Here is a 72,089-nt window from a genome sequence, read left to right as displayed (position 1 = left end):
CGGAAGAACAGTGCGCAATGCTGGAACATGCTTTCTGCCCATTTCTAGCCCTTCCTCTCATCTGGCAGAATGTTGGCCATGTCAGATTAAACATAATGGTGTCCCCTCTCAAGGGTTTCCAGGGCATGTGGCCAAGTTGGCTTGGATTTGGCCAAAAAGGTTTGAGACCTGGGCAACTCTTCCAACTCTTCCAATCTGGTCTGGTTCTGTTTGAAGCTGAAGGGAAAAAGGATGCATTAGTTGGCCCTCATGGGAGACACAACCTCGCCATACCTTTGTCTACTTAGGGGAAAGATAGGATTTTTGAAATTGTTTCCTGTCACCTGGTGAAACCTGAGCTTCAGAGGAGAGTCATGCACCCACTTCCAAGTTTCTCCTCACTGTCCACAGGACGAATCAGAACATGCCAATCACCTCTCCCAGGTATTCTGTGCTGGGTTGTGTGGCTGCCTGCTCAGCGCACACCTTCACTGTAACCCTGGGCAGCTCTTGGCACACCAAGCCTGCCTCAGAGAGACCAGAAGACAGTCATGTGGCACAGGAGGGACTCACAAAAATTGCCTTTGCCTCTTGACTAGACACAGATCACTTACTTTCCTTATGCATTAGCTAAGACCTTCACCTAAGACCCTGTGCTTCGCTTCCTTCTGCTTGGTCTCTGCTCTGGCGGCTTGTCGCAGTGCTCACGGCAGGCACTCCCTTCTTTCTTCTCTTAGGCACCATCTTGAACAGGAGGAGGTAGCTTCTTGGTACCACTAAAGCAAAATAACAGAGGAAGATTCTTTTATTGCCTTGTGTAGCAGCTAAAGTTAGTACAAAGCTTTGCCCTGGCACAGAGCAGTTGAGAGTAAGGCCAAAGAAATCAACAATTGCGCTTATTTTCTCCTCTTAAAAACAGCTCAATTGGTCTATTGCAACTTATTCCTGCTGTCTCTATTCATATCTTTTCTTCTAGGCAGCTGCCAATTGATGCTGCACATTTGTTTTGAGTGGAATATACCAGCAGGCCTGAGGTCTAACATGTTTTTTTAGTCATATTTCAATATTTAGCTTATACACACATCTGTATTAGGCTTGTTTTTTCACAACCTTGTATATACCAAGAGAGCTAAACAGTGCTATTTGCTTCTGGTCAGAAAATGCAAATTGCAGCTGCAGAAGGGTTTGCCACCTTGTGTGGGATTTCCTACACTGCAGACACCCGCTCCTGAGCAGGCAAACTGGGCTCCCTCCAGTGCTGACCAAGAAGAGAAGGGGACCCCCAGCCATGCAATAATCCAGATCTCCCTGGGATCGCTGCCTTGGGAGGGGATGAATCACTTAGTGCTATGCCAACTGGGATGCAGTCTGGTCCCCTTCCAGGAGATGTTTTCCTGGGCTGCTGTGAAGAAAGAAGGTTGATCTGCAAAGGGGATCCTGCAAGGGGGGATCTGGGGAGCTGTCTCATGCTCTGCTGCTCCCACCCTGGAGATACAGTCAGGAGGCAGGTCAGGATATGTTCCATTTTCTGTAAGACATCAGTAAAGCTGAGAAAGTAGAGACAGCTGTAGGAAATTCAAGGGAAACTTTCAGAGATGTTAAGTTAGTACTGCAGGGGTGTGCTGACCTTCCAGAATCAACTTCCAACCTGAGCTGGACATGACTGGAAACCGTGGAAGGGTTTCCATGCTGTACCTCAGGGTCAGGGTAGGAGTGGCAGACCAGTGACACGGGGCCTTCCCAACAGACGGGAGCTGTAAGGCAGTCTGGGGGAGTGTGGGCTAGCAATGACAGCTCAGAGACAAGCCGTGTTAGCAAAATCCTCATCCTCTCCACCATCTCCCAGCATGACGCTCTTGACCTTGGAGAAGACCATAAGGCAAGTAACTCATTTTTATTCTTCCTATAATATAATTAGTATGATTTTATATTTTCAGAATTTGGGTCTGAAAATTCAGGAGTGGGTATTCTTAAAAATAAAATATATGACTTCTCATTTTGAATAGGGATAGTTTCAATTTTAAAATGGATCTATAAAGGAACAAGACTGTGAAACAGAAAGGCTCAAATAATCCTCCAAATGAGGCAAACCATTTCATTGCTGGCTGAGTGGAGCATCACAAGGAAATGTTTCAAGAGCAGAAAAAATGACCTGGTCTAATCTAAACCAACTGCCCTCCAAACCAAATAGTTTCCAGAATACCTAGTGAGGATTTCTGCTTGTCAGTGCTATGAGAGTGGTAGAATTACCCACAACCATCAATATGACCTGAATATCTCCGTGTTAGATGGACAGCCCAAGACACCAGCACATTTACCTTGACTAATGCAGGAGGAAGAGCTGTAGAGAGAAGGTCTCCAATGAAGGATGCAGATAAGCTAATGAGAGTGCTTTGCAGAACAACATCCCCAGTGCCATGAGCTTGTTGAGGGCAAACAGCCTCTTCTTACCAAGCGAAGGGGACACAAAACCTCTTGTAATGGGTTTAGTCAACCTCCATGGCTTTTACTCCCTCTAAGGGGAAAAGGAATTACCTGCTAGTGGGATAGGGAAGCTACTGCCACAATTTTCTGACATACTGGATGAAGCTCCATCAAAAGGGAAAGGCCTTCCCTCCTCCTCAGATCCTGTACCTCCAATTCTGGGGGTCTTGGGTCATTCACCCAAGAGCAGCACCTATTGTTTTCCTGCCTCATTAGAGTTGTGGGTTCCCACTCTTGCCACTCTCAAGCTTGGTTGGTAGAAGGTGTAGGAGGCATTTGGGGTCTGAGAGACAACCTTGCCAACCCAGCAATGATTGCACAATGTCTTGGGATTGTGAGAGTTCTTGCCTGGTTTCTCCTTCTAGATATCTACAAGTAGATCTTGGACCCTACCAGCCTGGATTAGGGGACTAAGTGATGTCTTTCCCAAAGAACAGAGTCAGCAGATGTCTGGGACAACTTGCTCCTGCAGGTCTTGTAGGCATTACCATGGGTTATGTGATTAAACAGCAGCATTGAGTTTGCAAAGCTGCCAATCCCATACCTTTCATCAGCACTTAATTCACCAAAAAAAAAAAAAAAGAAAAAAAGGAAAAGTGCTATACCAGCCCTTAAAAGCTTTGGAGCTGCATTTCTCATGGCTGCAATAATACTTACAATATGGACTCTAACTGCTTTTTATGTAACTGCTGCTCTTAATCAGCTCAGTGTTAGCAGCTCTAACCTGCTCTTGCTTGATTTATTTTATTTTATTTCTAAAACAAACATAGATTTACAATCTGTCTGATTTCCCAGCTTCTATGCCACTCCACTGAGGCACTTGAAACATCTCATTTATCTCCCATACGCTGGGAAATTACAACCCCTTCCTCTCCAAAACAAACAACCAAGCAAAAAACCTCCAGCTAAAACCTACACAGTTGGAAAGTGTTGATTTAAACAATAACCCTGAAACAAGATAGGGAGAGACTAGAACATGAACACAGACTTCTTTTTTTTTCTTGCACAGATTGAACTTTGAGGTTGTTTGCGTCAAATCTTGACTTGTTCCAAGGCAGCATCTATTTATTGTGAAACTGGAAGGAAGCAGTGTGAAATATATTTTTTCAGTCATTTGAGAAAGACTGCACTGTTCAATTTGTTCTAGCACACGTTTCCTTCTCCTTCCCTTCCTGCCCACTTCATCCGTACTTGTGCAAAGGGAGCTGGAAGCAATGGGAATAATCTGAATTATCGGGATTTCCAAAGGAGGTTTGGTTGGAAGCACATGTTAACATTTTTTTCTGATCTGTATCTTCTAAGGAAAAAAATTCTTTCCTAATCAGACAGATGATTTAAGGGTTATGCTTGTTCCTGGTTGATGTGTTTGCTGAATACAAACAAATGTACCTAAGAAGAGTATCTACAATTTAGTACTAGTGAAAGTAATGTCCTACTCTGTTTTCCTAATTGCATCAATAATTGAATGCAAATAATAGCAGATTTCAGAAAAAATTCCTTGGTTTAGACTTCGTTTACACGTTTTCCCCATCTCTCTCCTGAGAGATTCTTTATGCTATAGAATGTGAAACTAATTGGAAACTTTCTCTTTCCGGTTACTATTTTGTTATATATAAAGTAGCAACTCACATTTTACCATAAATAAGACACAGTATTCCTCTCCTTATTATTACCTTCAACCTTCTTTTTTTTTTTTTCATTTTTAATTCTGTAATGATGTTTTTATTTACCCACAGAAACCCATATGAAAATACTGCTGGAAGACCACAATACTACAACATGCATCACCTCCCTATTAGCAGTCAAGGTTTGAATTTTTAGTTCAAGATATCATCCAAATACCGAACCAGTTCACTGTACTTTAAAGAGCAAACCCAGCAATTTAACAAAACATAAAGCGGGCAAACCATCAAAATCTCCTATGTACTGATGGTGCAGGGAGGAATAGTTATAAATCTAAGCTCTCCATTCTAGATCACATCCCCAGATGTAAATAAGCACACAAGCATGTTGCTACATATTTTTACAGAAATAATTACAAACAGCCTTATCAGCGGCTGTGAATTCGGCCGCGCACACATCTTTTATCCGTTGTGCCCTCTGCTGGGAAGAGCACACAAGGCAAGCAATATTATTTCCAATTAATTTTTGGCATCATCACTTGGCATCTGCTTTAGGAATGCAAAGCGTGAAATTTGTAGTAGCAGGTTTAATATTTGATCCAGCCAAAAATATTTTTGCTACAAGGACTTACCTTTGGTAGTGTTTTCCTCCCCGCTTCCCCCCTCCTCCGCTCCGTGTTGTTTCATTGCCACCGAGTCTTGTTTACGGTCCAAATGAAAAATCTGCCACCGAATGCCATACATGGCAGGAATAATTTCATGCTGTGCAAAATTTGTTTCATTTCACATCCTGTAAGAATAATTACTTAGCATAATGCCACTTAAGCTGTATTTCTAGCTGCAAACATTAAGGAAACGGTAAAAAGCTAGATCCTGGTTGGGAGAAAAAAGGGTATTTAGGGGTCCCTAGGGTTTCTTAAAACTAGTCACTTTTAACACCAGGAACCACAAGAAGAATTAAAATGTTATAAATGATGTCACTGAATTTAAAATAACAATAAACAATATTTTCAATGATATTCGAGGTCACCCATGTACTAGGGACCTTGATAGGACACTGCCTTCAGAAATAGAATCATAGAATCATAGAATAGAATCATAGAATAGTTAGGGTTGGAAAGGACCTTAAGATCATCTAGTTCCAACCCCCCTGCCATGGGCAGGGACACCCCACACTAAACCATGTCACCCAAGGCCTCATCCAACCTGGCCTTGAACACCGCCAAGGATGGAGAATTCACAACCTCCCTGGGCAACCCATTCCAGTGCCTCACCACCCTCACAGTAAAGAATTTCTTCCTTATATCCAATCTAAACTTCCCCTGTTTAAATTTAAATAGAGGTCAAAACACCTGGTCTGTATTGCCCATGTTTCTCATGGTTTCTGTAATTAAATTTATTTGAAGGTAACAGTTACCAAAACAGTTTTAAATAAAATGGCAAGTGAAGAAGCTGAATCTTCCTTATGTCATCAACTCTAATATTTACGTGATGGAAAATGGGACTCCTTAGGTTTGTCGGAGAGCCAATGTGATGGATGAGCAGGGTGCATTGCCCAAGTATCAGGATAAGTTGTGCAAAAAATACCTTAGCAGTTGGAGGCTGTGTGACACACCCTGCAAAAGGAGGCTCCCACAGGAGAGAAAAATCCTTATTTTTATCTAGTCAGAATTATTCATGGTTCACTCTTACCTTCTGGCAAACCAAACCAAAGTCTTCAATCAAATGCAAGACTGGCATGGTCTAATTTAATTAGTTCAATTAAGTTTAAAGATCAAAATTATGATTGTGGATTTAAAAAAAAACCAAACCCCCAGTTTTCCAGATGCCAAACCACAGCTTGCAATCAAGTAGTGATTTCTTGATTTTCTTTTTCCAAATGCTGGCAGGAAATAACCACTTATAGAGAACTTCCCTTGAGAAGTACCTTATTCCCCTCATTTTTGAATCAGCAATAGCAATGCTTGCGTACAGCCAGGATCCAAGCTGACCTTCATCTTCCTTGAGAAAGAGTGTCTCTTCTTCCCCCAGCATCAAAACCCACTTTTGTTGTAGTTTGATGAACAAGGATTTACTGATAAAATTAACTGATAACTAGTATGTTTGGTTTGGGTTTGTACAACACGACAAAAGGCAAAATCTCAGATTTGTTAGAAGCAGGCTGTGAAGGATTGCTGGAGACTGTCAATCACAGCGTACCATCTTCAACCAGCCCTCCGCTGGCACAAATTCCCCCAGCTCCACTCATCTGAATAAAGTTATTCCAATTTATACTCATTCCTTGCTTTCGCTCTGTTTTGAAAAAGCCTTTATTGAAATGTCAAGTTTGAATATAACAGGAGTGTCAAGAGGCAGCAAGGGAGACATAATAAATTTTAGGGAAAAAATGGCAACAATTTGGGCACACAAGTCCTTCTTCTGGCCTTAAATAGGCAGCAGATCCTCCCAGGGGAGGCTTTATGAGCTGGGGAGTTCTTGAAATGTCATTTTTTAAAGTGGCTTTGCTGCTAAAGCTAAGGACATGACAAAAACAGGTCACACAAACCATCCAAAACCATGCTCCTCTTAGGTGTTTTTTTTCCCCCAAGTTCAGCAAGCTGCTGTATCTAACCAGCAGCATTATGCTACAACTCTAAAATACCCAGGAGCACTCAAACACTCCCACAGAAGGGACTACACATGGACGCGGTGCCACTGGTGTCCTCCAACCTCACTGCTATGAAGGGCCACCCTTCATAGCCACGGAGCCAGGCAGCATCTCAGAGCCACCTGTCAGGGGCAGATCCAAACCAAACAACCTTTCGGAAGGTACTGACAACGATGTCTTCATTCCCTACTGCTAGTAGTGCAGGAGCTTTAGCTGTCTGTTTGTTCAAGTAGCACTGTGCCAAGCTCCTGGTCCCAGAAGCCCCTGGAAAGATGGTTAGAGCTCTGGCATGGGTGGACCTTGCCAGGGTACACACATTGGCATCCCAGTGGGAGATGCTATCCTTAATGTAGGCACCTTGTCTCATGCGTCCCCCACACGCAGAGGCTGAAGAACAGATCAATAGGATTTTGTGCTCTAAAACCCCCAGCTTGACGTCTTCCAGGCTGAGGTGGCCCATGACACTGTCACCATGTACAAAATGGTTTTGCAAACTGACAAAAGCTTTTTTCTTTATTTAAAATATTCAATGAGAGACAGGGGGAGAAGAGAGGGCAGTAAGTACATTCAAATTAATGCAACATTTACCAAAATGAGCATTAAAAACAATTCATAAGAAACATCTAAGTGTCTCCATGCTGAAATATTTCCCACTAATAAATATCACTAGCAAACCCAGGGATGACTGGAGGGCAATCAGAATTGCCCCTAGGCACATGGAAACCTCAGCAGCACTCTGCTTGAACCTTAAGCGGTTGCAAACTGTCAAGAACAATGGTGCCACCTTACAGATCATCTCCCAGGCTGCTTTTGGGAAGCCTAGCCCATGAGCAGGTTTTGGTAATGCATGTGAACACACATAAAGACATGCATTTCAACTGCATTTCAGGATGGACCGCCCTGAGCCTTGTCTGGCTCCTTGACTCTCTTTTAAAGAGCAAATAAAAGTTGCCAACATCCTCATGAAGGACAAGCCTAGCAATTTAGCAGTTGCATCTTTTAATATTTTCCTAATTTTTTTTAAACACTGCATTGAATCCCAACAGGATTTTGGGGTTTTGTTTTAATGGCAAGGCAAAAATTTGCTGATCCTCCCCGAGGCGAAGTTACTTTCAAGTCAGTGAAAGTTCTTGGCCCGTGATGAAAAGTCTTTGCCAATTAGCGCTCAACAACTTCAATTCATCCCTCCTGGTTCAAGATGAGTAGGAACCTAATAAGGCTGCGATAAAAGGGCAAAAGGCACCAAGTACCCAAAGGGGATTAATGGGCTCTTCCATTTATTTGTCTTTCTAACAGCTGAACTGTTACAAGTATTGACGGTCTTCAAAGGCTTGGGCGCTGGGGTCTCCAATGGCCATCTCCAGCTCCCTGGCCCCGAGGGGTGAGGGCTTCCCCCTGGGCGATGCCAAAACCAACAAAGCCCTGGGGATCAGGTAATGAAACTTCAGCTTCCCCCATCCCCTCCCTTCTTTGAGATTTATTTACTGGCAGCTGACAAGGGGCAAATTCAGTTGGAATTGTGTAGTCAAGGCCCTGTCAAGCCTTCAGAGGCACCCTTATGTCGAATCACCTTCCTGACTGGCATGTAGCTGAAAAGCCCTCGGCGCTGGTCCTTAACAGCTCCCGACAGCACAAAGGACACTCCAGACAGATGCCTACATGGCATCCTGCAGCATTTTAAAAGAGAATTAGTGGTTTTAATTATGGTCGTCGTATGAAAGGAAACCATGCAAGCTCGGCAGGAGACCTTTGATCAAACCCTTTTGCTAGCACAATGCCGCGGAACTGTGACTATTCCTAGCAAGGGGCCTTTTCTTGCTGAATGACTCACCAGTGATCTTTGAATGCAGACAAGTTCCTTGCCCTCCCTCTTCATTAGCGAGCATTTCTATACAGGCCCTATATAGTGTGCGGAGTCTTGGAGCTATACAATGGGGGGGGAAAAAGAATCCCTACAGATTCTGGCCTCTACTTAGGAAGTGCTGAAGGACTCTGAGTGACTTTATTCATTAAAACAGGTTGCTATTAATTAACTGTCATAATAAAATAAAGAACTATTATTTGCATTTCTTAGTGTGCTCCCTTTAGTAATATGTATAAAAGATGCTTGTAACAAAAATGATTTTATAAGAGAGAAAAAACCTTCAGAAGTCTCTTCCCCCCCTTCACCCTTCCCAATTCTCCTTTACTTATTTTTTTTTTTTAAGGTCTAGGCAGCAGGAGCCTGACTAATTATTAGGACCAGTTTTGCAAGAGAACAAATAGAGGTAAAACACAAATATGAAAGTAATTAGGAAAATGCAAAATCCTGTTTACTTGGCAACCGATTCATGCAACTGAGACTAACGAAGAGCAAATCAGCTTTGCTTGTTTGATAAACTTCAGGGTGCCACCTAAGAGGAGCTGATAAAAATTAAACTTCTGCCAGCATCCCTCAGCATCGCCTTTTAGTGAACCGGCACAGAAACATCCACACAACCGCTTCATCTACAAGCACCAGCAAATCTCATGTGAGCAAATTCAGGTGAAGGAATTCTCTAACTTCCATCGCTGTTAAATATTCCATAGCTGTTAAATATTAAATCCTTCGTGAGTGGCCGTCACGGGTATCTTCGAGCTGAACACGTAGCACAGACACCCATATCACACGTGTACACAATTCATATGGACATGGCACACGTGAACGGCACAGTAGCAACCACTTCTGTTTTGCTCCCTAAAAAAGCATCACATTCTCACTGCTCTTCACACCTGGGAAGGCTTTTGCTCATGGGAAAGTTCTCATAGCTTGCACCACTAGTTATTACAATACATGACGATACTTGACGCGGGCTGCAGGCTGGAATACCTTTGTCCAACCCCTCTTTTCTCCCAACTAGATAGTGGAAACCACAAAAGCTTCCAATTATTTCAAGACTATGCAGCTAAGGAGGAGCATCTAATCAAGATAAAGAAAACCCTCGGCTCAGTATATTTGCTTGAATGGATTTTCAATAATGCAGGTAACAAAAGCATTCAAAAATTGGATTCCTAATGCTTTTCTGCTAGGCTGAAGGACTGATTCTGAGAAGCGAGAAGAAAGCCAGCCCTGAGAAAGCTGCCCTGAGGAATGTATGATATTCCTCTGCTCTGTACAAACACTTATGTGGGGATTGAGAAAAAGGAAGAGATTTAAGTGAGGCACGGTCAACCTGAAATGTAGTCAATTACAATACAAAGAGTTAAAATGACACCCCTGAACTGCTCTTCTTCCTTCTCTCCCCTCTGCTTTGTGGCTTTGCAACCCATAAGCTGTATTTCTCTTTATTCTTATTGCTCATTTCTTATCTGCTGTTTGTAGAGGAATCATTTATAGAAGCAAAAGGGGAACTGCTATGGAAATCAAACTAAGAAAAAAAATCAGAATGAGAAGGAGAAAAATAAAGGATGTTATTTTGCAACTGGAGTTAGAGACTCCTAGCTGGCAGCTTCAGTTTTATACAGGCAGCATTCCATGAAAATCAGCCTGGGAAAATCAGCACTGGGACAGAACAACAGAAGTAGCCTACTTTTAAAAGGATCTATTAGGGTTAGTATCCACTCAAGCCTAAATCTGCAACTACATGAACCTCAAATTACAGAGCAACAGAGCATCCATATGCAACACCCCTTGCTTCTGCACACATCCTAATCTGTTCCGCCAAGCCTCTGGGAAGGTGCCACTTGATAACATGACATGTACAGAAGTGCTTCTTCCTTCTCCTACAATTTTACTATGATGAAGTCCCTAAGATGAAAATTTCATCCCCTAAGATGAAATCCCTGCCTGGCAGCAATTTGTCTGCTATAAAAACACTGGGCTGAGATCTCACATAACCACAGAACAAAGGATGAAAATTTAGATGAACACAACTTTCCAATAACAATACTAAAGTTTTGGATCTGTTTTAAGCATTTGAAGTATATGTTAATTGACAACATTTTGGAAAACATGCTAGTTTATGCCTTTTTTTTTTTGTTGTTGAAAATAAGTAGCTGAGCTCTTGTTAACCAAGTTGCTTCACTTTTGTGGCAGATTAAAAAGCAGGACGGATTCACATTCGATTCTCTTGGTTAAAGCCCCTGACATATCTAAAATTGCAGTTCTGGCATCCCTGGTACCTGTGAGGATGTGGCAGAGTAAATGCTTGCAGAGGAAGTGGCCGCAGCACAAATGCCATAAGCTCTGGGGAGTGCAGCATCCCAGGGGAACCGCTCTTGTGTCCCCATGCAGGGTGGCAGCATCACAGTCTCTCTGCCTCAGGTGGAGGCAGGCACTGGAGATGCCCCACTGCTGTCTAAAGTCATGGTGCTCTGCAAGGGAAAATACACAGGTTGATTTCTCACTAATGGAAAACTAGAGCAGTAAAGTCTATCGCAACATAAAATCCCAGTGCAATAAAAATAACCATTCCTGCAAAGCAAGGGAGGCAGAATGAGCTGAATTGGTCTCTACACACCATCCCATGCCAGGAGGACATCGCGTCTGCAGCACCCCTTGGCAACACGCACAGCCAGAGGACAAAGCACATCAGAAATGGCAAACCATCAGGCTCCCATGAAGGGCACCATCCCACACACGTGCCCTGATGGAAACCTACCTAACCAAACTGCCCCATGAGCAGGAAAACACACCTACAGAGCACAGCTAGAGAAAAATGGCTCAGTAACACTTAAAGGTTAAATACATTTTTTGCATCTACAAAGGATGTCACATTCATTAAAAAATTAAAAAAGCATCACAGTACATCAGACTTACAGGTTTCTTTTAAGAATAAAACTCTCCTTTTTAAAACAGAGTAATTTAATTAGTGATGAGCTGTTTTCCCCACACACAGAACAACACAAACAGTTCATTTGGCAACAGCAATCAAAAGACCAAACAACAGTTCCTGCGGAGGCAATCACACTTGATTTCCTCTTCACTGACGCCTCCGTCACTTTTTAAAACCATTCTCACGTTGTCAAGGCCTAATTCAGATTTTAAGTCCTGACTTCAGAATTTCGGCACTTCAGCACCCAGGTGGAGGACCAGGTGCTACCCAGATCCCCGTCTCACATCTTGTTTCATTTTCCTCAGTCCCTGCAGCTCTTTCTTCAGGTGCTTCACAGCCTGCAGAATATCCTGCCGCTGGGGATCATCCTCCACTTTCTCAGTGTACAGAAGGAAATGTTTCACAGTTTCAGAGAGCAACACTTCAGGATCCACATCCACCTGATGGAGACGCAACATCCTCTCACAGGCGATGGCGTAGTTTTTGTGCCAGTTCACTGGGTGATTTGGATGAGAGTTGACAATTTCTTTGTACGACTGTTAAAGGGACAAAAAAAAAGCCCAGGGGGGACAAATTAATTGAATGAAGGGGACCAACAGCTTTTAACAGTGCTTTAAAACTGCCTGTAAAGAAACAGATGCTATTTATACATCCAACTCCAGAGTTGGAGTGCTTCTGTAACTCACTCTGTGTTTGCCATGCAATGTGTGATAGCGTGAATCAGAAATCCAAGGGGGGGCTGAAATGTTTCCCTTCCTACAGTAGCTGTTTGTTTTGAAACATTACAGATGATCATGATAACCCCACCGCACATTATGCACTTCCCCGAGAGAGGTGTTACACCCAGGCTGGGGAGAAAGAGAGATCTAATTGCCGCGCCTGCAAAGACATTTACTCAGTATTTCAGGAGATCAGGATGTCTTCCACAGGACTTAAGCAGTCTGTTCACTTGAGTGGGAATATTCATAAACTCAACAGCAGGCACATGCCCAAGGACTTTTCGGAACAGCAAAAATCACGGCAAAATGGGCAAGAGTTGAAAGGAAACTATTTGTTGACTCTTTGCTGGGATATGAAACACTCCTCCTCTCTGCTAACACACGCTGCTCATTTTGTGCATCTGTTGGCATCTCAGGCAGTCCAGTATTTCCAGAGATACCTACACCAGCTCATGGGTGCTATTCTTTGGTGTAAAATGCAGCAGAATTAATTTGCAGCGAGAAGACTGTCAGATTTTATACTTGCTGGCTCACATATGTGACTGTGTAATGACAGAGGGGATAAGTGCAAAGAGGGGACTTCAGGACAAGCAATCTCTTGGCATGGGTTTGGAGCCCAGCACAGACAACATATTTATAGCAAAGGCAGGGTGTTGACTGGTTGGCTTTTGGCATTCTCCGTGACCGAGGGGGCAAGTAGGAATGGATAAAGTCCCTGAACAAATCTCTTTGAATCTGCTATGCTCCCAGTTTGGATGAACAAGCAGAAGGCAGATTACAGGACCTATATGGAAACATTCTTATTTCTATGCAGCTCAGAAATTAAAAAAAAGGGGAGGGGAAAAAAGGATGGAGACTGCAAGGCGCATTCATAGCCCGAATATACAACTTACGGTGTACGCAAATGTGTAAAGTTGTGATTTAATTTCTGCAGTGACACTGGCAGTTTCAGCAAGTTCAAATATAAAGAAAGCTGTTTTCATCCTAAGAAAAGAAGCAAAACTTCCATACAATAACTGCTAAACATAATCAGCTCACATTACATGGTTATACACATCTTCAACATGCCCACACGTGGGACAGTACACCAGCATTTCTGTTTAAGTTGGCAGTGAGACAAATTTCTCTCCGTGATGTATTTTTTCACACTATGTCCCAACTACCCTTTGCTCCCTCGAGATACTTCGAGCAGAACCTTTCAGTGAACAAAACCACCACTTTCCTGAAGGACTTGCTGGAGGCCATGCATGCTTCTTCTCATTCTGTCAACCTTTTCCTTCTAAAGCTTGGCACATTTAGATCCAATAAGGCCATGCACTATCAAGCTGTTCACTTTGGTGTGTATTTACATCCCAGTGAGTTGGCATTGCCCACCAGCTGTTGGAAGGGAGCAAAGGAGAATTACCTGGCTTGCCACATCTCCTCGTTGGCAACAGCTTCCCAGGAAGAAGGCTTGAAACTAAATGGGAATGAGAATAAAATTCAGCCATCAGATCTAAGCCACTGTGTTTCATCCACCACACAATCAACTTGGCAGCTACAGACCTCCCAGGCAGAAGATGACCTGTCATGAAGCCCATGGCTCTGCGGCAGAGAATTCAGCTGATCCTCATTCATAAAACTTTATTGCTTCCTTTCCACAGAAGAAGCCTGGTACACCAGGTGTTTCACAGCATCCTAGCTATCCTCAAAGTTAGAATTACTTTTTACCATCCATCACTGTTCAACCTATGAGATTTAAAGCATTGAATGTCCCAAGTCCTCAATTTTTTTTTCGCTCCTAATCAAGTTTTAAGATTGGAATTGGCCCTAATACTTGACTAGAAATGTCCTCTCTATTTTTAACACTAATAAAAATACCACATGCAGATTCATTGTATGTTCCAGAACACACAACATTATGGTTATTGCGCATGTTTAATTTTTCTAACATGGCAATGGATGTGGTTATGCTGCTGGCAGAAGAATGATGAGCAGGAAGGAGCAGAGTTGCCTCTGAGTCGTACCTGCCATAGTCTTCGGTCCAGTTATAGAGATTTCTTGTAAGATGAATCCACTCTCCTGGGTCGAACACAATATTGGAAGGAACCAACTTCTCACACGTACCCCATGGCCAAAGTGAATAGCTCCTTCTCCAGGTTGAGTCACCTTCATGAAGACCTATGCAGACAAACACTTCTTTACTGCCAAAAAAGAACAACAGAGAAGGCAATCGTGAAGCCATGTCAGAGACCATGGGCCACCTCATGCGCTTTAGTAAACCACACATACCACATCAAAAAGGGTATGTCTTTGTGTCAGTCTGCAAAACAGCGAGCAAATACCCCACCTGGCATTGCACACCTTGTGCAGCTAGCACAGAAGACACATCCCCTTCCCTATGCTGGACCTCACAAACACACCAGAAGCCATAGGAGAAGCCTGTTTCTTCCTGACAGCACCTGGCAATGCTCTTCTGCCTACCCACACTTGCAAGGCTCACCCTGGCTAGTCTAAATGCAGATGCTATTCTTATTCATGGGAGTATCTAATCCTTTCTCCACTCTTACTAAGCTATTTTTATATGATGATTATTCCTGGAATACATTCATTCTATGCTAATCAGTTGGTCACAATGTTCACAAAGGAGAAGCAGCAGCAATTTGCTCTCCAACCATCATCATTTTGAGTAGACAGGAAAGTTCCAGTTTTTGTGATGACTTGTATCAACAACAACAACAAAAATAATCAGTAAATACTCTCTTCTGATCACCTTCTTACTTTGCCTTCCTAAAACCCAAACCAACCTCAAAACAACATGCAACATTATATCCAGATGGAGTTACTTCTGCATAGATATTTGCTTTAATTGCAAAAATAATCTCACCACCAGGGAGGAACTCAGTGGAGAAAATTGGTCTTTTGGATGCAATACCAAGCTGTTTTATAAACAATTTCAAGAAAAAAAAGGCCGAAGATTTTAGGAAAGCTGTTACATATGAAAGAAATGCTTACTGCTTATTTACTTTGAGGAAACGATGGAGATTAAAAGCAAGTGTCCCATCAGGTAATACTCCTTCCGCAGGATTCCACCGGTTCCCAGGAAAATAAATGCCAGGTAAATGCTTTGCCAGCTTGGGTAAATACCATTTGTAAGTCATCATCTATCAGCAAAAAAATTATAATTAAAACAAGTACCAAAGTTTTCATCCATTTTTACATCCAGAAGAAATGGCTTCTGCAGAAGTAATGACAAGCCAGGATCTGCCTGGCTAGGAAGCACCTCTATGGAAAGGGACCTGGGGGTCCTGGTGGTCCAAGTTCAAAAGGAATGAACAGTGTGCAGCTGCAGCAAAGAAATCTAGCAGGATGCTGGGTTACATCAACAAGGACATCACCAGCAGAGATAAAGATGTCACTGTCCCATCTACTCAGTGCTTATCAGGACACACCTGGAATACTGTGTTCATTTTGGTTCCCACTACACAAAAAAAGATGTGGACAGGCTGGAGAGGGTCCAGAGAAGGGCCACAAAGATGATCTGAGAACTGGGAAGCCATATAAAGAAAGGCTGAGAGAGCTGGGTTTATTCAGCCTAGAGAAAAGAAGGCTCAAGGAGACCTCATCACCATGTTCCAGTATTTAAAGGGTGGCTTCAAAGAAGATAGAAACTCCTTTTTACAAGGAGTCACAGGGAAAAGACGAGGGTACAAGTTACTCCTGGGGATATTCTGGTTGGACACGAGGAAAATTTTTCTCGATGAGCAATTAGCCATTGCAATAATCTGCCCAGGCAAGTGGTGGATTCCCCAGTACTGGAGACTGTTAGGATTCAGCTGGCCAGGGTGCTGGGGCATGTAGTCTGGGTCACGTTTTGCCTAGAAAGGTTGGGCAAGATGACTCTTGAGGTCCTTTCCAACCTGGTATTCTATGATTCTGTGACTCCATTTGCTCAGTAATGTCACCTGTCATTTCAGCAATGGCCTGGGACCACACCACCAGACTAGGTCACCAGTGGTTTCTGATCAGAAGCACATGGTCCTCACCATGGGCAAAACTATAAGAAAACACGAAATAGCTACTGCTGGTAAGACAGACAAGAGGGCTTTGGTGTGGTTAAGTATGAGGCACTGGGTTTTGGGTTTCCCAACAAGTTCCAAACCCTTGTTGAAAAGCCAAGTGCAAGAACTGATGTGGCAGCGGAAGTGTAGGGGTCTTCTGTAAGTGGGGTTTTTCTTCTCCTGTTTCTCAGGAAAAAAAAAAGAGAGAGTACAAACACCACCCAGGGACACACAGCACCTATGTTTTAATATAGGAAACAGAGGCAGAAATATGCAAAACCACCTCTGGGGGACCAAGATAACAGAGGGGACACAGGGAATGAGCCTCAGCATGGTAAAGCCCCTGGAAGAAATCCCAAAGCTGCATTGCGCATGAGGCAACTGCTGCCCTGCAGGCTGCTTCCAGAAGCCTTCTGCTGCCCTAACATCTGTATTTCAGGCCCACTGCAGAAAACAGCCAGGACAATGCTTCCTCACCAAGGCAAACATAAGCCCTGTGCCACATTTGCATATCTGCCGTGGTGAAGGACTTGGACTTCTCCTTTCCCTACCTGCTATTGCCTCCTTGTTGGCTTTTTTGGGCTTGAATGAGACTTGCACACCACCCTCCATCCCAGAGCTACCCACAAATCTTTAAAAAAAGCCATTTTACTTATTTCTGTATCATGAGTTTTATTTGAACAAAGAGATACCCTCCAGCTGAGAAAGGAGAAAAGTTGAGAACTTTTGCTTCCTATTTTTACATCTGTCTTTTGCCTCTTTTAATATTACTTTCTGTACCTACCTCTTGGTCCACTAGGGTGATATCTGGCCTCATCCCTTCACAATAATGAAGATAACGAAGAGCATTCCCAGGTAAGTCTCCTCTTAGCAAGATCACTGCACCCGCTGGCATTGAGGACAGCACATTCCTTGCAAACTTATCAACAACGTAGTTGTTGCTCTGATCACAAGTGCTTAAGAGAACAGATAAAAAAATAGTATCTTAAAAAAACAGCTATTTGCATGGCTTTACATACCCTCGATTTTATGCACTAGGCACCCACAGGGGAAATCCACTCTGGTCAGATCTAGCTGAAAAGCATCCTCTTTCTTTGCAGAGAAACTGAAATTTAGGAATTAAGCATTTCAATGACAGTTGCCCATAAACTAGCACCAGAGACATGAGCCACTACAGTTTCACCGAAATACACTCACTGCACACTTTCACCTTAATTACAATCTTTTTCCTTGGGCTAAACCTAGACTTACAGATGATGCTAGAAGGTGATACCCATCCTTTTAATGCTTTTAGTTTAGCATTAAAAAACTAAGTTTTTGTAGCATCAGGCAGAAGTAGATTTAGATTACCTGAGATTAGATCCTTTTTGCTACACAGTTTTGTGAATGAACACAATCCAGGTATAGGCCCAAGAAAAAGACACTCCATGACTCCACTCAGGATGTGAACCATGATTGTCTCACCTACGGACCAGCCTCTGTGAAAAGATTTGCGCGAAGGAAGGATTCCTGGGTATGAAGTCTATGCTTTGTTGGTGTCCTGGGTTCAGCAGTAGCTCCTTCTTAGTAGCTGGTGCGGTGCTGTCTTTTTGACTTTCAGCCTGAGAACAGCGCTGATAACAGTGCTGATAACACCGATGTTTTTAGTTGCTGCTTAGTAATGTTTAGTCTGACCAAGGACTTTCTGAGTCTCATGCTCTGCCAGGGAGGAGGGGAAGCGGAGAGGAAGCAGAGACAGGACACCTGACCCAAACTAACCAAAGAGGTATTCCATACCACAGCACATCATGCCCAGTATATAAACTAGGGGCAGTTACCCGGAAGGGTGAGATTACTGCTCAGGTCGGGCTGGGTATCAGTTGGCGGGTGGTGAGCAGTTGTATTCTCTTCCCTTGTTATTTCCCTTATCATTATTATTATTGGTGGCAGCAGCAGTGGTTTGTGCTATACCTTAGTTACTGGACTGTTTTTATCTCAACCCGTGGGAGGGAGTTACATCCTTTCAATTCTCTTCCCCATCCCTCCGGGAGCAGGGGGAGGAAGGCGGGGGGGGAGTGAGTGAGCGAGCTGCGTGGCTGACTGGGCTTAAACCATGACAGTTGGTTAACCCCTACTTCACACCTTCTCCTTGCCTCCCAAACCACTGCAGTCTTCAGCATGGTTATGGGATAAGGAAGCCCTTATCTACACTACAGATCAAACTCTTCAAAAAGGAAAAAGCCTAAGAAAAACCCCAGGGTGCAAGGAAACCTGAAGCAAAGCAAAGGAAGGAGAAGGTGCTGCTCAGGTCAAATGAATTCTGCAAATCTCCCTAGGAAATAAAACACAGACTTACGAGGTTTTTTCAGTAGAAGATTATGCATCTACAGAGTTTTCTTCCTTCAACCTACATGACACCCCCATATACAGCCTGCAACTGGTGCTTGGTGATTTTGAGGGAGATCAAACAAGGGAGTCCTGTAGGCTATGACCATGCAAGCTTAGACACAATGTGAAAAGTGCTTTTCCCACTTCAAGAAAAGGACAAAAACCCCAGGAGCAGGAGTAGGGAGTTTACAGCAGCACCCCAACCACTTGGCACCCCACAGCCCTACAAGGCTGCATCAAGACACATGCCCAGGGGATTTGTTACCTGTAATTTACCCAGACTTGGGAAGTGACAAGAGTGAGAGCGGAAAGCCACTCCAGCCATGGCAGCACACGGCTGCTCTCCAGCATGGTGCTTCCAACTGAGGCAAGTGTGGCCAGCCCCAGTCCCGCCAGCACAGCCACCACAGCACTGCTCTGCAGCCAAAATCGCTCCACCTAGGACAAAAAATCCCAGAGAAACAGATCTGTTTCCTCAGCTATAAGGAAACAGAATAAGCAGCTGTATTGCTGCACCTTAAGCAGCTTCAAGACAATGTCCCAGTTACGTGGTTTTAAGGCTTCTTCCAAAAATTAACACATCAGAGCAGTTTTTGGAGTGCAACTTACCACGCCCAGAAACAGAGGTTTCGTAATATCCAGATTTGCTCTCCAAGAGAAGAAGAGGGAATAAAGACAGAGCATTCCAGCAAAGAGCCAGATCATGGGTGATTTCTGCTGCTTTGTCCTATTAATCAAAAATAATAAATAAATAGCACTCTAGTGGCGTAAAAAAGGAGACTAAAGTTGTACGTGCGTGAAAACCACTCTCCCTGCATACCTAAATGCATTTAATACAAGGAGCTGATGAGCCTTTCTTTACCTTTGCAATCTGTGAAATTTTTGTTTCCAAAGCAGAAAACCACCAGGATTTCTAGATTTTTAAGCTTGCCATCTACAAAGCCACAGGGCTACCAGGAGCACGGATATTTTGATCTTAATTAATAGATGACCACAGCAAATCACTGAAATTTTTGCACCAGCAAAAAGCCAAAGAAAGGTGTCAGTGGAGCCAGTAAGAAAGTGCACATTAGAGCATATATTCTCCTCCAACTTACGGCAGTGCTGTGTTCACACAGGCCACGAGTGCCAGGGCAAGGACGGGAAGGGAGAGCTCCGACTTCATCTGTGCCAGCTGAAAACTGACGAGAAATTAGTGCATAGATGTATCATCCCCAAACTGCCCCTTGCACTCAAAGTGTCAAAAGAAGCAGGGAATAAGCACAACGTAACATATTCCCATTCTGCTACAATTAAGCCTACCAGAAATGGGCAAAAGCTTAGTTTACATGTCAGGATTTTGAATGAAACATCACCAGGAAGGGGGATCCAACTATCTTCCTTCAATAGGGAAGACAGAGAGACATGCACACTGTCCCTGAGTCAGACACACATGGCCCAAGCTCTGCACCAAACAAAGGGAAGGCAGGACAGGAGCCACTTAGGCAAAAATCACAGCAGTGACAACAGGTTTCTCTCCACTAAAAGGTATAATCAAGATTTTACTCACGCCAGCATCTCTGTCATACTGGATCCTGTCTCGGACTTGGCCTAGATTAAAAAGAAAGAAAACCAATGAGAATCACACATTGTGCTTGCTGAATCACTGGGGGAACAGAAAGTCTCTTAATTTTCTTATGCTGAGCACACAGGGCTCCTCAAAACCCCCTCAGGTGGTACCCCAAGGTGGTCACAGGGAACAGGAATTGTTTAAACAACAAAAAGACAGCAAACTCTACTCAAACCTTCATTGCAAGATTTTCCTCCCACGTCCTTGTTTTACTTTATGTCACTGTGCAGGTTTACCACCCAGATAAGCATTTTTTCAAGGCACTACCAGCCCATTAGCTTGTGACTCAAGCAGATCATACGGTCTCCGCTATATCATAGAATCATTTAAGTTGGAAAAGACCTTTAAGATCATTGAGCCCAACCGTTAACCTAATACTGCCAAATCCACTAAACCATGTGCCCAAGTGCCACATCTACACGTCTTTTAAATACCTCCACGGATGGTGACTCCACCGCTTCCCTGGGCAGCGTCTTCCAACACTTGACAATCCTTTTGGTAAAGTTGCTTTTCCTGATATCTGATCTAAAGGCCCCCTGGTGCAACTTGAGGCCATTTATTCTCATCCTTTATCTGCATGGTGCAATTATTTTCTGGGACATCTCCCCACAGCCTGAGACAAGCATGTGGGCTTCAACTCCTGCTGCTTACCAGACTTGCCCATGTCTCCTCTGCCCTGACAGAGGCAGAGCAGAGTGAGATTTGTATGAGACACATGAGAATTTTCATTGTAGACACCTGCAATCCATGGCACAGGTCTGGGAAAGAAGACGTTCAGTGGAGGTGAGGAATTACCTTCCTAGGTGCTTGTTGGAAAAGTGGTGGCTACTAGATAAAAGATAAGGTAAATTGATACAGGAGGTCTGGAAGGAATATTTAATCTAAATAAAAATGGAATAGTTAACTGCATTTAAAATTTAATTTAAAAATAAAAGTGAAAGAGAATGGAGAGCCAGCCCACAGCTTCTGAAGCACCTCTCTGTTTCTTGCAAAGCCTCACCTTGCTGGAAGCTGACGGCTTCTGGCCCCAGACACATCCCTTGCAGGAGCTGACATTTCTGATCCTTGACTTATAGGTGGAGCCCTCTCCCAAGACCTCTCCAGTTTGTTTTCTTTTTTGACCCTGCTTGCCCTTAAAATGGAGCCAATGGGACACAAGGGCTGTCTGTCCATCCAGACAGGGCTCTGGCATCAGCCCAACTGGCATCGGGACCAAACGCTTGGATTTTGCTGCACTTACTGCTCCTGCTTCAGACAGTTCATCGTAAATGTGATTTGTGGTATAGGATTACACGCAGTCCATCATCCCTAAGCCTCCTGAACATCAACTTGAATTCATCACATTTGATGGAGAAAGGAGTTAAGGGATTTGCATGCCTTGGTATTACTCTGCCCAATGGAGTCCCATTCTCAGGAGACGGCTGGGAACAGGACAACAGAGGAAAACTCAGAAATCCTTCAGAAGGTGGATTTTATCTCTGCAGGAGTTTCGGAAAGATTAAGGTAGCAGCAGTGGGAATTATCAAGTCTTTTGCCTCACAACCTACAGGCATCCAGCTCTCTGAGAAGGCTGTAATGGAACAGCAATGGTACTGGATGTGTCTCGCTGGCTGGATGCAGGGGCTTAATTTCTGAGGATGTGGGGCTTCAGGACCCCAAGGTATGACACAGTATGAAAACAGTATATTTTTTCTCTTTTTTTGTCCCAGCCCTCTGCACTGACATTTCTGATACAGGAAGGACAGAAGGGGTGCTGGACACTTGCTTTCCCTGGATAGCCAGAGCCAAACATCTAAGGCAGGGCTGGAGGACATAGATATTGACCCTATGCTCTGCAAGCAACCATGCAATATATCCCCCCTTTGGCAAGGGCACAGACCTGTCAATAACTCAAATCAGAGGTTTCTGAGACCCCTCGAACCAACCATTCATTCGAATTCAGTATTAGTAAGAAGAACCTTTTTTAAAAGTACAGCAATAAAAACTGCTTGTTAAAATCGCTGAGTTTTAAATAAAATAATAAAAAAGGACAATTATTTGTCTTAAAACAAGAAAAACACAAAACTGTTGTCACCATCTTCCTCTAGCACAGTCTGCTCTTTGAGGTCCTAAAAATATGAGACTTCTGTAAAGTTCACAGTAAACAATACAGCTCATCCCATGAAGGCAAAGACAATTATCTTCCAATACTCCCAGAAATTTTCCCATGCATTTGGGAATGGGAATTCCCATTCCATCTGGGAATGGCTTTTCCATCCATTCCCAGAAAACCTGATGTACCAGAAGGTCAAAAATCAGAAATAAATTTTTAAAAAGAAAACATTTTCTATTTCTTCCCCTGCAAGCCATTAATCATCATAAATACAAAGGTTCTGCTATTGCCTAACCTAAAAGCAAGTAATTTAGAAAATGACCCTTATTTACCAGACTGAACGTCCCATATTCTTCCCTGAGAAAGTGGGTCAAAAATCCTTGAAAAGTCGTCTGGTCTCCCCATGTCCAGCGGGCTCTATTGAGGTAGGACGAAGCCGGCAGATAGAGATAAGGCAGCAAACCAGCCAAGAAGCATAAACCCAACTTCAGCAAATGGCCTAGGGACAATTCCTGCACCAAAATATGTCATATTGCATAACAATGTTTATTTTAGTTTAATCACGCTGGAACTTCAAGAACAGATAAAGAAAAACATCAAATATATTTACACAGAGCTGATCTCTCAATTTGTAGTAAGTCCCTACAAAATGCTATGTTAAACCTTCCGATTTTGTGGATTACTAGGAAACTGCATCAAACTGATCTCCTTTGCATGGCAGGGTGAAATTTAAGTGAAGCAAATAATATTAGCTAGGACTCATGAGTATCATACTCATTGCATCTTTCACATTTAAATCATGGCATGACATGCATAGATGGCTGAAGCACTGCAAGGCTGAGATAACCCACTTTGCAGCGATTAAGAGTTGGCTGGTATTCCATCTGGCAAAAAAAAAAATGTTGCTCTAGTTCAACTACACACATCACCACCATCACCAGGAGTCAGTTTTGCCATTTACTTTATCACAATTACACTGGCTAAATTGTATAGGCCAACTTTTGGGGTGGGATTTTCAAGACTGCCTAAGGGGTCAGGAAGACAAGACTTTCAAAGGGACTTCTATGCCTAACTCCTTTAAGTGCTTTGGAAAATCCCACCCTAGAATATTGCACGCTTGCTTTATCATTAGCCACTGCCCTGTCAATCAAAGCACTTCTTCAGCAGTTGGGGTTATGGGGAAGAGGCACCATTCAGAGCGATGATCTACAGAGTAGAAAAAGTAGCTTCATAATGGTGGTAGCCAGAGTGCCTTCAGAAGAAAGCTGGCTCTTTTTTACTTAAAAAGTCACTGTTTTCTATCCATTATCCTTCTTATTAGGTGGTTTTCCGCAGCAGGCACTAGGCTGCCTAAAGTATTTCCCAGGAATGTTACACTGGCACAGGATTGTCCTTGCTGGAAATCACAGAGGTCTCTCTAGACCTCCATGGTTCAAAAAAACACCCCCAAGAACAAAAAAGAAGCTCTGTTTAAAGAACACAAATATATTGCAGAAATGAGTCTCCACTGTTAGAGGAAATATATAGTCAGAACAAGGTCTGCAGGAGACACTGAAGAGGTTTTTGATCAAGCTTGTCTGAGCTGCATCGTTTCTCCTACAGCTTGTATGCTTCACTCCGGACATAGTTACATTCTGTATAACTTGAGAGCAGGACCTCTGGTAGGAGATGAAAGGCACGTATTTGACCACATCAGAGGCTCACTGTTTCGCCAAAGGTCAGTTTTCCTTTGGTCTTCTCCAGCTGGCATGAGCCAGGCATTCTTCAACTGAGAGCTGATCTCTTCTAGGACTCTCAAGTCCTGGCTGCATTAGAGCTGGAGGCCACCAAGCCTGGCACATCCCAACAACGTGCTGAAGAGGAGCTCCCCTAGAGACAAAGCCTCTGCACTTCTTGATGTGTTGCTTATTCTGGCTGCATCTTCAGTTATCAACAGCAGTCACAAGATGCTCTGCAACAAGTGGACGTGGCTTTTGTTTGTTACCAGCAGGGAACCAACATTCAGAAACTCATTTCCAGATGAGCTGGTGGCATGAGAAAGCCACTGCCACCAGCTAGAAGAAGCAGCGCGCACAGACTGCACATGCCTGTGGCTTCTCACCAACAGGTATTTGCTTTCCTGCTTGGACATGCTCTTATTTCCTACATACTGAGCAGTTCCTAGCTCCAAGTATCGGCATTGTCGTTGCTCACTGGGTGTTTGCAAGCAGTTGGGGCAGAGCACCCCTGTGCTAGAAGACACAAGCAGGTCACAGATTGCTGGTGTGAGCACGACCCCTAAATTGTGATTAGTGGCACTGATCAGACAGAGGGACTGTAACTTCAGTAGGTCATGACTGACTAGTTTAGACATACCCATGACTGTCCCTGTTCGTACATCAACATAGAACTGGCACAACTGCTTGGAAAGAAGAACTACTCACTCCCTTACAAAAGTAGAGGTATAGGTCACCAAAATACATACCATCTTTCTGAAAAGCTGTGAGAGAACCCAAGGCACAATACAAGCGATATAAAGCACTATCGTGTGCTGATTGCACAAACTGAGCCCACAGCAAAAGGCACCAAATTTAGAGATCTGAAAGAAAAAAAAAAAAACAAAACCCCATCTCATTCACAATTACTCTTTACAGTTTGCAAAAATATTCAGAGACCAAAACAGCTTCAGTGCGGCCCACAGCACCCTCAAATGAGAAAGGCAAGTATATCACTGAGCACTGGTCGATCATAACACAAACAATATAGGCTATTTTTTGTTATTTGCAGGGAAATTTCATGCGCTTAACAGAAACCATTCTTTAAGAATTGTCCAGCTGAACGGTTATGTCTCCACATACACAGAGATCCTATACAGCACTCTCCCATCATAAAAATGCAACAGGGTCCAATTCCTGACCCCTGCTGCACAGCAGTTAACAATGAATGATGCAATTTGTTTTTTTCAGAAACCATACACTAAAGTAATGCCATTATGTACAGAGATGTCATTTAATGAAATATGAATGACCCTTTCCCCTTCTTCAGGCATAGATGGCTAAAGTCAGGTCTACACAAACTTTCTTAGCAAACTGAATTAAATGTGATAAACCTCATTAGTCTAAAAGCTCATATTAGAGCAAGACCAGAGAAAAGCATGAAGATGCTCAGAGGGCTGGAGCACCTCTCCTATGAAGATAGGCTGGGGTTGTTCAGCCAGGAGAAGAAAAGGCTCCAAGGAAACCTTAGAACAGCTTCCAGAGCTAAAGGGGATACAGGAAACCTGGAGAGGGACTTTTGACATGGGCCTGCAGTGACAGGACAAGGGGGAATGGCTTTAACCTGACAGAGGGGAGATTTAGATTAGCTATCAGGAAAAAATTCTTCCCTGTGAGGGTGCTGAGCCACTGGCACAGATTGCCCAGAGAAGCTGTGGCTGCCCCATCACTGGCAGTGTCCAGGGTTGGATGGAGCTTGGAGGAACCTGGTCTATTAGAAGGTGTCGCCGCCCATGGCAGCAGGGTTGGAACAAGACGATCATTAAGGTCCGTTCCAATGCAAGCCATTCTATGATTTTCAAGCACCTCTGAAAGGGTTTTCTGATAAAACAGGTATTATATCCAAACTGTGCAACACAGTGCAGGGTATTTCTGATACTCATTGAGGATTACTCACAGGCTCATTACTGGTACCATGGCCATCCCTGGCTGATGCTAAGGAAAGCCTCTCTCTGCCCCATTCTGCCACATGCTCTGCTCTGTCCCACCACAAGACCAGTGCTGAGTCCTCTTCATTCACAGGAGGAAGACGGAACTACAAGAGCAACTCCATACAGAAATCTTGGGTCAGTGCCACATACAACTCTGGCCACTACTGCTCCTCCTCTGAATTTGCCTCCTCCTCCACAGTCACTGGCCGCTTGGTCCATGTTACAGCCTGAATTCATGCCCAGGGCAGCTCCTTGGTGGGGAAAAAGCCACCAGAGTCCCACAGACATTATTGGACCAGAGCTGACAACACATCCTCATCTCCCCAGCCATCCCGAAGGAGGATGGCACTTCCATCTGTCATCAGAGCATCGCCCCTGCTTATTTCACTCACTGGTGAGGATGGTGTGTGAGATGCAAACGCTTGCCTTAGCATGTTGATGAGATCACCATGTAATTTTCTAACAACTGCACAGCCTTCAATGTCAGATGCTGCCTTGCTCTGGAAACACCTGCCATAAATTCATAAAAACATTAGTGGGCTTCAGAGCTGCCCTGCAGGACTCAGAACAACCTCAGCAATTTTTCAAGTCTAGTGATGGACTCCAAGCACACCCTTGAAGGTGTCTGCATGACCATCTGATTTCTGAAAAGCACTGTAAGCTTGATGTTGGCAGCCTGGATTCTTCAAGGCGTGGGATGGCAGACACCTCAAAACCATTTACACAAGCTCCTTAACTGCTTCTGTAAATCTCATCTGAAAATCCCATTGGAAACTGGGCATGTGAAACATGGGAGCAGACTGGAAAATGCCCAATTCCATCTCCATGGAGTTCAGGTATAGCAGTCTTGGGACAGTACTCACCAGAAAATAAAAAACATCCAGTGGTGAAACAAGGTCCCTACAACCACCAATTCAACATGTTCTTTGAGAACTCATAAAGCTGAGTAAAACACCACTGTGGACTCCTGAAATTCTAGCCTAGCCCAACAAAAATCCTTTAATTCACACAATTTACAGGAGTCACAGTGGGCAAGCCTGTCAAAGGAGAAGAGATCAGATGCTCAGGCAAAGAAAAGTAGAAAGAACAAGACTGCTGAGTAAAAATGTCATATGGTTGCGTAGCCTGTTTGTAAAATAGAGAATACAGCATGAAATTTAAAGTCTCTGTATTTAATAATGCCATTATTTTAGGGGCACATTTAATTTCAAAAGAAGAACTCACTGAAAAGTTGGTCATTTCTGTTTTTCAGTAGTAGCCTGGGTTTCTGACTGCATGAAGTTTTCTGTAAAGTATATCTATTTATCCCCAAAAAAAATCAGTTCTGAAAACAAACATTTGAACACCCACAGCCTAGTTTGAGTCTTTGATGCAGGAAACCAAACTTTGCATTAAAACATTTAGATGAAAGCAATTTTGATTTTCCTGTTTCCAACCTGTGTGTATCATATGAACCAATCCCAAACCCACTCAACAGATCCCAACTCAACCGCTTAAGCCAAGTGGATAGGTTTTACAATATTTGGCACTTCTGAACAGCCAGGTAGGTCACGGACAGACATCATTCAGCACAGGTTCTGAAACAAATCCCAAAATTTGGCCTTTTTTATTTAAACAAAACTAAATGAGCATTAAATAAATAGGAAGTTAAACAGACATGTGACAACCAATTAAAAAAAAAAAAAGAATTATTCACTTTGCTTGAGATGTTTTACCTTTGATCTCTCTCTTGCGGTGGATGCCTCCTCAAAATGAGTGGTGAGAGCCATCAGCAGCCCCACAAACAGATTGTTTAAGCTAAAAACCTCTGCTGTGATGGACCACTGCCATGTTAGACGAGAAAATGAAAACACCCCCGCAGCAAGGATTCCTCCAGCATATGAGCCAGAAAGCCTGCAAACACAGATAACATGAAATCTTCTTTTCCAACAAAAAAGTCTACTTTATTGTCCTTTTTTTAAATTTCTTTTTTTAAAACATACCATAGAAATGATGACTGCCACCCAGCACCCTGCCAAAACATTATATGGTTAATATCTTCCTAATAATTTCTTTGCAAAGAATTGCAATTAGGAAGAGGAGGCATTAGCCAACCTCTCTATTTGTAAGCTACCCAACACTAAAGAGTCAGCTTCCCCCACAAATGCCATGAAAACTTTGAATTTGGTTCAGAAACCTTGACGAGCGATGGCCCAGAGGGTCATGGTATGCCGAGCCAGGGAGTCACGCCTCTAATGGGATACTCTCTGCTGGAGGAGATGGCAGCAAGGGTGCAGCCTTAAATTCATCAAGGCGATGAATAAAGAATGGATTAGAGCTATTCATGATGGACAGCATTAGTAGAACTGTCCTACGGGGGTATTTAGTGTCTCACGGGTGGGTGAGGATTGCGATACCTATGGTCCCAGCAGGGAGAGGTGCCTGCCGGGGTCACACACAGGGAAAATGGGTGTCAGCTCCAGCAAGCAGGAGGGAGCAGAGGAGCAGGTGAAGCTTCTGCCATTGGGATGGCAGTGAGCCTGAAAGCTGGGCACCTCTGTGACCCCTGGATGGGATTATGGCACACACTCCCCACAGAGCCACTTGCTGAACTTGGCTGGATGCTGCAGCTGGCGCAGGGAGCCCACAAGGTGGGACTTAGCCCAGGAAACCTATTATGCCCATTCTGAATAGTGACTCTGCCTGTTTGGAAGGTCTCCCCTTCAGGAAGTCACCCTGAAAAGATGCCTCATAGGGCATCAGAACCAGCTCAATTAAGTGTTATCCAAAGACAGAAATAGCTGTGGCTATGGTCAAAGCTCCTCTCCAGAAATTCACTATCCAACTGTAAGACTAAGCTAGGCTCTACCACAAATTGGGTATTTTTGCCTAGTTCTAGTACCCAGGCACACACACTTCCATTTAGACCTAACATCTCCAGCAGGTTTAAACTGAAAATTATAAACCAGCCAACTTCATCAAGCTACATGTGTAATTTGCTCCTAAATAGTGGCCATATCCTCTAGCACAGACAAAGTCCCCAGGTGGATTGTTCTGACGATTAGGGATCAGAGGGTGCATGTTCACATAGGACTCACTTATAGGATACCTCACATAACTCTGAGATAAACAGCAACCAAAGGAACAAAACCTTCAGGCCCTACAGAAATGAGGGAGCTGCTTGCAGAGCACTCTCCAGCAAGGGCTCCTCTCACTGCTTATTCTTTCTTTCCACCTTCCCAAAATGACCTCAGTACAACCAACCTATTTCTGTAGATGTCAGAAAAAAGGACTTGTGCAGTCAGAACAGGAATTTTTAACCTATTAAAAATGGGAAGCAGGGTCCATGGGGAGAAGAGGACTGAGATAAGGACTCAGGAAGACTATGTCTCTATTCATCCTTCTGCCACCGATATCAGACAGTCTGGGGCAAGCCACACCACTGCTGCTGCCGCAGGCATCTGCAAAATGGGACTAAGGATTTTTATCTCCTTTGTAAAGCATTTTGAGATGTGCAGCTGCAGGAGAAAGTAGCTAGAGGGCAAGAAGTAATGCTGTTCAGTTAACACTGCAGAAAAAGAAAACAACCCTCAGGTGTCCAAGGCCAGAGTGAGACAAGCAGAGAATGACACAGAGCTTCAGCATCTAGATGGTAGGAAGGTGTCTTGAAAAATCAGTGGAAGGGGAAAATAAGTCTGAAAACTCCCAACTGACAGCATGTGGGACTGTTTCAGACCGAATCTGTGTCTGCAAAGTACCCTATGAAGAAAGGTGATGTGGAACCTCTTCTGTAGGAAATCAGACAAACCATTAGAATCTACCGCTGTGCTCACTGATGTGTGCCACCACGGGGGACTCTTCCAAACTCTAAACTTCCCTGTGGTTCAACACAGGTCCAGGTATTTGGCACAAAATTCTCCATGGCAAGACCTGACCCTCACTGCACTAATATAATGTTCCAAAACCCACACAATTGCCTATAGAAAAGGCATTTGCAGGCATGAATGCTGCTCCATTGCTTTTGCCACCAAGCCAGCCTTGAGTCCATATCCTCCAAGGGAGAGATGGGACACATATGACCTGTCTGGCAAGGTTCTCAGCCTCAAGGGCTCTGACTGTGCTCTCCTCTCTGTTATGAGAAAGATGTGGCACCTGAACAGGAAAATGGAAAGATGCAATGGAGTTTGCAGGAATTAAGTCAGGAGTGGTTTCTGCTCCTAAAGAAAAAAAAAAAAGCAGGAAAGGGCAGCAGGGCCACGTGTATTTAAAAACCAAGAGATCCCCTGTCACACAAACCCCACTACACAACATCCCTAAGTTTTGACTAAACCCTTTTAGACAGCATGAACTTTTAGTTATAAAGAAACAGCTTTGTAAATCCCTTTGAAATTCTTGCAAGGAAATAAGGTGAAAAAAGGTAAAACAACCTTCCCCAAAACCTTCAGATAAAAAGCAGCATTTTAGGCAAACATCCCAATCATTTACCAGTTCTCCTTGTCTTTCCCAGAAAAGACCATAGAGTATCATTAGGGTTCAAATAAGATGAAAGAAATCCCATCCCCTCGATAAAAATGTCTCAAACCTGCGATTCAAGTTCTACGAAATAAGGCTTAAGCAAAAGCTACTAAACCCAAAGCTTAAAGCCTTATCCCAGCTATGTGGGACAGGACACCTTCACTCATCGAGCAGTGCAGAGTCAGGATCCAGCACTAAGAACAGTCCACAGATCTGTTTGCCAACAGAGCTGGCGTTGCCTTTAGTTTCCTGTGAAACCTGTGGGAAAGCCAGGCTGCTAAGCTTACTTTGTTAAAGCATGCTGCGTGCATGGAGCATTAAGCTCCTACAAGTATCCTAGATGCTAAAAAACCAAATGGAAATGTGTTGCACTCTTGAAGAACACCAAGACAGTAGCTTTGGGAAATGCAAGCTGGAGACAAAGAGATTTTTGCAGATTCTGCTACCAGCAATGGAAATGATGAGTTTATGAGTTTGCTGGTTCAGAAAGAAACACTCTTTGAAGTGATCAGAGAAGGTATATCCAGATAAGGATGAAGATCAGCTGGCAAAAAAACCCCCACATCCATCAGGTTCATCCAATGCACCAACTCACAGTGCAAAGTAACACTGGCAGGACAAGAAGAAATGAATCCTGTGCAACTACGTCAGTGTCACGCTGCAGCTAAATTAAATCAACCCTGCCTTGCAGCTGTGCTAACATGGTTATACTGCTCATTTTGATTGACATGAGGATCTCCATGCACTACTGCACTCTGATATCTGGCAACCCCTTGGACTTCTCCAGCACAGTCACGCTGTGCTGCATCTCTCTTGCCTTAGTGTCAAGATGGCCCCAAACCTACGTACCATTCAAGGAGATGACAAAGCAACTCAGGCATGGACAACAGAGGTTAGCCTCCTACAACACTACATCTACTACAACATCTAGGAGGGATTTATTCCATTGTTCTTGGAACTGCTATAAGAAACATCAGATGACTGGAACAAGAAGATCATGGGGTAGCCAACAATGAAGCCATGGCAGTGGTAATAACCATCTAGTGTTCATCTGTCAATACAGTGTAGGCACAAAGTTACCCTGCAGTGACTCCCTTGAAAACAGAGGCTTTACAAAGAGCAAAAGGTTGGCAGAACCCTGCTATAAGGCTCTGTCCGGTGGAGGGGGGGATCCCGGGAAAGTGGGGTTACCTAGAAGAAAGCATTCAAAGTAGTACCCTGCCCTCAGAACAGCTTCAGGATGCAGAAATCAGCTCACGCAAGAAGAAAATATTTGCAGCCAATGCAACAACGGGAAAGTCTTCCTAACTTCTGCCAGGGTATTACAGCTACCACCAGCAGGCCCACTTCAAGAAGGACTGAAGAACCGAGCTTGAATAAAAGCTGCCTTGCAGACTTGTTTATCTTAAAATACAAGCTAAGGGAACAGCTTGTTTGCAAAATCATTAGTCTGGGACAAGATCTGCTCAAAGCATGTGGAGCACTTTATCAAGACAAAACAAATGGAAAGAAGGTCCCTTACTATCAGTCAGCCAACTTTTGAACATAAGCAGAAATTCCCATCATCTTAAAATGCACCCAGAAGGGATAGAAACAGTTAGCAAAGGAGAGGCCACACAGTCCTTTTTGAGGAATATTTTCCCATGGCATCCCTAAACATAAAAGGAAAAGACTAAAAAAAAAAATAAATATTATTTTGTTTTCCTTTTCAGACACCCAAGTATAAGAATGTGTGGCTGCGCCTCAGCTCCAAAGACACAAGCAGTTGAAACTTGTCTTAATCAGAAATATTTTAGCTGCAGGTTTTTATTAAGAGTTCACAGGAATAATTAGGAAAACTGAAATTAGGTATTTTAATCTGGTTTTGCAATTACAGTTTTTAGCTTCTCATTGCTGGCAATCACAGAATCATAGAATAGTTAGGGTTGGAAAGGACCTTAAGATCATCTAGTTCCAACCCCCCTGCCATGGGCAGGGACACTAAACCACACTAAATCACTAAAACACATCAGTTTGCGATTTAGAATTTATCCTCTCCTTAAGACTGGTAAAACTGTTAGCCCAGAGCACAGGTTATATCTACATGTATTTAACAAATAACTTGATCAGCATTTTTACTTTTTATTTAGAAAATCATGTCAGACTTTTTATATTTAATAATTTGCAAAAAATTATTAGATTCTTGGTATAAAGCTAAAAATGGCCTGAAATTGGAATTTAGTTAGGATGTTTTCATTAAATGCAATATTTGGTGCACTGTATTCATGAAGTAGTAAGATAACTGGAACTTTTTATATCTGAAGCTGATGTATTAAACACTGGAAACACCTATCTGTACCTAGTGAAATAAGCTGGTTATTTCTGCCTTCTGTTCTCTCAAAAACTTTACTGGTAGCTGATCTCAGACTCACATCTTTTATTTTTAGTCAGTGGAATAAGAAAAAAACTCTCCTGCTATTTAAAATCTCCACTAATATACTAACTAATGGAGTCTTCTAATTTAAGTCTCTCCCTGCACCTGCAGATAATGACCCTGATGTTGGCAGTTCCCTGTACACGTGCACAGGCTCCAGGGACATAACCGGCAACTTCTACTTCTGCTTCTGCTATGCTGGTACTTCACTTTGCAGTAGCAAAGATATAGTCCTTCAATGTATTTTTATTTCATGGTATAACAGACTAGTGCATTAAAGATATAACACTTTGAATTTAGCTTAAGAGGTTTCACTTACTTGATTATAAAAAACACCAGATTTTTGATGTACACTTAAAAGGAATGGGACTCAGAAGACTCAATAGCTTTCTACAGATAAATTTTAAGTGTGCATGTGCATTGGTGCTGAAATAGAATAACTATTTAAAAAACAAAACACAAAAACTCAAACACGAGTTTAGGACCTAAGTAATAACAATTATCCCCCAAAACCTCAATTCCTCTAGGTTTGCCTGCCTCTTAGTCACAAACACTCAACGAACAAAAGGGGATTTCTCTTACTCTGAGTGCTGAAGAGCCTGACACGGTACAGGTACTACGAGGAATAGCAAACCAGGTTTTATTCTTCCTCAGGGACTTAGAGCTGAATAGCCACTGAAGCCTTGCATGCAGGCTCCACTCCTAGAGCTGGAGGAGGAGGTAGGAGAGCATAGCTTAGCTCACTGCTCCCAGCTGAGTCTTCAAGGCCACAAGGAAAGAATAGAAACCAAGCAAACGGGCAGGACCATCACGTCAAACAGGACTGAAATATCACACAACTTCAGCATTCCCATGGACCCGCAATGCCTTGGGGTGGGAGTGAGCAGGCAGCATCCTCACCACCCACCACATGCACCAAATGCCACTTCTGCTCGATACACTCTCACATCCAACTAGGGACTGACACGACTTATTCACCTTTTTCACCTTTTAGTTATTTTAATGAAACACCGTAACTTCAAGAGGGGATGGTTCAGCCTCGTTAAGGAGTCATGAACTAGTGAGGATTTTGGCTAAGGATAGCTGGTTGCACCCACTTGCATATGTCCTGCTGGAATGGACATGTCCAGTAAGGACACCACCTCTGTAGGACACTATTGAGTCCCTGCCTGTCCCATTGGCAAATACAGGCCTGTGAATGTCACCAAGATGTGCAGAAGGCATCCTGCATGCCACCTCTTGTGTCCTCTTGCTGTGAGAATCAAGCTGCCCCTGCAGCAAGGTGCCCTGGGATGGCAGGGGACCTTAGTAGGTCTGGCACCTGGGATGGGAAGAGCCCCCGCTGTGAGGGCTCAGCAGGAGAATGAGAAACAGGCCTTCCCAACCTCAAACCTTGCAGGCTCCTGGATTCCCACCACCGCCACGTCAGAGCGGAGCCTGCCTGCAGCAGCCTCTTCCCAATAAAATCTGGTAATTAAATTCAATGCCTCCCTGTCAAGCTATTCCAAAGCAGTTCAACGAGTGGAACAACTCATGACAGATTGATAAAACGCATAAACTGCTGCGCTGCTGTAATAGGTATCACCGCGTACTCATACCTGAGTTGTAAAAACTGTGCTTCCAGCCATTAAAAAATGAGAACTTCTCTCCCAGTGTCATTGCAAGCAGAAAGGATATATTAGTTAGACCCATTATTTGATGCACAATCCTTAGAAAATAGGTACGCCTTTATCCCGGGTGCCTGTAATAACCAGTGCCTACTTCCAGCAGCCAAAAAACCCCAACCCTCAGTAGGAACCGACTTTAGCTATTTAAATGTTTTATAAGTTTTTTTTTTGTAATTGCAGAAACTTTTCCTAATCTGACATTTGTTAAAACCCCTTATTAGAAATTATGCAGCTGCAGGAAAAAAAAAAAAAAGGAAAAAATAGAATAAAATATAAAATAAAATAAAAATGAGCTGGCTTCACAATTACCAAGTCAGCCCATGCAGCCCTTCGCTATTGTACGGAGTGGCATAAACCCCCCGGCGGCCTATCAGCTCCCTGGCAGGCAGGGGGCTGTGCTATTCAAAGCGAGAGATACAAGCTGCAGGGCAAAAACCTGGCAGCTCCCATCTGACCCCCCAATCCCCGGCTGGTGACAGCTCCAAGCTCCATGGCAAATTAGCCCTTCTCACATTACAATTGCAGGAGACAGATTCCATTAGCGGTATCTGAAATTGAGTGGAGAGCTGCTCCGTTATCAGACTTGACTCATAAGCGCCACTATTAATCAGAGCTATGATAGCATTTATATATTTCAAGCTATCTGCCGCCGCTGTGATATTCTGCTACAAAGGGTTGATGGGACTTAGGGAAGGGAACAATGGAGCTTTCTGGGAAAAGCAGAGTAAATCAAGAAAGTCTGTGACTTCCGCACATTCTGAAGGGATTGCGGTTTACATAAATTTTCTCCCAATTGGAGATTGAGCTCTTCCTCATCTTACACATGGGATTTAGTTGTCACTCAATGGTAACAGCTGTGAAAAGGTGAAGCGGCCCACCGCTCAGAATATTGCCTCCGCTTTTAAAGCAATTAACCCATGAACAGGAGGATACCTGGTGATATCAAAGGGATTAAGCCAGGCAGTGCATTATTAACATTTCCTTGAACTAATTCTAACTCTGACTAGCTGTCAGAAAAGACTCTTCAGTCTTTAAAAAAAAAAAAAAAAAAAGGAGTTTTTTTGCCCTGCTTTTCCCCCCTTCAAAATGAAGAGTTATTGCAGACTAATGTGCCTCCTTTAGAGCAAAATGCAAATTAACAGATTTGGTAATGTCTTCAAACAGACTGAACTCAGTGCCGGTTTATTATGGGGACAAGGGGAAAAAAATATAAAATATATATAATCAAATAGCCAGAGACCATGGTAGATATTCTTCTAAAAGGAAATTAACACTTGAGCACCTTCCTTTCTTCTCTTCCTCCTAAAACTTCGGAACTACTTGTTACTAAGCACAGCTGCTTCTGAAACAGCCAAGATCCTCACACTCTGCTAGAGGTGATAATCTGTAATCTGGAAAAATCCAAATATGCCCTGTAAGGATATTCCTCATTCCCCAAAGCCTGATTTTGAACTTCCCGCTACAGTCGAGTGGGCACCAGCATGCCAGGCAGGAGCGTTCCTCTCTCATCCCTCCATCTTCCCCAAACCATCACCCAACAAAAGGAGCCAAACTGTTTGGGGATGGCTCCTGCTCCAGCAAACCCATGAACCCCAAAGGATACAGAATATTTCCCCCCCTGCTGCAGGCAGCAGACCCTCTGAGGATGGCCATGAAGGTGACACATCCTTCCGGTGCCCCAACATGCCCAGTCCTTCTCAGGGACATTCCCATGAGAGCTCCAGGACACACATCACTGGAGCAAGAAACTTCAGAGCCATCAGAATGGTTAACTGCTGTTTCCAAAACATTTTGATGACTTCAAAATGATGAAGTCATTTTAATGATTTTGTTATACAACACGCTTAACACTTGCTTTTGTTGGCAGTGGGAAAAGAGTTGGCTCCAGTTTTCACATACATCCACACTGTGTTGCTTGGAAGGTCTGGGGGGACAAGGAATATATAAATATATATATATTAGTCCAAAACTCAACATGATACCCAGAACAGCAACCAAAGAGATATGAACAGCTTAATTTAATGCTACAATTTCCTCCCTCTCAAAACCCCATGTGCAACTCAGCCAGAGTAAAGCCAGCAAAAACTTACTACAAGTATGGGCAATGACACCACCTACTCCACTACTGCCCCTGCAATAAATTAGCTTTGTGTATTTAAATACAGCAAAACAGCCGCGCTATGAAAGGTATATATTGAGAAAAAAACCCAACACATTAAAGCTGGGGAAAGCGTCCTAGTTCTCTTTGTAACAGAGAATGCAAAGAATGCATCATCTATGCAGAAAATGACACCTTGGCAATCATATTACAAGAAGATAATTGGTTTACTTTGTAAACTTGCTATGCTTTGCCTCCCACAGTAAAACAAATAAATAGTTGTTTAAAGAAACAATCCTATAGCTGCACTTGCTGTGTCCTAAAAACGTAAAGCAGCTTCCCCTCTTTCAAAGCAAAGATGAATTATTTGCCTCAGTTACAAGCAGTCTGAGAAAACTCTTTGTAAATGCCATTTTATGATAATTACAAGCAATTTATTAAGACTGTGCGGGGGGGGGAAATCCCATATTTGAGAACTAATTCAAATGAGTAAACTGCTTGTTCAGCGATAGTCTGGATTACCGATAAAAGGGCTTTTTGCATCAATGCCGTTAGACATAACTTTGTTTCAAGAAGCACAATCCAGGCTTTAAAAAAAATAATGAAATTAATAATATAATAAAATCAATAAACAAACAAGATGCTGGGATTGCTTCCTATCAACTCCAGCAGTGCCTATACAGAGCATCCCACCAGCCATCACCTGGCAGAGAAGAAATCTGTTTAAGGAATAAATTTGATCCTAATCTCACACATGCCGTAACATCCCAAACACCACCCAGCCTTGGAGGAAACTGCGACTCTTTCCTTAGGCAGCAAAGAAATTGTCCTGACCTACCAAAGAATAAATTCAGGAAATGTCTCTTAAACAAAAAGAGTCAATGGAGGAAAAAAAAAGGGGAGAGATTTACTGTACGGGGATGCTGGGAGGCCCAGAAAAAGCCCTGTGAGGATAAACAGCAACCCTGCCCGGCTGGTGGGGAGAAAAGAAAGGTTTAGAGGTTAAGTTCGGGTCAGACAACAAATGAAATTGTAACAACCTAACTGACATTGTATAATGTCTTCTTCCACTAGATCAATAGGGCAGCGTCAGCCCCATTACCATAGAGATGGCTTCCTCCCAGCTGAAGGGTGGCTATTGTTTGAAGAGAAAGATTTGCCACTTGAACCGTGTTGCTCCCAAAGGATATGTACTTCATCAATTATTTGTACTCCTAACATCTACATATTTTCATATTAGCATCCACATTTCATATGGCAAGAGGAGCAGGTGCTTATTTTTACTTTGGTACCTCGCAAGAGTCATCCCATCAGCTAAATTTTAATTAAAACACAAAAATGTGGAGGAGATTTCACAGAGCAGTTTAGATCCTTTGCGAGTACACACAAGCCCGGTTAAAACCAAAACACGTTGTTTTCAGATAGTTGCAGCTTTCACACAGATGGTGCCAGTAAGGACTTTCAGAGAGATTTTTTTTTTCCCCAAGTAGATGGTAATAGAAAGAAAATATTTTTTTGCTGCATGAAATGTCATAAAAAATAAATCAATTTTAAGGTGCATAAAAGAAAAAATGTAACATTGTAATTTGGAAATAAAACTGGCCCACAATACCTTACAACTAATAAAAAAAAAAATAAAAATCAGTCGCTGCTAGGCTGATCCTGTCAGTGCCTTCTATCTATGAAATAATTTTCTGTAAGTCCTAATGGTTTCTATCATCTCTCAGCTCCCAGTTTTCTGCTCTTTTGTGCATGTTTCAAATTTGATGGAAGCCACATCTTCCAAATCCAATTAAAACAACAACAAAAAAAACCCTGAACCTCTGGAAGTGTAAAAATAATTTCCCAATTTAGCCCATCATTTCTCTCCTGTATTCTTGTTTCTCTAACGTGACGACTGCTTAATTTCACAGGCACAAGATGGGCACGTAAGGAACAGTCACACACACTGCAGCTAAAACTAAAAAGCAGGGCAGATCTTCACAGTAACTGTAATAACGTGAATAACTATCATTAAAAAAATAAATAATCAGAACCCAATATTCAAAACCTTTAGCAACTCCTTGCAGGAGTTTTTAATATAATTAAAAGGAGTTGTGATCTGAAGCAGTGCCTGGCACTGTGCACGGGAGGGCAGCGCCACTTCCTGCTCCCCAAATACGCTGTAAAATACAGGATATTAAATTAAATAACACTGACTTAATTACATGTATTACCCAACAGTAAAAGCAATCACTTTAAATGCCTATAGAAATATCTAGGAATTAAGTAATTCCAATGGGTGTGCTTCGGAGCTGATGCAGTGCTACATGAAAGAAGATGTGCAAAAAGCAACTTCTCTTCAGTAGAGAAAGATGCACCCAGAAAGATGCACACTGTGAGCCAAAGTCTGAGTGAGCTCAGGGTTCTCAGGCTGTGCAGGATCTGGCCTCCCAGTTTGCTCCTGCTTTTATTTCCAGGTTCCTCTCACTCTCTAGGAAGGTTTCCCCAAGGGGTGATGCAGCTCTGGAAACGGGTGGAAGAAAAGGGCTTCTGTCAAAATAATCTCAGTAAGGAAGCGTCCCGTCTCATCCTAAAGTGCCCCGGTAACATTTCAGATTTCACTGTTTGCTGCTTCAAAACATGCACTATTTTCCCTGCAAAAGAACATCAGAAATTGTTTGTGAGGGTTGCGATAATCCTCTCAAATATGGGTCAGGCTGAGGTTAAGAGCAGCCAGAACTTGCACATCAAAGACGAGCAGGGTTAACAAAACCCCCAACCACGTGCACATCCCGATTGTTCCCTTTTCTCCCAAGGTTAGAGGTCCGGAGAATACAGATGGGCTCTGGCCAGTCCCCTCCAAGCACCTATGCCGGAGGAAAGCGGCTGGCACTGATGCTCGCCCTGGTCCTTGGGTACCACTGGCAGGCAACTGCCCATCCACCTCCGCCAGGAGCTGCAATTAAACCATGTTCACGGTATCCCGATAGGTGAAGCTCATCCTGTTAATTTAAACAGACCATCTGCATCTTTCGAGAACGACAAACTTCATTAGTTCTGGTTAGTTAAACCGAGCGGTGATTTGTGATAATGAGCCTGAACAACCTGTCATGTCTGTGTAAGGGAAAGGGCGCACTTTTTATTATTACTATTATTATTATTTAACAGAAAGAAAAGAAAGAGGGACTTTTTGTGCAGGAAAGAAGGTCAGATTCAGATTAAACTGCTGTTAGGTTGATCAGAGGAACCAATTGCAGTTGGAAAGGGAGGAGGGGAAATGCTAGTCCGGAGGCCAGAGGGGAACACAGGGAGCCTTTGGAAACATCCCGAACTGACTGGAAAGCACCCTGCCAGCATCACACCAACGAATAAACATCCTCAGTGACTTTACCTGAAAACCGTGTAAAAAAGCAAAGAGGCGGCAGCTGCTCCCAACAAGCTGCAGAGGAGATTGACTCGGAAGGCAGGGGAGCCGACAGGCAGCAGCCCCATCGCCAGCTTGGCTAGCAGCGTGAACAGGGGGTAGCCAGGAGGGTGGGCGACCTACGGACAGACCAATAAAGGGTTGAAAAGGGGTGAAATGCCACGAAATCAAAAGGAGAGCAGCACACCAGCGTCCAGTGGCAGGAGGCAGGGATCTCCGAGCGCTGTCTCTCCCCGACCCATCCTCTTGTACCAATTTTACTCCGCAAATATTTTTCCTTAGTGGATTTGGCTCCACGCCTCACTCATAATAACGAGGAAGCAAGAAAAGGAGGTGCCACGTTTCATTAGCGTGCCTTAAAGGGCTCCTTGTTTGGGTTCACAGTATATTAGGGTCACTCAAAAGGCAGCTGGATTTTTTCCTTTTTTCATATTTTTTTTTCTTTTTTTTTTTTTTTTCAAAAAAAAGCAGCTTCTCAACTATTTTATTGGTTAGCAAGTTGAAAGACCACACTGCTATCGGATTACCACCGCGCTGACAGTCCTAAGGTCTTGCCTAAAGGGATCATGCACCATAATAAAGTTTATTAAATAATAAAACTTATTAAAATTGTTAACCCGATTTATTTTATTCTCCCCAGCTTATACAAAATTTGGGTTGATAATAAGCCAGCTACTGTATATACAGTAAAGCCTTTGCTTTATAATTTAGTTTAATTGGATTTAAAACTTGAAGTAAATTGTCGCGTGCTGTACTTATAAGTTAGTAAAAACTGTGGTTTGAAAATAAATTAATCTACTTTACTCCATGCTTAATTAAACTTCCTTAATTCCTAAAACTGTTAATGAGAGCATTGATTAAACAATAAAACTAATACTTACTCCAAGCTCATATGCGGCTGTGATCAGCTCCCCTGTGAAAAAATAATGTAAAACCAATAATTACTATTAGGAAATGACACTCCTCCAAAGTTTTCAAAATCCAAATGCTTGCATTGGGGTTTTGCATTAATTTGACTGGATAAAACGAAATCTGTGGAGATTTAACAGCATGAAATTTTCTAAGAATATTTTCTCCCTCTGATGTCATTGCACAAAATATCTTTTGTATGTTTTCGCAAGACTTTTATGAACAGATAAGTGAATGTATAGGTAGGCTTGGGTAAAGAATGGCCCAAGATACTCAAAAGGTAGACATTTGTGCGTGTGTATTTTTAATTTAAAACCAATTGACTCAGTAACTTTCAAGCACTACGGTTTGCAACGCTTAAGAAAACCCCCACAGCTTTATAGTTTCAAAGAGGGAAAATGTCATCATTGATCGTGCAAATCTGCATCTGTGTATTTGGGAATGCTGCTCTCCCTTGATGCTAAAAGTAATTCTTGCAGCTTCTGCTTCACAAGTACCTCTTTCACCTGTCAGTAGCTGCTGCATCCAGCAGCCGTTTCCATTAGAAACACCACTGAGGTTTTGCATTTCGTTTGTATTTTATAGCAGGACAGATAATTGCTACAAAAAGATCTAGGACAGCATAACAGTTAATAATACTTGGCATTTTTAGAGCACTTCACTATCCTCCTGAACAACGTACATGGAATATATTCAATAGGCACAAGACATTCAGGGATGAGCCAAAAGGCAAAAAAAAGTTAAAAATTACTGCTGGTTTTTCTTCTTTCCCTCAAATTTCATGATCCTATTTTGCAGAGCCTGGCCTTACTGGTCCTGCCAATTTTGCAAGTGCCAAGGTCGTGGTAGCTCTGTCCCATTGTTAGATTGTAAATATACAAAGTGAAGGGTGCCTTGGCTTTAAATGCTAAATTAAAAATACTTTCAATTTCTACACATTATGTGTTACCATCCAATGAAAAGGAGGAGGATTGTACAAATGGCAGCTTTAAATCTTGGCATTACAGCGAACAACATATTTTAGAAAGAAGATGCAAGTCAACCTACTACTGCTGTTGACAAATTACAGCTACTGCCCCGCACACTGCCCTGCAGCCTTCTGCACAAAAGCCTTTCAGATGTGGATTTTACCACACTTCCAAATGCCACCTATTTTCATTGCTACTTTATTTTAGGAAACTTTCAACCTATTGCAAGATGGCCCTGAAAAAGTGGATGCAACGGGAAAAACATCCATCCCTAACTGAGCTTTTTGGTGTTCAGCATATCCAATGTTCCTAGGGCATGGTGAGGTTGGGAAGTCACCAATCCCCCTGCACACAGCAAAAGATGATGCTAGTAAAGGAAACCTTAAACTCGGCATTGCTGGGGCTTCCTGCCATGCCAGCATGCACTGCTCTGTGAGCAGCTCATGGTGATTGTCATCGCATTGTGGGGATGCTGCTCCCAAGCCAGGCATGGCTTCACCTTCATTTAAGTCCTCCTGGGATATAGCTGCATGTGCACCTAAAATGGCTAAAGAGTAAGTTCAAGTTCATGTATGTTGCTATGATATTGGTTCATACTACAGGCAAGAATAACTCCAAAGCAACATAGACACACACCAACCAGAAAGCTGCAGGAATAAAGAAATACTGGTGGATGCCATTGCCAGGTTTTGAAAGCCAATAGCACAATTTTGCCTCCCAAGAATTAAGGGGAAAAAAGTAAGAAAGCCTGCAAAAATAAGCTCCCAGACTGTAAGCCTGTTGAATTCCACTGGGAAAACCAAGAGAAGCCCAACACCCACCACTTCAGATGTTAATTCTCCATATCCCACCCACATACCTGGGTATCACTTACAGCCTCCACAGGCTATGTAAGTACAGGGTGCTATTATTAAATGACAAAAATAAATTAGATTATTAAATTACTTGAGAACTTGTGACTGCCCCATCCCTGGCAGTGTTCACAGCCAGGCTGGATGGAGCTTGGAGCAACCTGATCTAGTGAAAGGTGTCTCTGTCAATGGCAGGGGGTTGGAACTGGATGGTCTTTAAGGTCCCGTCCAACCCAAACCATTCTGTGATTCTATGATAAAACACATAGAGGAAGACTACAGCATCCACAAATTTGATTTCAGTGTATTTCTTTGAGAGAAAATGACTGTCAGCATCTTTACATGCTGGCTCAAATTGAAGAGTTTATTCCTGCATAATCTTGGTGTAAATGTTTCAGACTGTCCAGCTTGATTCCACAATAAAGGTGTTCAACAGGCCCAACACTGCCTGAAAACTGATTTAACCCCATCAAGTTTGGCAGCTGATGTCTAAAACATCAGAGAGAAATTTTAGCTCTTTTTTTCTTTTTCTTTTATTTGATCCCTTTATAAGCTGTTTAAACACCTGCAGATGTTTCTGAACCAGAATTCATTCTCTCGTTTCTTTGTTACAATACTAAGTAAGATGAGAAAGCTGCCAATGAAAATACCTATTGCCTTTTACACTTCTGGATTACTGCAAACTTCAGGAACAATTAAAAAGTATACAGATAGCTTAAAAATAAAATAAAATAAAATAATAGGTTCCCTGCCTGAAAGCTGATACACCAAATCCTTAAGCACCTCTTTACTCACACAAGTAGCTTCAGTGCTTTTGAAGGCACAAGTTTGAGCTCTGTGCTCAGGCGCAGGCAAGTTAATCGCCTTGAGCAGGGCTGTGCAGAGAACTTCTACGAGACTCCAGCCAGGCAGCAGTGCTGGAGCATCCCATGGACCATGAGAAACCAGGGGAATACACCAAAAAGGCCTTAACACAACGCAACAGGGTGGCTGCTGGCTGGGACAAGCACAAGAGGACAGTGGGGACCAGCCCCTCTGTTCAGCTCTAGTAAAGACATACAACTCAGGCAGCTGAATTAGGAGAAAATGTGGAGGCAAAAAAAAACCCCACAAATAAGGAGAGACAGAGAGTGAGGTCATGAGGCTAACTGGGGGACACCGTCCTGAGAAATTTCCTTTAATATAATTCCCAATAACATGAGTTGCTGGAAGCCTGTTAAAGCTTGCAGTCCCCAGTCTGGGCACTCCCAGGGCATCTCTCTGCTGTACCCGTTTGCAGCACACTCTAGACTGTGTCCTTAATACCTCTGACAAAAGTTATTAACAGAGGGGTGAAGCATGCTGCACATACATACATTGCTTTCTATACACACGGCTGCTGTGTGAGGAAGAACCAGGATGCCTTTGGAAATTAGGGAAAGAGCCATCCTCGTCCTGCCTCCAAAATGAGATAAAGTAACCACAATAAACCACAGAAGTCAGGGTGAACCCATGCCTGCCCTGCTTGGCTGCTCACTGTATCTACCAGGACAACTCACATCAAGCAAGGCACAAATCCTGGCATTGATTCGTCACCTCATAAGAGAACCCAAATCTCACTCTGTAAAGGGTGCTAATGGTTATTTGCATCCTGGAGGCAAAACTCAAGCTCAAGGACAATTAAGAACCAGGTTCCGGAGGCTTCACAAAGCACAAACAGTTCAGAGCACTCACCCTGCACATTCATATCTCCCATCAGAGAGTACTTTAAAAGATAAAATGGGAGTAACTGTAAATATATTCATCATCGCATATTAACCGATAAAAGCAGGAGGAGGAAAGCCAGCCCTTTTACAAACTGGGGAGCTGAAATAAAAGCCACTGGGGTGCATACTAGCCAGCCTAAGCAATTGTGCTTGCACACCTCATCTGGAACATGGGACACAAGCTCTGTGGAGAAAAGCTTTAAAAATAAATTCTTTTAACACAGCTCTGACAATAGGGTCCATCTGATCCAAACACGGGAACAGGGAAAATGGACAAGGCTGCACTTTCAAAAGCCAACTAACCAGGACAAGCCTGGTGTAATGCAAACACAGCTCCGTCCTGTTACCTTTAAATCAAATACCCCCCAATTGAATCACTGCTCAACTTTACATGTGTTTGAAGAGCTATGCTGAATACACACTGCCTTAAACCCAGCTAGACAAAACCACTCTGTGCTTACCAAGTAGTATTGTCTTTCATGTAGCTCTAAACAAAAACTAACAGCAGATTTTAAAGAGTTGCAGTGAAAGCATGGGATCTCTCTCTCTCCACACATACCGAAGCTGTAAAATATATGCAGCCATTAAAAGCCCACTTATTTATATGGAATTTTATGTGCAACCTGGGTCTGAAATCAGCACTGGCCAAGAAGCAAGAGTTAAACCAGACCCACTCAGTGCACTTCTGGGATATGAAACAAAAGTGCACCAGGTACCTACTCCATTAAAAAGAGAAAGCTGCAGCCTGAGCAGTAACACACATCTGGCAGGATGGCACATCTGCCTTCTGACACGACCAGCTGTGCCCAGGGCCTTGACTCTAAACCCTTTGCTCTAAGGCTCAAATTCATCAAACTATTTGCTGCAAAGCAAACGGCAGGGCAGACGACTGGGTCCACATGGGGTGTCCAGAGGGCACCAGCCCCCCAGGAAGTGCCCCCCGAGTGTGACTGCGATGCACCAGTCTCGGTGGAAGGACCACCCCATGAGGGAAGCGGCAATGCCCTAGCCCAGAGGGCTCTGCCCTCCAATATAGCTGCACCAGCCCGTGTAAGGCATCATGGTTCAAATGCACCAATCCTCATAGGGTGAGCACCCTACAGTGACTGCAAGTGACTGCCTATGATGGTGTGCAGCCTTATGAGATGCGCAATCCGATGGGGTGACAGTGACACAGCAGCCCCCATGGGGAGAAACCCTAAGGGATGACAGCAACCCTATGTGCTAACAGCGATGCACCAGCCCCTATGGAGTGACCAACCCTATGTGCTAACAGCGATGCGCTAGCCCCTAAGAGCTCAGCCCTCCCATACACCCGAAGCGTGACCGCGATGCACCAGCCCCTACGGGGGCGAGGGTCCCCATGGCGCCACCTCCCCACTGGGTACGTTACCCGCATCCCCGCCGGGCAGGGCAGGCGGCAGCGTGGCCATGTAGAGAGCCGCCACGGCAGCGCCCAGCGCCCCAGCGGCAGCACCGCCCGCCCCGGCACCAGCCCCGGCGCCCATGTGCGCCGCAGCGCCTTCCGGGTTCGGCCGCGCGGGACGGGCGGGCCGTGCCATTCCACCGACCCGAGGGGGGAGCAGCCCCACCCCGCTCGCCTTCCCGCTCCCCCCGGGCTGCTTCCCGGGAGCGCCCGCCATCAACGACGCTCGGACAGGGAACAAGTGAGGCCGTGGACTCGATGAGGCTATCCGCGCGATCTCTCGCCCTGCTCCTCCACTCCCGCCGCCGAGAGTAGTTGGTACAGCCGAAGAGGGCGGGCGGAGGATACCCCCCCCCCTCGGAAAGAGAGGCCGGGCGGGACCACCGCGCGGGGTGGGGCGGGGCGAAACCACCGCGGAGCGGCGGGGGAGTGGGTTTTCCCGCCTGTCCGAGATAGTCTCCCCAGCGGGACCTGGGGATGGGGTCTCCTGTGAGCCTTCTTTTCCCCACCAGGCTGAGCAAACCCAGCCCTCTCAGCCTTTCTTCACACGGCTTCCCAGTCCTTGGATCATCCTTGTGGTCCTCTGGACTCTCTCCAGCCTGTCCTCACCTTTTTGTATCCTCACTTTTTTGTATAGTGGAGACCAAAACTGAACACAATACTCCAGGTGTGGCCTCACAAGCACTGAGTAGATGGGACAGTGACATCTTTATCTCTGCTGGTAATGTCCTTGTTGATGTAACCCAGCATCCTGCTGGATTTCTTTGCCGCAGCTGCACACTGTCCACTCCTGCTGAGTCTGTTGTCCACCAGGACCCCCAGGTCCCTTTCCACAGAGCTGCTCTCCCGTGGGGTAGATCCCAGCCTGTGCTGCACTCTTGGATTGTGTTTACCCGGATGCAAGACCTTACGCTTGTACTTGCTGAATTTCATAAGGTTCTTGTTGGCCCACTCTTCCAGCCTGCCTAGGTTGTCTTGCGGGGTGACTCTCCCTTCCAAAGCATCCATTTCCCATTTAGTTTGGTATCATCGGCAAACTTCACTCATGGGTACATTTGATCCCATCATCCAGATCAGTTATGAAGACATAGAATCATAGAATCATAGAATAGTTAGGGTTGGAAAGGACCTTAAGATCATCTAGTTCCAACCCCCCTGCCATGGGCAGGGACACCTCACACTAAACCATGCCACCCAAGGCTCTGTCCAGCCTGGCCTTGAACACCACCAAGGATGGAGCATTCACAACTTCCCTGGGCAACCCATTCCAGTGCCTCACCACCCTCTCAGTAAAGAATTTCTTCCTTATATCCAATCTAAACTTCCCCTGTTTAAGTTTGAACCCGTTACCCCTTGTCCTGTCACTACAGTCCCTGATGAATAGTCCCTCCCCAGCATCCTTGTAGGCCCCCCTTCAGATACTGGAAGGCTGCTATGAGGTCTCCATGCAGCCTTCTCTTCTCTAGACTGAACAGCCCCAACTTTCTCAGCCTGTCTTCATACGGGAGGTGCTCCAGTCCCCTGATCATCCCTGTGGCCCTCCTCTGGACTTGTTCCAACAGTTCCATGTCCTTTTTATGTTGAGGACACCAGAACTGCACACAAGACTCCAAGTGAGGTCTCACGAGAGCAGAGTAGAGGGGCAGGATCACCTCCTTCGACCTGCTGGTCACGCTCCTCTTGATGCAGCCCAGGATACGGTTGCTTTCTGGGCTGTGAGCGCACACTGAAGCCGGCTCATGTTCATTTTCTCACTGACCAACACCCCCAAGTCCTTCTCTGCAGGGCTGCTCTGAATCTCTTCTCTGACCAACCTGTAGCTGCGCCTGGGACTGCCCCCACCCATGTAATGTTGTGAAATGTATTTTAACCACGATGCTCCCAGCCGGGCTCAGTGCCTTTTGCCCGCTCTCGGCCAGGTGAGCAGCTCCTTTTCAGCTGCCGGAGCCGGTGCCAGCAGGGTGGGTGCTGTGTGAGGTGCAAGGCCCACCCATGGGCACAGGCTGCAGCCACCTCGCCATGCTCTGGCTGCCTCAGCTCCATGTGCAGGCTTGGCAGTACACAGATAATACAGGTTAATGCCCTGAATCGGGTTACACGAGATGCTGGGGAGGAAAAGGATTGAAGGTGTCAGTGTTTAGAATATTAAAAGCAGCGATTCCTGCTGCGGGAGTAGTTAAGGAAGGCAAATAGCATCCTGAGACCTATCGATAGAGGACTAAAACACATCCGTGGAAATCATTATGGGATTGTACAAAAGAGCGGAGAGGCCGTACCTGGAGAATTGAGACAGATTATAGAAAGGCTTCTGAATACAAATGAAAAAGGTATAGAAGAGGGTAACTAGGATAATAAACAGCCTTATGGATTAGATCTAAGTGGAGACGTTAGAAAATTAGGTTTGCATTTATTAAAAAAAGAGCAGGATTAAGGGTTGACACAACTGAAAAAGTGCACATCATTTTCTGGGGGCTGGAGAAGCTGGTGCTGAAGGAACATTTTGAAACAGCTGGCACAAAAATCCCGAAAGGGGACAAGCCAAACCACAGGAAGGTATTAAGGGAATTTAGGGAAGGTCTTTTTTCATGCTCCAGCCAGTATGTACAGAGTCAGTAAAAGAAGCTGAAGTTGTGACCCACTCAGAAGTTAATCGGGTTGCTTGAAGGAACTGGTGTTTGAGGGTATAAACACCCGCTGAATACCAGCTGGGCCCACGTGGCTGCCTTCCATCCAGAAGGCAACCACTTGGCTCTGTGGTGACCAAGTGAGCTTCAATAAACTCAACTCGTTGGCAGGTTTCTGCCGTTATTGGCTGAGGTTCATTGAGGAGAAGAAAAAGATATGTTGCAATCCTCCGCCAGCCATTGTCACTATGGTAATGAGAGGGGTCATTGTTCCCCGCACCCGTTGGGGATGGTAAAATGTAATTTTAGCAGCAAAGTGCGCAGTCTGTGTGTGAAAGCAGGCTGGGGGCAAGGCTCTTTATCTGACGTGTGGCTTTCTTCTTTGCAGTATTTTTCTTTCTTTGTATTTAACTTGGAAAAAGCATCCAAAGACAAATGTTAACCATGACTGATTACAATTATATTGATGGGAGAGGTAGCAATTTAAAGGCAAATATCGAAATGTGGAAGAATGGCTGGTAATAATATGGTAAGGACAAACTGTTCTTTAATTGTCCTGCAAGTTGTTTTATATCTTTGTCATGCAGAAACTGGAACTTTTAGGGTGCCAGTGACAAAGTACTTTTCTGTAATATGGTAGGGCAGGCTCACAACAGCCTTTATATTACTGAATAACTACCGCCGGTTTCAAAGGCCAGGATTACAGACACACTTTATGTCAGCACAAATGCTTTGGAGAGTGCATTTACATTTTTCTTCTGTAAGCAGAAATCTATTAATTCATGAGATTTGACTCCCCCTTCTTCTCCAGGCATGACCCTGAGGTCTGACCGACACAAGAAGGACATGTGGACCCTCTTTTTTTGGTTTTCTCATAGCCAGGCAGGTATTTTTTCAGTGTTTTCATTCCTGCTCTGAAAGTTTAGAGTGGTCCGAACCCACGTTAGATTCACCTTGCCACAGAGCAATACACAGTGACCCTCTGGATTTTCTCAAAGCCTTCAGGAGGGGCTCAATAGCAATAAAAAAAAAAGTATTGCTTAGTAAGAATAAAAACACACTAGGGCAAGTGGAAAGCGTTTGAAAGACGGCCTTGTGCTACACATTGATTTACTGAAAAAAGTGATCTCTGGAACTTGTAGCACGAGAGCATACTCTAGTGGTAACTGAGCAAAGAAAGTGCTCATGGTTTGTGCTCAGTGTTCGGCTGGTGAGACACCTCCCACCTTTCAACGGGAGGCTTATTCTCTCCTGTCTCCTCCGGCTCCATGCCCCACGCTCAGCCCGACAGGAAATACCCAAGGCAGGCAGAGAAAATAAACAGGAACTTCTAAAGTAATTTTAAAAACGCAGCTTGAGAACATATCTCTTCAAAATGGCTGTGTACTTTAGAGAGTCGTCTTTTTACCAGGCTCTGTTGCAGATTTTCTCCTGAGAGACACAGTTTAGAGGAGGCTGGAGATAGGAAAAAGGAGAATAATACTTAAAGCAAATTCTATTCACCCATGGCAGTGTCATTACAAACTTGAATGAGCACAGTTATTGCAAATAAATAAAAACAATAGACCAGAACCAGTTTTACATAAGAAAATACTGAAATACTGTTCAATTAGTCCTAAGCTTTAGTTAAACCTTTTCTTTTGCCCATCAGGTGATAAGGTTAATACAGAAAGCACTCAACTGCTGTACTTGTGTAACAACAGTCAGCATCCATTTAATGAACTTACGTGTATACACATTTAGCAAAGCTTCAATATTGTCAGCGTTGGGCTGGCACAGAATTTTAATGGCAAAGTAGCCAGCCCAGTCTTCTCATAAACAATATCCCCATGTAAAGAAAGCAGGTCCTTGTGGGGATCATTAACAATACAAATAAGCACCACTTCTATATTTAAATAAGAACTTTGGCAGTATTTCCACTGACTATATATGCCTGCCTGTGAAGCATGGAAAGGAAGATTACACTACTTTTATCTGTTCTTAAGTGGCTTGAATAAGCTGCATTTTATGACTTCTAAAGGGTTTTTTTGGGAGGAAGGGGGAAAGACCAAGCTTATATCCCACATTTACAGCAACATGAGTGCAGTAGCTAGACATGGTGAAGGGGGAATTTCCAGGTGGAATAAAGTGCACTTGGTCTAGCAAGCATCCTTCTGCCTCTGGTCATGGGGCTCTCACTGCCTACCCTATGAGTGCAGAGCTTCAAGTGGTTGAACTGTATGCTTGCTGTGATATCCCCAGTGCCTTGTAAACCATCAAAATTCAAAAGACAGGTAAAGGTCTCCCAATGTTATCACAGTCATGGCTTTTTGTGCAAAACAGGACTGAGGGGAGAAGCCCAAATCAGACTGTGCAGTGGGAGGAAGGAGAATCATGCTGGCTGTTGTCTAGTGTGGGAAAGGGGACCCAGGGGTGGTTGTGGTCAGAGGGCTGGGAGAATCTGGGGGCTCAGGTCCATAGGAAAATAGACTTGGTTCCACCGCTTACAGGACAACTTGTTCATTATCGCAGAAATCAGTTTCATTTTCTTCCCCAAATAAGAAAATAGACTGAACTAATCTCCCCATGCAGATCTTGTTTCCAGTGATTTTGTAACTTCCTAAGACAGACTTTATTGTCTTGCAGAAGATCTCCAGTCCCTGCCTCCACCAGTTTTAGCAGCCTTCCAGCTGATTTTCTGACACACTGAGCAGCCACAGATCCCATTTGTCTCAGCAGTTTTTTCCAGAACTCTGTCAATAAGCTGTATGTTTTCACACCTGATTTCCTCAAACTAATATTATTTATCTATCTGCATGCCTTACTGGTGGACTCAGGTCTGGTGTCTAATCCGCACCCTGACTCCATAGCTCTGTTAGAGATCATCTTCTCATGAGTGCAGCTGATGCACCACACGAGGGTCCTGTTCCCTTCATCCCCAAACCGCTGCATTACTCTTATTAGTATTTGCAAGAAGGGAACACTTTTTGCTACCTCAAAACACATTTAAAAGCTTTCCCTCCTTATTTTAATTATAGGTGTAGGACACCAGTTGCCATCTTGTGCCTTGGAGGCCAAACTCACATCCTGACCTGAGAAATGCCCAAACATGGCTTGTAGCTGAAGACCTGCAACAGCAGAAGGTGCTGAAGCAGTGTCCAGTGGTTCAAACTCTGCTTTCTTCACCTACATTTGCAGTTCCAGTGAAACTCCTCAAATAACTTGTTTAGGAAAGAATTTTTCACATTACATCCAGTCCTCTCTGTTTCATTTCCATTTATCAAGCTGTGATCAGATTGTATCAGCTGTGGGTCATGCTCAAGCAATTTGCACAAAGGATGAATGTGAAGCAGGACAAGAACTGCGACCTCCAAAATTGCTCTCTTTACCTGGAGAAGGTGTCTTCCTACCTGGACGTGCTATCTTCCCTGCGTTCTTACACTAAACAAATCCCCAGTGCTGCTACTGGTGATTAAGCTGCCACAGATTGTCTTTTATTCTGGTTGAAAACTGATGGAGATTCATGTGTTCTTTCATAAGGTTTTTGTATTAGTTTCATCATTAAGATGAAATTTGATTAGATTCATCAGTAAGATTATAGTAGGAAGCTTTTCTCCTCCAAACTACTCTGTGTGGATGAGGTTACTGGCCAGGACTGTGATGTGTTGATATATGGCCAAAATTAACTTGTGAAGATGCTCAGCAACATCAGGTAGTATAGAATATCAGCAGAGAAGGTGATGTAAGATGCACTTCAGCCAAGGACCCCCTTCTTACCGTCAATAGACTGCTCCACAAAGAAGAAGTTCATGTCCCATCGGCAGGCATGTGCTTCCTAGGAGGGAGGCAATGAGAAGCCTTATATATAGGGCAATATATAGGGCAGAGCTAGAACTGTGCTTATAACCAGTTTCTGGAGGCATATAGCTGCTGTAGGAGCTGCCTGCTCCTACAGTTGCAAGTTAGATCTGCTGTGGCTTTGAACTCTGGGGAGATAATGCTGCTAAATTTTCAAGGGAAGGGCCTTGCAAGGGACCCTCATTTCTCCATATACAAGCAGCCCTGCTGATGTCTGTTAGAGGTGTGCTGGTGTGCAGGACATGCCATTTCTGAGATAGTTCATGTTACCTGGAGAGCTGTAATGTAATAAACCCGAATTTAGAGATAGAGGCTTAGCTTCAAAAACCAAACTTTTGCCAAACCTCACCCATGTTTCTTTCAACATGCTGGTGGCCGAGTGGAGTAAGTCCAAACTCAGCAGCTACATATCTGTGGCTGGCAGCAGCATCCCCAGAGCCCAGATGGACCTTTACCCTCTCCTGACCATGCTCCACTTGTTTCAGGGTCCTTTCAGATCCTGCACTTGTTCTCCTTAGACGTTAGGAAGCACAAAACCAGAATCAAGATATTTTGGCTCTGTCACTTTTCCTGTAGAAGGCCAGGCTAGGAAACAGATTAAATGGATTACATTAAATCCAGATTAAATCCTGGCGTATACCCAGACCTGACTTGCCCATCACATCACCAGTTTCTCAGCACCCATTTTGCCAGAGCATTACATGAGCAGTGCGTTCAAGCTAGGTGCCTTATGGAAGATGTTGTAGGAAGGACCCCAAATTCAATTTATCTGCTGGACCACACCTGTGGGATGTCACCACAAGGAGCTGTGGCCCAACAGTAAAATATTAGGTGAAGGAAGCACACTCTGCCCAAGCTGTCTACATCACAAGGAAGGCCACAACTGAACACATGTTAAAACACAGCCAGGTCTCTCCTGGTGTGCCCCAAAGGTTGCTCAAGCTTGCATCTGCGCATCAGCTGGTAACCTTATATGATGGCCAAAAAGTATTCTGGGCTATGGGCCCAGGTTTCAAACACAACCTAGATCACAGGTGCAGCCAGAGCTTTTCCTGCTGAGGTGGAAGCAGAACACAGCAGTTACTGTATGTCAAGCTCTCAAGAGAAATAAGTGAGGGAAAATTTTCATAATCAAAAGAAGCTAATGAAGATGCTGGAGGCTGTAAGGTGACTGAGGCAGGGGACTACAGACTATAGCAAATGAAAGGGGAACAAAGGCAGCATCCCAGTAAATTGTCATGTGAATAAGGCTTTCCAGGGAGCAAAGTGGGAGATTGGACTGGTCCCATTAAGGCAGTCTGGCACTGCCCTAATCTTGGATTTAAGGTAGAGTGATCTTGCCCTGAGCATCTTTCTAATGCCAAATAGGTGTTGACAATGTCATGAAAACACCATTTAACATAAAGCAAGAGGCTAAGGCCTTTGCAGTGTAATGATGTTACCTATAATTGTTATTTCAAGGATAAATAGAAAACCATACATATGTAGGGCAGTTCTTGAGACCTTCAAAAGCTTCATGTTACATTAACTGAAGGGGAACAGTTTCCTCAGCCTCCTCCTCCCCTGTCTTGCATCTAAGAGCCCAGGACAGGTGACTACAGTGTTATGTGGTCAGTAGCCACTACAAAAATCTGCTTTTATGTTAATGTGCCTGATGTTGCAACTGCTTATAGTTTAGAAGCCTCAGACTTCTCTTCCTTTGCTTTCTGTGGCCTGGTATTTTCAGGGTCCTCACAAGTCAGAATGAGAAAAATGCATCTAATTTTTCAAAGGCCAGAACTGCTGGTGCAGAAAATAGCCGTGTGCTAGGGACTGAGCTCTGCTTCTGCCTTCACTGGGATAAATCCAGCATCCTGCACTGCCTGCAGCTGATTTACTCCCCATTTGGTGTAACCAAAAGCAGAGTTTACCTCTTGCTGTTTTTCTATGGCATTAAGGCCTGTAAAGAAAATCCTACGGGAAGATTTAAGTGCTGACAAAATCTCCTGCTTTCCACAAATCTGGCTGAACTTATACTGCAAAGGGAAACACAGAGGAGCTGAAGCCTCTTGCAGGGGATGGGGGACTCTCTAGCAGGGTCAGCTGTGCATATATTTACACATGATATTAGCAGGAAAAAAACCAAAATGGGTGCATTGTGACCCAAGGTAGTCCAAATGTTCTGTGCTATCATTACTGCTGGGGTCAAAGGCATTGCTGGTTGGTGACTTGATAAGCATGATGAGCTAACGAGCGACAGCTTAATCAGCACAGATAATTCTTCTGCAATGTATGAGATAATGATACCCTTTTTTCTGATTTTTAGGAACCTTGTGGATTTTTTCACTTGTAAATATGAGATAACGCTGTAGAACTTGACCTTCCCAAAGAAAGCTTTTGCAGAAAGCAGTGTTATATTTACCAGTTGTCCAGGAATATGGCTATCAGCTTATCTAGGCTGGGGTTTCATCCACTGCAGCTGACCGACTGGAAAGAACACAAGGAAAACTGCAAGAAAAGCCTTAGAATTCATTTAATTTCTGTAGAATTCATTTAATTTCTGTAGATATGGATAAAACCCATCAGATTCTGAGTTCAGGGCATTGCTCCTGTTATTTTCTGAGGGACAGCAAGGGCAAGAGTGAGGCATCTGCAGGCTCTCATCTTTCATCTTCTGAGAAAGGACCCAGCTCCACAGCACTTCTGGGGGATGAGGCTGTCTGCTAAACATCAAAAGCCTTGTATAACCCATCCCTTCACCTGGCACTTCATTCCCCTGCTCTGGCCAAAATCACACCTCTGACAGGCTGCCAGTAGAGTCCCCTGAAACAGCCATTCTACCTATGGGCTGGAGATGAAGAGATGCCTTTCAGACAGCCCCTCAGTATTAAAAAGGGCCATAGCAGAGCAAGAGGAAGGCAGGACAGTCTGTGGACTCTGGGGTGGCCTACTTGAGCTGCTGTGTTAGTCCTGCACTCCAGACAAGATGTGTCAGAAGTCCAGATTGGAGGGTGGGGGATATCCTGTCTCCCACCTCCTTTGGCTTGCTTGGATTTCTCCTTCATGGGCCGGCTGGAATTGAAATAAAAAGTCAGCACCACACGCTGCCAAATTCCCTCGGTTGTGGTCAAACAAGAGTGGCTGCCCATCTCCGCCTCTCGCTCATTTGTTTGTGCCTGTAATAACTGGATTTCCCAGCTGGTCTCCCAGCCCAGGACCTGCTTAACTCCAGTGAGCAAACACGAGTAGGGGAATTCAGTCCAAGCAGGCAGGTGCAGTGGCTGGATAGCTTGTGGATTTCCCTTCTGCCACAAAACAACAGTTACTGCACATATGTTGCAAAGATAAGCATTGTTTGCCATCAATAGAGAAAAAGCCAGAGGCCCGCTGCAATTTGGAAGTCTTGCTGTCAAAGAAATGCGAGAGCGAAAACTGCGTGTGAAAATAAGGGAGGATGTGCTCTCAGCAGCTGAGGAATAAAAGATGAAGTATTTTGGCTTCAGCTTCTTGCAAACAGGGAATGCATCTCCCCTGGAGATAGCGGGTGTGGAGTTACATCTGTGTCCAGCACTGACAGGAGCATTTCTGGAGTGTTAGGCTCAGGTTAGGCTTCCCAAGGAGACTTCTTAAAACACAGGAGAGATCTACAATTGCTGTAAGCACCAGTAGGGGTATAAAAAAACCCTTCAAAGTTCCATTTAGCAATCTACAGCTTAGCAGAGAGGAGGGTAGGCAGTAACTTGACTGTGGTCTGTAAGTACCCCATGAGGAGAAGATTTCTGACGCTGGAAGCCTGATTAATTGAGCGGACAAAAATGTAGCAAGCCTGAAGTGCTAAAAGCTGCAATTAGATAAACTACACCTAGAAGTAAGGTGAATGGTCCTGGTTGAAGGAAATTAAATGCTGGAGAAATTTGCTGGGGGTGGCAAGTCCTGGTTCACTCCTCTGTGTGGTGATGGCCATACAGACCGCATTCTCCTCTTCATGTTCCCCATTTCTTTTCAAAGCTCCCTTTTGTCTTTTCCAGGGGATGCAGAAGACATTAGGGATTGAGATGATTTAAATGTTCCCTCAAACCACGCATAGAGAAAAAGACAATAACAAGAGAGCCCAACAGAAGGTGCAGGCCAGCACGATTCAGTGTTTACCTGCCAGGATACCCCAGTTCCCAGACCAGCTGGGAACACTTGGCTTTCCATTAAAACACTTGCTTCAGTGGAGGAAACTCCAGATTTCTTCCCCTATCCCATGCAATGTTTTTGAGGGACTAAGACAGTGGCCCAGCCCCGTGTATAATAGGTGGTCTGTATGTATGAACAGTGCCACCAGCGGAACTGGCCTTATTCCACCCCATAAAGCAGCACCCACTCTTGAAGTCCGTGGAGTTCTAGGAGGCCAAGGCTGGGAGGAGAATATGACCTCCTGTTTCTAACAGCTTCTAATCCCTGCCCTCCATAATCAGTTTTAAAATGGCCATCAAATCTTCCCTCTGCCTCTAATTGAAAAAGTTATGTCAGCAGTAATCTGTTGCCCCAATTTATCCCTGTATATTTGGGCAGTTTGGGCTAATGCATTGTTTCGTAAACATATGTTTTAATGTGGTCGTGCGCGTGCGCACACAAGGAGAAAGCTCTGAGCACGCTGCACTGGTTACAGAGACTAATGCCTTAAATATTACTTTTAATACTAATGTCAGATTATTAAAAACATAATCCATTCTCCTGATTGGACCTAATGTAAGCAGGAGGATAAGAGGGCTTCTATCCATGCATTAACACATTTCATGGAGTGTAAAGCCACTTTCTTCCTCTTAAAACATAAGGCCAGGAACTAATAGAATCTGTACTTCAAGTGGGTTTTAAAAACATATTACATAGAAAGTTTAGTGAAAGTTAATCTGTTGATAGGTGTTGGCTGGAGCTGTGTGGGTAAACAAGAAATAAATGTAATTCACATGCAGTTTTTTCCTGTTAAAAACCTATCTGTGCACTTTAAAACATTTATATTTAAATAGAGCGGAGACCAGCACTAAGAAGCACTCAGCCCAAAGCAGCTTTATATAAATGTGTCGTAAAGGACTAAAATAAAGTAAGCTACCCAAATCTCCCAAAGATAAAGGGAGAAGGGCTCTGACCCTGTGTGAATTCTCTCCTCATCCCAACCATGTGCCATTCCTGAGCCTCATTCCTATTTCCCTTTCTTGTGCACCTCTCCGTGGCAGCATTCCCTGTCTCCCTTCAGGCTTCCCCACAAATCTGCTTCATGCCTGGACAGCGCTGGAGCTTGGGAACAGTTTGGCAGTGACAGCATGACATTCCTGGCACCCTAGTCCTAATCAGTGGGTCTGTCACCTCTCCATCATGCTTTGCCAGCTTCCTCTTTGCCAACTGTAGGACCTCCTCAGCCACACATTCCCACTGTGGTGGACTGCGTTGTTTTCAAACCCAGCCCCCTTTGCCCATTTCCTTTGCCCAACCTCTGGAGAGCGGTTTGGAAAGCCCAAGCCAGGTGCTGAAGCAGCCTCATCTCACTGACATTGGTGGAGGCCAGGTGGCTGACTCTGCTGCAACTCATTTAATTGCTTATCTGGAGGTTTTGGGGGACTGGCAGGCAATTCAGAAAGCAGGCTTTGGAGCACAGAGCCAGGGTGGTGGTCCTCCCTGGGGGAAGGCATGCAGCCAGATGCCCAGCTCTGCCTCTTCCTTGGTCCAACAGTGCATCTTCTGGGCTACTCCACCACCACCCTGTTTAAAGCAGGAATCATTTGGTTCCCCTAAAATGGAACCAAGAGTTGCTGTAAGGAGTGCTGGCTGCCAAGGGAGGGAGACGAAAAGGCAGTGAGAGAAAAGGGAGATGCAAGATTGAGCTGGCAGGCACTGGGACTTGGCCCCTGTGCTCCCAGCCACATGCCAGAGATTTAAGCTTCATAAACAGTCTCTAGTCACCAGAAAGAGATTGATGACATATGGATTTCATACATTCAGTGAATGAAAGAAAAGCTTCCTATGACTGCATGTGATTAGCAGAATTCATGTGCTGTTACCTTGTAACAGGGGTCCTGGAGGAGGGCTGCATCACTGAGATGACAGCAAGGAAGTGTGTTCAAATCCTTGCAACATCACTATGAGTAATCTATGGCCATGCTTATCTTGATGACATTGGAGAGGCCTGACTCCCTCGAAGAGCCAGGCAAGAGACCTAGGAAGGGTATTGTATGACTGGGGCCATCCATGGGAAAGCAACAGGGATACGACTTGGAGCGAATTCACATCCAAGTGAGCCCAGACCCTCCCTATAATGGAGACAAGAAATTCCCCTCCTCTGTCTTTTCAGTGGCACGTGTTGTGACAAGTCTTTCAGGCAGCTGCCCAAAGATGGCACGGGTCCCTTACTACAACTACAGGAATACTTGCACCCTAAGGGTTATCTGGCACTACGTGTGTGGCTATGTGGCCTCTTCTCCATTGCCAAAATGAAGGTGACACCTTGTGAGGAAAGGCAAAGCGTTTACTTGTGTGGCTGCAAGCTGTGCTGGGATTCGGGGTATCCCCCTGACTCTCTCTTTCATAGGATCCTGCTGTCTCATCCCTACTTAGCATCACACAAAAGCATAGAGAGGTGGCTGTCCATGCACATGGATGAGGCTAGAAGCTGTGTGGTTGCAGCAAAGAGAGGAAGTCCACCCAGTCTGGCACAGCCTGCTTCATTGTGGGCTTAAAGGCACTCCATAAAGCCTAGAGAAGAAATAGTTGCACAGAGTAGTGGAGGAAAGGACAGATAGGAATAAGTGTCAGAAGTTTGGCTACCATCAGTTCCAGGGAAATGTGAAACAAAATGATTTGGCATTTCCCACCCTGTCATGCAATACATGGGCAACATAGGCAACACTTGCCAGTGTGGAAATAAGTTGCTGATGCCGTTTTCAATCCAGAAACCTTGGGCTGCTACAAATCCTTTTGCTAATTAGTCTAGGACCACCAAAATCCCTTAGGAGAGCAGCATAAGGGCAGATAATGGCTTTATGTCTCATTTATTTCAGCAAGAGCTTCACAGCAAAGGGATGAAGCGGCATGGTGGGACTTGTCATCCTTGCAACAGAGCATTCTTTCCCTAGGCAGTCAGAGTGGGGCTAGGCTGGTGATAAAATGCCCTGAGGAAACATATTGCCCACCTGAAGGGAAAGTAGGGGGTTTTACGAATAAAACCATGCCTGGTTCCTGGGCAGCAAAGGGTACAGGAGTGGGTATGTAGAAGCAAAAAACTCAGCACTTGGCCCTTCAGGGAAGACCAGCAACAGCTTGGCCATGTTTGAGCCCTTTCATCTGTGCCATTTTAATTTATAGGCCATAGACAGGAGCTGATTAAAATATGTTTTCATTGAAATGTAGCTAGGTGCATTGAAATATTACCCTCTTACTCAAGGACAAGCTCTTGAATTCTTCATTTAGTTTGTGTTTAGCCTTTCTTTGCTTGCCTCTGGTTTGGTTTGCTCCCTGGCTGCTGCAGCAATTAATGTGTAGAATCCTGTAAAGACTTGGCTGTAGCATTAATCAGAGTAACCTGGATGGAAATGGTAGCTGAAAGATGAATGACCTACAGGAGGCCAAGGTGGGATGGGGAGGAAGGGAGGTGAGGACAGGGTGAACCCATGCCCTGTGCAAGAAGGTGGTGTAAAGTAATACACCTTTGTTTTGACCTCCATATAAAAGGAGAGCAAGGAACCGTGTAAGCCTTGTACTGACCCAGCAAGATCTGCATGTCCTTGTACAGAAGCAGAGCTGTAAACATCTTGTCCTGTGGATAAGTAGGGTGTCAGGCCCAGGTCCTGTAAACAGGGAGGCTGGCCACGTGGCTGCCATCCCACTGAGCGTGTGGCTGGTGTTTAGGAGGCAAGACTTGCATTGGGTTCTCTGGATGGTGCATTCACCAACCTGGAGGTCTCTGAGGTGGCGCCAGTGGAACCTACCACAAAAGCAGCCCTGTGACTGTGCTGTACCTCCCAGGATTGTGGCAATGGCCCCAGCCACTGTGTTGTCCCCAGATCCAATTCACTTTTCACTTGTGGTCCTTCAGAAGTGTCCTCTCCATGTCTCTTTCTTTCCATTACCTCCTCCAGCAGACATCTAGATTTTACCAGTTTTCATGACCCAACTCCCTAACTTATCTTTCCTGCTTGGAAGGTCTTCCTCACCTGCTCCTGCCATGGTAGGAATGAAAAGAAGAGAAGCAAAGACTCTATCCATGACAGAAGGCAATTTTTGAAGATTATCAGGTGAGGCAGAAGGTGAACTTTGCATTAAGGAGTGTTCTGTGTGACCATAGCACAACTAAATTATGCCAACTTGTTTGTACATGGCATAGGGAAGGAGGTAAATCAAGCATGGGAGCAGCATGCTGGCCAATACAAGAAGAAGAGGCTAAGAATCACCTGAAAACAGGCATCTGAAGTTTAAAACATGAACAAACTTGGTAACGTCTCCTGTATAGAAGATGAGCGAGTACTGAAACAAAATGGGGCCACAAACTAATAATACGGAAATATTTCTATTTGTGTAGTTTCTCGCTACTCGTGTGGTGAGGGACGGAAGCACTAGTTCCCTCCGAACTAGGGCTGAGACATAGAGCATTCACGGAATGCGGGTCATCAACAATTTATTGCGCAGCTAGAATTCCTTATATCTGCCACCTAAACACCTCCCCAGGGTCAGCTGGTTCCTGTCCCTCCTGGCAACCTCCCGTCCATGCACCAATCCCTACAATTTGCACATTTTACTGGAAGGCAAAGCATAGAGTATAACTAATATATCCCCACAACTGACAGGAATATTAAGTTTTCTGTCATTTCGCTACCACAGCTACCTTTCTCAGCATGCATTCTGTCCTAGTTCCTATTAAGGTGAGAGCAGAATCAAACTCATTACTTGTCTGCATTTTAGATATGATAAGAATTTAGTGGTTGGCGCTAATTAAACTACAAAACAACTCTTCTTGCTGCGGTGTGCATTCCAAGTTGGAGCAATTAATTCACTCACTTAAACTGATCAAGATTTAATTACCATCACTCTGTGCAATTACTCCATAATTAAAGTAATTTGGTTCATTCCACTTGCTGACAGTGTCATTGAACAGCCATTCATAGTACCAAAAGAAGTGATAATTAACTTAAAGAACAGCTCAAGGCAGTTTTACACAGACTTTTAGTTATTCCTGAATATACCTATATGGAAGAAAGAAGCCTATCACATAATACAGGTGCTTCCCTAGTAAAGGGTTTCAGGTGTTTTGTGTTTATTCTTTTTTTTTTCGGCCAGTGCACTGTAGCAAACCAGATTTTGGATAAGGTTCTGTAATTGTCACCCAATGCCATTTCATACAGGCAAGCACAATAAAAACTGGATCCCTCCAGCAGTACAGATGTTCCCTGCCTGTTCCTGGAGACTCCTCATTAGGAAAAAAACAAAATTCCTCAATAAAAACCTCCCTCCATTCAGATAACACTGCCAGCAATTAAATCTTATCGAGTATCTTGTGACAGAGCAAGTCCCTGGTTGCTGGAATCAGGGGAAGGCAGAGTAGTCACAGGGGTTTTAACAGTCAGTGTTCTTGATGCCCAGGTTTGTTGACAGTAGCTTGAAAGCTTGATGCAAATATACTCCAAAAACTGAGACAAGTGAAGACAAGATAAAACAAAACAAAACAAAACAAAATAAAATAAAATAAAATAAAGTGCAATTAAAATAGCATGTGATTCTGAAGCTAATCTCATGTTTGGAGAGTGGTGGGGTCTGGTTCAAGAGGGTTTTCTTAACTTGGAGGGTTGAAGACACTACAAATAAAGCATGATGGCTTTAGAGCTCTCCAAGAGCATTTCCACAAAACCTGACCTACCACTGTTACCATCTATCATCCCACTTGCTTCCCCCTTGGTCTGTGCAGCGTCATCACCTTCCACAGTGTGTCAGTACTTACAGCAGCTACAAGCACAGGCTGTAGGGGTGCTTCACTGGCTGCCTTTGGTCCTGTTGTGGGAAAATTGCTGGTGGACATAATGGCTAAATCACTTACTCAACATATTTTCGATGGGAACTACAGTAGATGCCTTCTTTACCTTTTGTAAGGCACTGAATTTAGAACAAATGAAAGGCTGGAACACTCAGGAATATTATTGTATATACCAGTGTCAGGTTTAAAATCATAGAATCATAGAATAGTTAGGGTTGGAAAGGACCTTAAGATCATCGAGTTCCAAGCCCCCTGACATGGGCAGGGACACCTCACACTAAACAATGTCACCCAAGGCTCTATCCAACCTGGCCTTGAACACTGCCAAGAATGGAGCATTCACAACTTCCCTGGGCAACCCATTCCAGTGCCTCACCACCCTAACAGCAAAGAACTTCTTCCATATATCCAATCTAAACTTCCCCTGTTTAAGTTTTAACCCGTTACCCCTTGTCCTGTCACTACAGTCCCTAATGAATAGTCCCTCTTCAGCATACTGGAAGGCTGCTATGAGGTCTCCACGCAGCCTTCTCTTCTCCAGGCTGAACAGCCCCAACTTTTGCCAGTCCCCTGATCATCCTCATGGCCCTCCTCTGGACTTGTTCCAACAGTTCCATGTCCTTTTTATGTTGAGGACACCAGAACTGCACACAATACTCCAAGTGAGGTCTCACAAGAGGGGCAGGATCACTTCCTTTGACCTGCTGGTCACACTCCTCTTGATGCAGCCCAGGATACGGTTGGCTTTCTGGGCTGCGAGCGCAAACTGAAGCTAGCTCATGTTCATTTTCTCATTGACCAACACCCCCAAGTCCTTCTTCGCAGGACTGCTCTGAATCTCTTCTCCGCCCATCCCAGGTCACACTCCTCTTGATGCAGCCCAGGATACGGTTGGCTTTCTGGGCTGCGAGCGCAAACTGAAGCTAGCTCATGTTCATTTTCTCATTGACCAACACCCCCAAGTCCTTCTTCGCAGGACTGCTCTGAATCTCTTCTCCGCCCATCCTGTAGCTGTGCCTGGGATTGCTCTGACCCAGCTGTAGGACCTTGCACTTGTCATGGTTAAACTTCATGAGGTTGGCATCAGCCCACCTCACAAGCATGTCAAGGTCCCTCTGGATGGCATCCCTTCCCTCCAGCGTATCAACTGAACCACACAGCTTGGTGTCATTGGCAAACTTGCTGAGGGCGCACTCAATCCCACTGTCCATGTCACCGACAAAGATGTTGAACAAAACCGGTCCCAACACAAATCCCTGAGGGACACCACTTGTTACTGGTCTCCAAATGGACATTGAGCCATTGACCACAACTCTTCGCGTGCGGCCATCCAGCCAGTTCTTTATCCACCGAGTGGTCCACCCATCAAATTGATGTCTCTCCAATTTAGAGACAAGGATGTCATGCAGGACAGTGTCAAAGACTTTGCACAAGTCCAGGTAGATGACATCAGCTGCTCTGCCCCTGTTCATCAGTTCTGTAGCCCCATCATAGAAGGCCACCAAATTGATCAGGCAGGATTTCCCCTTAGTGAAGCCATGCTGGCTGTCACCAACCACCTTGTAGTTTTCATGTGCCTTAGCATGCCTTCCAGGAGAATCTGCTCCAAGATTTTGCCAGGCACAGAGGTGAGACTGGCTGGTCGGTAGTTCCCTGGGAAGATGTTAAATATCTGGTTTTGGTGTTCATGGCACATTTATTCGGAATTCAATTTTGTTAAAGAAAATTATTTTGTTGGTCAAATTATTCCTCAGGAATTGAAAGTAAATATTGCTCTACAGGATGGACAGAGAAAGAGGCAGACATATCCATCTGTTATGTCTTTTGAAGGATTTTGGGACTGGAGTGGCAAAGAAGACCTTCAACAGTTTGTCCACCCATTTCAAAGTTAAGCCTTCTCAAGCTCCCACACAGAAATTCAAAACATGCCTTGTCACAACCATTTGGACATGAAGTGTGCAATGTTTGTGCTAATTTTTTTTCTGACTGTTAAAGAGATATTAATCTAGAGAATCATGTCAAATAAGTGGAAGAAGACTACTAGCTACCTAGGGAATTATTCATGAGTATCAAATCAGTTGCTAAAATCAGCTTTTGCCAGGTTCTCTATTATCTCCATCCAGGCAGACATACAGGATGGATATAAGTTAATTTGAGCTTTGTCAGAATTAGGGTCCAGGTTTTTGTTAAAAGTGCAGGTTTCATCTCCTGCTGTTCTGAGTGAGGCTTAATGGTAGCTGGGATGTGCTATCTCCTTGAAGAGCCTATCTTTCCTCACCAGCATCACGGGGAAGCCAGAAAAGCTTGAACTGACCAAGATGAATCCACCCCAAGCTTCAATAGGACTGTCCATGCTTAGCTTAATCCTACAACAAACACATCCTCATGGGTGCCCTTCACTGGGTGCAGAGATTGGTGTTGAGGTGAATGGGTTTTGTGGTACTATGAGATGTGCATCACAATAAACATGACCAGCAGGTGAAGGGAGGTGATTCATCCCCTCTGCTCTCATGAGACCTCTTCAGAAAGCTGAGCTGTGCCATGAATTATTCCTACACCTGCAGCATCCATAAAACGTAGCCTTTTGGTTGGGCTCCCAAATGCTTGTTAGCCTTCCGTGACTCAGCAGTGGCTAAGTTAATGTCAGCCCTACCCAGGGGAAAATCTTCAATATTTCTTTTTACTTAAAAAAGAAAAAAAAACCCAATCCCAAACGTTATTTTTAAGCTCCTAAAAGAGCATTACAAAAGAATGAAGAGGAAGAAAAAAGACTGTGTAAAGATTGCTTACCAGAGTCCTTTTACAATAGTCAGCCACACAACAGAAATAGGTGGACATTAATTCATGCTAACCTTGCACACCTAAATACCATTAATTCATCAAAACTAATAACATTAATTCCTTCAAAAATGAGATTAAAGACAGGCACCCCTGGCAGTCATAATCTGTGGCTGATGACACTAAAATGAAACCTCCAGTATACAAAGCTACCAGCAGAGCTTGCAGATCTCATAAATTGCGGCTCGCAATACATAAATCCTCAAGACAATATACATTATTTTCCAGGATGTTTGCACACCAGTCACCAAGCAAAAAGGAAAGCAAAGCTGTATAACTTCTCTCCCAACACAGGAGTTGCTGTCAGAGAAGCATGATGCTGTTTGGACCAATGCTTACCTAAATCTGTCAGGCTACAGCAGGATTTAGGACATGCATCTTGGGAACACCATTTGTTTTAAATTTGCAAACCCATCTTGCATAAACAAAGTGTAACTAAGAGTTGGAGGTGCCCTGATCTTCTAGCAGTGGCTATTTGACTTTGGGTACATCATCTACCCTTGCTGGGAGATATTTGAAGAGCTGGAAAAGGTCTTTAGAAGAACCTGCTGATGCCTCTGATGGGTGTTTAGATGGTGCTAGGGTGTATAAGGGTTCCACTAGACATTGCTTTCTCCCTGGAGTTGCATCCAAAGGCAGCTGTAAGTCAGCTAAAGTCTTTCCTTTTGATTTCAGTGGGTTCAGAGTTCAGCTCCCATAATCAGGGTTAAAGGTAGCACCAGGATTTGCCTCTGTCTGCTTACTTTCCATGTCTTGTCCTCTGCTTCATCCTGTCCCCAGAGGCATGGAGAAATTAATATGCTCTGCAGGCAGCAGCCGTGTCCTGCCTGTCCCTTTCTACCTCCTTTGCTTACTCCTTGGTGGAGATATCCCTTTGTTTGTCAAGGGAAGTGCTGACCAGAGCTTAATAAGGACTTCAGCGATGGGAAAGCCCCTCATCTGCTCCTGAAACATCCTTTTGTTACTTCTACTACCTATATTTCAAGTGTACGTATCTGATCCTGGTGTCTGGCTGAGCTCTGTTTAGCTTGGCTGATGTCTGTCACTGAGGTCTGTCACCCATCCTTCCTATTCTCCCTGTTGTATTCATCACATTTGTATTTTCTTCCAGATTTGGGCAGATGATTTCACCTACATCCAGCAATATGGGCTGCTAGACCACAGCCTTTCCCCAGGGCTGCATTTGCCTGTGACAGCAATGTGGTCTGCTGCCCAGAGAGGGACCCTGTCAGTCACCATGTGTCATGTCCAGCACACCTCTTGGTGCTGCACCCACAGCTGTGTGGTACTACAACTGCATCTGCAATGCTTTAGGACATTCACTGACTCCACCTGGAAATAACAAAATTGTGAGCAGGCCTGGGAGGTGTTCACAAACCTGCAGTTACAGATTCCTGTGTATTGCACTCAGAGGTCTCCAGCCTACAGATCATGGCCAGGTGGAAAAAAATATCACCTACTACTGCTAGTGGCCATAGAGATCCAGAGATGTTTGCAGGAGTCAGCAGGATGATGCTTGCACACCAGCTTGCCCAGCCACACGATTGAGGGCTTGTGAAGGACAGTGGCTGTTACCATTGACCCTTTGAGGCAACACCGATGCATCCAAAACACCGGAGGTATTATTTCAGATTAAGCCCAGATAAGACCCATTTAATTTTAACTCAGATTAAACTCCTATTTAGAACCTGGCCTGTTTCTGATGCAGCTGGGCTAACCTCTCCACCCCGAAAGGCTGTGAATCACCATGACTGGGTGTTGGGTACCACCCAGCCTCTCCCCCCACCATCCTCTTAATACAGACCAGGTAAAACACTGAGTTACTAAAATAAGGCTCAGCTTGTGAAAACTCATTTTAAAGATAGAGCCACACATGCCTTTTGGGATGGGGTTTAATGCTGCGTGGCTTCAGGAGGGACCCTGAAGCCTTCTGCAGCCCACAAGGGCTTTGGGCATACGTGAGCACCAAGGAGCTGTGCCGGTTTAATCTCTAAATAATGATGGAAGTGCCAGTGTATGTATTACTCCAAATGAATGTATCACCCACACATGCTACACTCTTTGCATATTTAATTACACAGCACTTTCTTCTGCCCTGCTTTTTAAGAAATATTCCACAATCCACCAGTGCCTTTCAAAGAACAACTCGTTTCAATGAAATACAGGGAAAGAAGAGTTTTGGACCCATTCAGACTAGCTGGAAAACAGCAGTAGGGAGAATGTAATCAGTCTCACTCATTTTTAATTCCTATTTATGTTACCAGGGTATCTGAAGGGCCCAAGTCCAGACCAGACCTGGCTGTGTGAGGAGATACACAACCCCCAAGGTGAGAAAAAAATCTGTTTCTGAGATGTAGCAGTGAAGCGCAGCACATGAGGGATGCACACGAGCATGCACAGAGAAAAACAAGATGCTTTTCCTTTGATTGAGAGTAACAAGTCTTCAAGGTTTCTTAAAAATTAGGCACCACAGCAGGCTTTGCAGCGCTTGGTTTTTATGTGATAGATTTCTGAAGCAGCTTTTATTCTAACTTGCCCAACACAGCCTTCATCCTAACCCTGGGTTGGGCTGTGATATTAGGTGACTGTGTGGTGTGTTTTCACTTCCTATTGACTGGTTGTGTACTTCCCTCATGCTAATCCCTTGTTAATGGACACTTTCTTTGAGCCAGCTGAGATCTGAGTTATGTTGTCTTTGTGCTTCTTGCAGATTTTATTATTACTTGGATATCTTTGTTTTCATTATTTTGAGATGTGGGGACTTTGTCTCTCTCCTTCAGATTGATTCACTCGGTCAGAGATGGGCTAGCTTCCCACAGCTCATGTTTGCATTTAATCCAGGAGCGGAGGGAGAGCAGCTTCTCTGCTACAAATAGCACAGTCCTGCACTTCAGCTGCCAAAGCCGAGAGAAAACCCACTTTTGGCATTCACTGGAAAGCACCTCTTGTTTGCAAAACAAAAAACAAAACAATTCTGCTGCTCCCCTGATGCACTGCTTTTATCTGGGCTCTGCTTGGAAGTTCACAAAGTAAAATCCACCTGAAGCAGCAGGGAGGTGGCAGCTTGAGCAAGCAGGAGGGGGGACCCCACAACTGTGGCCCCAGGATGCCAGTGGGAGCTTCCAAAATGTGGAGTCCAGTGCCGACAGAGCATGTCTGGGTACAAGCTGTCATGATGTGAAGAAGCCAGCGGTGATATCCCTGGACATGGCACACATGGCAGTGTTCAGCAGGTTCAAGGACACTACTGTGACCTTCAGAGGAGGGAATAAACACAGCCCGTGCGGCAGCAAGGAATGATGGAGAGCCCAGAAAACAAGATGAAGCAGGGTCCCTCTTCCAGGAGGGATGTGAGATCCTCTGGGCGAATCCAAGTTCGCACTGGAAGGCAGGGACAGGCTTCAGTGGGAAAGCAGAGAGGTGGAGATCCAGCAAAGTCACTGGCAGAAGGGAGACATGCAGTTAAAGACTGTCTTCCCAATCAACTTTTCTCCTTCTGACACAGCCCTGGGCAAGGAGTAGAGCTATACAACTTTTCATTTAGCCCCGTCGTCCTCAGGATGAGCACTGGGGGGTCTGGGAAGCTGGTCTGGGGAGGAAGGGCAGAGCAGTTGGTATTGGCATAACTTGTGCAGTATGGAGAGCTGAGGTTGCTCGTGGGGACCAGACAGGCCACCAAGTGCAGGTGAGAATCGAAGCAAAGTCACATCGGGTTTTCAAGACAAGTCAGGAAGGTGTTTTCTGGTGCAGAAATCAGAAACCTGCCCACAGCTTCAGGAGATGAGAGAAAAAGAAAAACCCTAAGAGTCCACCCAAAGGGATGTGGTTTATGGATGAGTTTCTCAGCCAGGGCAGCAGGGACTGGTGCTGGTAATGGTGGAGCTGTGGCCACGACATCCCTGGAGCTGAGGACCTGCTGTTGGCAGACCGAGAGCTGCTGCCAGACAAATTCCAGAGCCTGGAGAAGTCCTGGCATGTTCACCATCCCCACTTTGTCTTCTTAGTGCCCTTTCCTCAAAAAATCAAAACTGAATCTGATATTTTGATTCTTCCTGATAAAAGTTATGTCTGTCAAAATGACCTTTTGGTTAAACAGCAATAGCTGACATTAATCCTATTATTGCATCACGATTCTTATTTTTTTAATCAATCCAACTCAGCTGCCTTTTCATCTTGCAGTAAGTGAATTGAAGTTCTCAGCTGGGGCACACCATGCTCTCAGATGTGTGAAACACTGATAGCCGCAACATGAATCACCCCTTCTTTTCGCTCCTGGGACCCCACACTTGAGTCCAAGTCTACATTGAGGTGGTCAGAAAGTCAGCTCAGCATCAAGAAAAATAATCTCTTCCCATATTATGGACACATCAGATGAAATTCATCTTTTGTGGTGCTCACGGCTTCTCACAGCTGGGCAGTGCGAGAACATGCATTAACTCCTGCAAAAGGAAGAAATGTGACAGAACTGCCAATGTCTTAAAAGAAATAGCAAATGAATATGACAGACCTATTCCAAGACTGAGTTTAAGGCAGATAAAGATGAGGGCTAAAGCATTTCAAATCCAATCCAACAAAGTCCTTAAGCGCATGCTTTAAGACAAGCAGAGGAATAATGCCATCGACTCAAAGGGGTTGTTTGTCTGGTTATATTTATGAGTGCGCTTAAGTGCTTTGCTGGATCATGGTGTCAAGTTTGAGAAGCAAAACACCCTGCTCACTGGCCTGTAATGACCTCTGCACACACAACCATGCTGGTGTGAGCTGCTCACAAGCTTCACAGGGAGATGCACCCAAAGGAAGGTATGGCTGTGACAGTTAACTGTGGACAGCAAATCCTGAATAGATGGCCTGGGAAGGTGGTGCATTCTTGTAGGAGGTCTTTATGAGCTATGAGACAAACATGTGTCTGGTTTAGAGATTGCTGATCATACCTGAGGGCCAGGTATTGATTAGGTGGCCTTCTGAGGTCCCTGCTAGCCTTAGTTTTGGTTTCTGGTCAAGGGAAGGGTTGAATTCACAGGAGGTGGTCATGCTGAGCTGTTCCTGCTGAGCCCTGCCTCTTTCTGCACTAACCATGGACAGACATGAGAATGGGCATGGGTATAAGCGTAGGAATGGACAAGGACATGGTCATGGGCATGAATATGGACACGAGCAATGAAGTTAGGTCTGAATCACTGTAAGGACCCTCTGGGACCCACCTTATAGAAGGTGCTTGGTGGCTGTGGGAGCGTACTCTGGCCATGTCCCAGCTCATGCAGTGAAGAAGTGACAATTCCTCAGGGCTTTCCAAGAATGTCATCTCTAGAGAGTTCCGCCAATGCAGCAAGGCCCTTCTTTTGCAACCCTGCACTTGGGCTCCAGATGAACTGAGGCTGAAGTCCTCTCCCAGGATGAGGGTGACTATCCCAGAAGAGGATGAGCCTCAGAGGATCCCTCTGTATTTAGGAGAGGATGTCAGATGGTGTCTACTTCATCTGCAACTCTTCATTTGTCCTTTACAAGGTTCTGTGATTTAAGAACGTGTGTTAAATCTTCTGCAACAATCAATTCAAATATACAAGTTTGGCTATTCAAATTACTTTTCCAAAAGTACTTTAAAATGCATTAAGTTATTAATTGCCTGCTGGCACTTTAATCAAATGGGAAAATTGACATAGCCAGAGGCATGTATTTTTGTGGAAAGGAAATTTATTTAAGAAGAAACAGCAGCTCTTACTGCTTAATTTAAACTGAGAAAACTGTGGAAAATCAACTGCTATGGAAAATTAATAAAACATTTCCAGCTGCAAACAGTGACTAATTGTACAAGATGAAGACTGCCTGGAATTAATAACTTGCAATCTTCTGTGTGAAGAACCCCCTACCAGTTCAATTTACTGCGAGATTAAATTACTTCTAAGTTTGCCATATTAAAACAGAACATGAATAAAATGTTAGTGAAAGCACATCTATTATTTACTGTCTGTGATATGGATATAATTATTTCCAAACAACTACAATGTGACGTGACTGGCAATATTTAAATTATTTGCTAGTGAATGTAGTTATACCGCCTCAGTTCCTATAAAAGCAGACCAAATGGGTTTTTACAGATGGCATATTCCTGCCATGGGGAATTATCTTCCCATCCTCTGCCCCATGGTGCCCAGCATCCCTATCTCACTGCTCTTTTAGCACCACCACCATCACCATGCTTCCCCCACTGCTGCACGTCGTATGAACTCCATGCCTGCTTCACTTTACTCGATTTTTGTATTTTTTTCCCCCTTTTAAAGTTGACTGCACTGAATAACTGGTGCGAACAAGAGCTTCAGCAGTGGTAGAGCATAATCAGGCAAATGTTTTCCCTGAGTGCAAGGGCTCCTTGCTGAACTCGGAGCAGAAAGCTCACCTGCAGAGCCAGAAAACTCATCCTTATCTTTTTCAAAGCATGCCAAGTTTGTGGGGTGCATAAGCCCATTTCAAGGGAGCAGAAAAGGAAGACAAAAAAGAAAAAATCAATGCAAGAGGGTATTTGTGAAAACCCAACCAAAACATAGTGGGATTTTTAAGCAACCCAAGAAGGAACAGGAGGTGGGAGAGCCTTGGAGGATGGAGGAGTTGCCAGTCCTCAGAGACATCTAATGGTGTGCCATGCTGTGGCCTCAGTGTGTTAATGGGAGCCAAGATTAAACGAAGAAGGAAGTTGTGCAATGTGTGGTTTAGGTGGAGATTTTCAAAGCATCAAGCCAGCTGGTAATGAGCAAAGACTACCTGGAACATGTTGGGGTCTGATACATCTGACCATATGG

At 44.3% G+C, this 72,089-nt stretch overlaps 1 protein-coding gene across 1 annotated transcript; it reads right to left on the bottom strand.

Moving 5' to 3' along the window:
- Positions 1-11,788: 11,788 nt before the first annotated feature.
- On the bottom strand, positions 11,789-46,096 carry TMEM260 (transmembrane protein 260; the record flags this gene model as incomplete). Its single annotated transcript, XM_080619167.1, has 16 exons — positions 11,789-12,061; positions 13,138-13,228; positions 13,650-13,703; positions 14,251-14,427; positions 15,239-15,387; positions 17,069-17,240; positions 18,917-19,089; positions 19,261-19,378; positions 19,749-19,832; positions 20,201-20,241; positions 22,685-22,864; positions 24,817-24,930; positions 27,753-27,930; positions 40,083-40,234; positions 40,997-41,028; positions 45,982-46,096. The coding sequence occupies 16 exons, from the start codon at positions 46,094-46,096 to the stop codon at positions 11,789-11,791; spliced, it is 2,103 nt and encodes a 700-aa protein (XP_080475293.1).
- Positions 46,097-72,089: the final 25,993 nt, after the last annotated feature.

The sequence above is a fragment of the Psittacula echo genome, assembly GCF_963264785.1.
Source record: "Psittacula echo genome assembly, chromosome: 5".
Classification (NCBI taxonomy): Eukaryota; Metazoa; Chordata; class Aves; order Psittaciformes; family Psittacidae; genus Psittacula; species Psittacula echo.
Note: the sequence above shows the minus strand (reverse complement) of the source record. Positions and strands in the feature narration are given on the sequence as shown.